We start from the raw sequence: 72,089 nt of genomic DNA, 5'->3' as shown, positions 1-72,089 counted from the left end.
GTGTACGACACGACAGATTGTTTTCAACCGTGACCTCTATCCAGGTGCAACTGGGTTAAAGGCTTCTTGTGCTTCCTATTGATTGAGCGTTCCATTAAAGATAAGCGGCTTGTGTGTAGCTCACTGTTAAAAATTAATGAAAAATTGCTGGGTAGGCCGCCGTCCAAGGAAGGCTGGACTGCACGGAGATTAAGCCCGGACTTTCCGATGGTGTCTGAGCTAATTGTATCAGCTGCTCTTATCTTGGATTCATTACAGACGGACTTGAACCAAGAGTAAATTAAGAAGATGGTGAGATGGAGGAAAATGTAGCCGGAATTGAAAGCCATGTACAGGAAAAGTCACTGTATATGAAGTCTAAGAGAGGATTTCAAAATGAGGAAGGAAAAAAATTAAAAAAATCAGGCGTCAGCCTAGAATTTTCATTTGCTCGTACATAGTCAGTTTTTTTTCTGTTGTAATTGTAACATATGGATGCGAAACCTGGACGATAAAGAAACAAGACAGAAGAAGAATCAACACCTTCAAAATGTGGTGCTGGAGAAGGATGATATCAATACCATGGATGGCAAGAAGAAGAAACAAATCAATTTTTCAACAAATCAAGCCAGACACAAAACAAGGATCACCAAGCTACAACTTGCCTACTTTGGACACATTATATGAAGAGAGCAATCACTGGAGAAGGACATCATGGTCGGAAGATAGAAGGAACAAGTCAAAGAACCGCAACCCGATGACTTGATACTATCAAGATAACAGCGGAGAAGACCTTGGTGGACCTATCTAGACTGTAGCATCGGCGTCTCTGCCCCCTGCCAAGCAGAGACGCTGTCCCTCTCACCGCCGCGTTCCCTGCCCTGCGTCCTCCAGCGCTCCTCTTCCTGCTTCTGCTGCCGGCGCGCGCAGCTTCCTCGGCACTGTGCTTAGGGCGCGCGTGCTCCCTCCCTCATAAAGGGGCCCCGCACGCGCCCTCCCATATATAAGGCACCTCCTCCAAAATGGAGGTGCCCGAGCAATAGTTGATGCACAGTGTTCTAACCTCTGCTTCAGCCCTCAGGTCCCGCTGCTAGCCTGACTACTAGTCCTGCCCGTCAGCCTGACTATCAGTCCAGTCCGCCAGCCTGACTACTCTCCAGCCCGACAGTCTGTCTTCCATTCAGTCCGCCAGTCTGTCTATGGGCTTCACCCGCCTGCTTACCTGGAAGCACCTGCCTGTTACCTGTCAGCCTACCTATAGGCTCCTGCCCGTCACTTGCCGTGACCACCTGTCTGCCTACCTGGAGGCTCCTGCCCGTCACTTGCCGTGACCACCTGACAGCCTACCTAGAGGCTCCCGCCTACCACTTGCCGTGACCACCTGTCAGCCTACCTGGAGGCTCCTTCCCGTCACCTACTGTGACCACCTGACAGCCTACCTAGAGGCTCCCGCCTGCCGCCTGCTGTCTCTGCCAGTTCATCTACCCGGACCTCTCGTCAGCCTGCCTGCTGTGCCCATCTGCAGTATCGGTCAGTCTCAGCCATCTGACCCGTGGGAGTCACCTGCTCCTTTACAAGGTCGTCCCCAGAGTAGCACCTGGTCCTTCTACTCGGTCCCTCCCTGGTCACGGAGTCGTTAGCCGCCGTATGACCTGGGTCGGTCCGAGTTGATACTTAGTTACGCCCCTCTGGGTCCCTCCTTGCACCGCAGCACAGAGGTTCCACCACCCGGATCCGTAACATAGACTTCCACAAGATGGATCTTCCTACAGGTCGTTCATCCATCAAGTCACCATGGCTCGAGATCGAGTTGAAGGCCGTTAATAATAATAATAATAAATTAATTTCATGTTATGCAAATTATTATTATCTGACTTAGAAAACCCACATTAGTATAGTCCCCATTAGAGAATTCTAAGATAAAAGGATATTCTCACCTAAGATATTTAGGACATATCCACCGGATAATCCATCAATGTCTGATAAATGCCCACCTCTCCATTTATTCTCCATGTGGATGGAGTAACCTCCATTCTAGAGTTTGATGCAGGTCCTCAGAGGTGGGATCTGAATCCTTTATGTATCTTTTTGCCATAACCTCTCGATATGTCATAAATGTCTGAAATAGGAATACCCCTTTAATAAAAATAGGTCCTTCATTTGGGACCTTCACTGATTAAGCGGGAAGAGGAAGGTTACAAAGAGTATTTATATCTCTGGAGGACCCAATCTGTTCCTTCATTACACTGGCCTCCCATGGACACCATGCAATGCTTAAATTACCCTGTGGTGGCGCTGCAGGTGAATTGTTCACTTGCTTCCAGGTTACCCAAATGATTACAGCTGATTGCTGGGGATTCTAGCAGCAGGACGCTAAACTTAATGTCATGAGACCCTTCTAATAAGGAGGGATTTGTTCAGTGTAGACAACACCTTTGCATTTTTGTTCCATAAAGGTGATCCTATAGTGTGCATATACAGTATGTGTATGTATATATACTGTATATATATTTATTCATTTTATAATTATTTATTTTCCTTTTTTTTTTTTTGTCCAATTAACTTGTTAATAAAGTTCAGTTATCATCCCGGTATACATCAGAGTCCGGTTTGGGAAAAATTATCACCTTAATGGGTTAACCCTCCCTTTAGACCCTGATTTGTTGGCTGTTTGCCTGTTAATGTTTCCAGCAGTCACACCCCAGAGAAAATGGCATTAAACATCAAATAGTAGCTGTCAGCATTTCCTGCATTCGGCTCTACTACCCACATTTGCAGCTGAATTCTTTCTTTGTTCGAAGCTACAAAGTGTGACCTAAACTTTGCGAGTTTACTTTAGATTTCTATAAAGAGGCATCTCCAATATAAGCCAGAAATCCAAAATAATACGATGTACGTGGACTTATTGTCAGAGCTGTAGTCCTGAAATGGCATTGAATAATTCACATCTGACAATTCTTATCAAAATGTTCAATACACTTGCAGTGCCTATAGGTTTTTTTTGTGATTCATCCTATAAGAAATTGTCTACTGTTGAACTATAGGAAAGCTATAGGGGAAGGGCTCATGCACACGTCATTAATTTTCTCATACGTGAAAATCGGTCCGAGTTCATCACTGTTTATTATCAAAGTTTCATCAGTTTTTATCTGATGAGAAAAGAAAATGTTTCTCCAGCTTCTCCAGTATATTAGTCCGGGAAAACCGTACACAACTCGGATGGCATCTAAGTGGTGACCAATTTTTTCATGGACCCATAGACTTTCATAGAGTTAGATTCGGATCAACATCGGACATGTTTCCCTAATTTTGCACGGCGGCAAAAAAATCACGGACATATGAGCAGCCCCATAGACTTTCATGCACTGCCCGTGCTGGCAAGCTGAAGTTAGCTGTCGACTCCTGCGCCAGCTAGAGAAGAGGACTCCGCATGGCGTGGGAGCGGAGGAAGGTGAGTAGAATCGTTTGTTTCATTTTAAAATGTGCTGGAGAAGAGTAAAAGGGCCCTGGATGGGGACATTATACCAGGATGGGGAACATAAAACCAGGATGGGGACAATTTTACTACGATGTTGGTCAAGATACCAGGATGGGGACATTATACCAGAATGGGGGACATTATAACCGGATGGGGACTTTATACCAGAATGGGGACATTATACCAGGATGGGGGGCATTATACCAGGAAGGGGCCAGGATGGGGACATTATTACTGGAAGAGGCCAGGATGAGGACATTATTACAAGTAGGAGCCAGGACGGGGGATACTATTAAACGGGAGGCACACACATATATCTTTAGAGGATCTAGAACGCTACAAGGGCCCATACATCTGACCAAATGCAGGTGGGAGCCCAGATCCAAATTTTGCACCGGAGCCCATTAGACTCTAGTTACGCCACTTGTAGTTAGACTTTCCTTTACCTGAGTCAAATATTCAGTTCCTTAGCTCGGTACCTAAATATCATGCGAAAGCAAAATAGATTGTTGGCCCCGGGCCTGGAAATCGCTGTTAGTCAATTGGGTCATTACTTTCTAACTCCAAATATGTACTTGACCAACTCTGGAAAAAGTTTGGGACTAATTTCTTGGACAGAAAACTGTAAGGGTATCTGTTGGTGGCTGCAGGTAAAAACAGTACCTTTGAGGGCACCTCTACAAATGAATTATATCCTCGGTAGTATTTTGTCCCTGGACTGGTACCCAAGCACTGCTAAAAGGATCTAGTTGAGAGTGATAGAAGGTTTCAGGGGAACAGCATTTTCCAACCAATTTTTGCAATAGTCCATCCTGGCGAATGCACCATTTTGGAGACCCTTTTAGAACCGAGATGGTTACCCAATACGATTACTAAGGGACAATACCCAGCAGCAGAATGTACGTGTGAACCATTACATACGCAAGAAGGTCAAAAGGAGCTTTCGCACGATTAGGAAACGACACTTAGCGTCTGTTAAGGCTCCATTTTCCATGAACATACAGACTGGATGAGGAACACTGTGTGCCGGAGACTTGTCTAGCAGCCAGTGGACGGATTTGTTACTTAGCTATAATTTCAGAAGAATTACACTTTTAGCTATTTTTGGTCGTGGGACAAGAATATCGTGAATAATTTAGAAGGTTCGAAGTGACTTTCAGAGACTGCAGTTTTGTAATCATATCTGTGTTTGTCACAAACTGTAATGGAAGGCATTAGGGACAAGACACAACAATAGGTAATGAAATTATCCGAAAAGTAGCTCTCATTATTTTCAACTACCAGTAATGGGTGAATGTGTTTTATTCATTATAGACTCTCAATCAGATTTATATTTTTGAATATAGACAGGTTTGTATCTCCAGGGGGCACTACTATCACTATGTGTGTAAGTACAGATTAAACTTTACGAATAAGTAGCAAAAGGGTATTATTTATTATTATTATTATTATTTAACTTTGGCTTGATCTTGATGGATCAACGATCTGGAGGAAGATCGATGCTGTGCAAGCCTATGTAGATGGGTCCTCCAGGGTCTTCTCCGTTATCTTGATAATATCAAGCCATCGGGTTGCTCGTTTTCCTCTTCACCTTGTTCTTTCTCTTCTTCCCACTATGATGTCCTTCTCCAGTGATTGCTCTCTTCGTATGAGATGTCCAAAGTAGACAAGTCGTAGCTTGGTAATCTTTGCTTCGAGTGACATATCTGTCTTGATTTGTCCCAAAATCAAAAGTAGAATAAAGTGATCATTTAATTTTCCTTTTTGACCCAGAGGTCATACCCTAAAGGCCCTCATACACATTAGGCTAATTTCTGCTGAAGCTGCCAATGTCAATATGTTTGGCCAATACTCTAATGTGTATGGGGGTGCTAGCTGACTGATCATCAGGGAAGATGTTGATTGGGCATGTCCAATTTCGTACTGCCGATCGATTTGTTCTCCCGGAGATAAGTCATCACTCACAAGACGGCGGATTTCTCAAAGAGAAAACAGGAATGCTCGGCCAAATGATTGGCTGAAGGTTGGCCGAGATGGCGGTCGGCTGAACGATCGGCTAAAGCTTTTTTCGCCAATGTACATGGTTGCCTTTAGCTAAGGCCACCTGACTAATCTACATTAATTGAAAGTGGCAAAGCGGTAGAAAATGCAGAAATCATGGACAAATCAAGTCCCTGAAGTCCAAACGGACCAAAAAGCTTCTTATGCTGAATATAAGGAGCCCCTGACCCTAAGTGGTACATGGTTGGTAGGGGACCTATTACACATTTTGATTTTTTGGCTAGAGATTTCAAGTTATTCCTTCAATTACTATTATAAGGCAAAAAAGATAGCTGGATTTTATTTATTCTGTCTCCTAATAAGCCAGTATTCTCTGCATTTCTGATACCTGAAAAAATTACATTGCCACCTAGAACCGGACCCGTGGCCTCCAGCCATAGTCAACCGGTTCTAAAGTTGATCTGATCACTAGCACTTTTTCTCAAATGTGGGGTTGTCTTACTAATAACCTATTAGGCCCAATGACCGTATTTCCTGCTTTACACTTTACGACAGTCCACCTATATTTTTTTTTTCTGCCGGCCAACAAAGCAGTAACAATAAACCAATGGATCTCAACTTAAGACTTAAGATCGTGCTCTTCTATAACAACAAATCCATCATCAAATGAGGATGGGACATGAAAAATTTTTGATATTTTTCTCATTTATTTCCATGGTGTCATTTATTTTTTTTCCTAATTTTCCATTGATCTATTCAATGCCGTAACTAGAACCTTGTGGGCCCCAATGCAAAAATCTCCAACAAGGCTCCCAACCATTACAGGTGTTTTAACAGTATTGATCTTCTCATATGAGCCAAAGGGACTTTTTGGACCCAAGTGCCACTGTATCCTCTCCACCCAGTATGGTTACGCCCCTAGTTTTACTTTCAATTGCCTACAGCCCCATCTAAAGAGATCACTGTTACACTTCTGAGTGGAAATCCACTTAGCTGCCCTGGTAGTTAAGACATTGGTTATCAGGTCTGTCACTAGTTAAGCCTTGGTTATGAGCAGGGATGAGCGGACATGTGGAAGTTCGGGTTCGTCGGGTTCGGGTTAGTCCAAAGTTCAGAAGTTCGGTTCGGGTACCAGAACTGTGCCTAAACTTGAGCCTTAACCCGAACCCCAAAGAAATCAATGGTGACCGAAACTCTGGAGCTGGAAAATCTCTCTCTCTCTCCGGACTCCCGAACTGTAAAACGGACTTCCAGGAGAAGTCCATGTTCGGAGTTCAGCACCCGGTACGAACCTTGAACTTTATAGTTCGGGTTCGTTCTCCTCTAGGTATGAGCATTTGTCACGGGTGTGTCAGATGTGACAGATTGTCATCCTGCAGTTGGTTGCAGAAGATCTCTTCATTTGGAATTACAGACACGTTCTTAGATCTGTCTCACTCTAGGACCCAGCGGCTACCTTCCTCTTGCTAATTAACACCCTGGCCTGGGTGTATAAATACTTTCACTTTGCAATAGGGAGGTGCTGGTGATATTCAAATGACCCCTTGTGAAGGCTTGGAGCAAGTGAAGTTCTTATTTCCTCTGGTGCTAACAGGACATGTGTGCCATCTCTCTGAAGTGAACTCAAGCTAAGCTACTTTCTCCGTGTCTTTCTCCCCTTGCTGTCTTTAGTTTTCAGTGGGGATCGACTAGCGCTCATCCCCCCCTTCCCTATCTAGGGCCAAGCGCTAAGGAAATACAGGGATATGTTCCTGTGCGGCGATTGATGAGGAAACAATATAGGGATGGTAGGGATAAACAGGGTGATTGCAGATTAGCCTAGGAGGTCTCCACTTTCCCGTTTCCCTAGTGTCTGGGCTCCCTTCCCCTCTTCCCTTCATGTCGTAATTTGTCTTTCCTACACTGTGCGGGACAGCATTAGCCTGAGGCTAGGCGGCACCTTTGGCCATTACATAGGTTGAGCGGCCAAATATCGCTATGTGCCACTTCTACGTGTTATGCAGCTAAATAAGGTCACAAAGGATAGGGTAACTGAGACAAGAAAGTTGCAAAAAGTCATCCTAGTTGGATGCTTTGCGATGCTCCTGGTGGGTCTTAATGTAAAACCATTTACCTGTATTATGCTGTGATGTACCACGGGCACATCGATATCTTTGGTCACATGATCAACAGCCAACGTCGCCTTCTAGCCTTATTGGAAAAATAAATACAAAAATCCCTAAAAAAGTAATTTTCAAAATATATGTTGAGAACCCAATGTAAATTATCTCACCTCCCGAAGGACAGAGGTGGATTCTCTAGTGCTACCTACAGGTGGTACAAGAGAGATAGTTTTCATCTTTCTAGAGGAGAGCTAATTTGCATACTTTTCCCAGACAGCATTGCTGGATCTCCCCAAGGAGTACAAGCACCTTCACAGAAAGGCACTCAAAAACTTGAAACTATATAAATCTACCACCCAAAGACTACTACAAGTAAATATGAATGAATCCTGAGTTGCACCCGGGATGTAATCATGTGATTACCAGTCCAATTTATTACATGTTAGAATGAGATTATCCTGACACGTGAGCTGTGCAGGATACAGGGCTAAGCTGACACAGAAATGACAAATCAGTGAAGTCTGAAAAGCCTAAAAAACCAAATAACAAATACCTCTGAGTCACCGCATGGTCATGGCTCAAAGGCGTTCAGGAAAGAGAAGCTTAGCGATCACATCTGAGGCCTCACGTAAGCCCTCAGACAACAGGTATAAGCTGCGCTGAATAAAGAGAAGTTTTGCAAGACGCTGAAGAAAATGTTGGACAAAAACAAGGAACAAAACTGACAGGACGGGTGACTGGCTGGAATGAATGGCAGTCAATCACCGGAGATACGTCACAGACGCAGAACAACCGAACTGTGACTGTAACACAAATCAGACCGTTTCCATCCTAGAATAATACACCTAAGTTTAGTCCAAATACAGACGGGGAAGGCGAATAACCCAGACTGTCTGCTCGGGGTGAACGCGGCTGACGTAGCCCAGTCCTGGGCCGTTAGCGCTCCCGGAGTCCATTCCACAAGTCCAGTATTGATGCCCTTATCCTCCAATAATATGTCTAGTAGTTTAATAAAATACCGATGTAATTATAGTTTGAGTTTTGGTCTTCTAGATTTTCCTGTTCCTGTTTTTTATTACATTTTTTGTGTATTTTTGTATGCAATTATTTTATTAACCTAACCCCAATCCTAGCCTTCAGAAAACTTGGCACCCAAAGGAACCGCCCCTGTGCCTTCCCCACTGATTCCGTTCATTCTATAATGTGTTCTTATGACTTCCATGATGGTTCCAATGAGAATTTGGGTCATCATGATTCCTGTCCCATATCCAGTGTGGGGATGTAGGAGTAGCAAGGGACAAACCTCACTCTCGTTGCTTCAAAAAAAGTCACTTAAAGAAAATCTGTCAACAGGTCAAAAATTGTTTGTTTCATCCCCACTACTCCCCTGAGTATGCCATTTTGTGTTTTGAAAATCTGCTATATGGTTCCAGAGATATGGGCCGTTTTATTTTGTGCTTCTTTTTTGGTCTTTACCAAGGGGGTGTGGCTCACAAGATAAATATGCTGAGCAGCCTAAAGACACCCCCCCAGAGAATCCCCCTCCCCTTTGGTAAAGACCATAAAAATTAACACTAAATTAAAAAGCCCATATTTCTGTAACCATAGGACGGATTAAAAAAACACCAAAAAAACCAAAACAATTTAAAATACTACCCTTAGTGTTAAGGTTTTTGTTTTTTCAAAAATCCACCATATGGATCCAGAGATATGGTCTTTCTTATTTAATGCTAATTTTTCTGGTCTTTATAGAGGGGCGTGGCTCAAATGGGAACAGTAAAGAGTAGCCTAAAGACACGCCCCAGAGGATCCTATTAACCACACCCCCCTTGTAAAAAAAAACCCATAATAAGTTGTACTCAAATTAAAAGGCCCATATTTCCGGAATCACATGGCAGATTTGGAAAAATGAAAGAGCCAAATACTCAGGAGAACAGTGGGAATAAAATAAGAGCAAAATTGGCCACTTACAACTTGGTGACGGGTCTTTTTTAGGGTATTTTTGAAGAGTCCTCTATTAAATACACAAATAAATTGCTAAAAAAAATCATCCTGGGTCATTTCCACTAATTCGCTGGCGAGTGGACCCGCCCTTATATGTCAGAGGGGACATGAAACCAAAGCTGAATCTCACAAGTGAAGAGTAACAGATTTTTTGTTCCACTTTTAGATTTTACACTCACGGCCTAAATGTTTAATGCGTATTTAATATGGGCCACAGTTGTCCTTTTTGGACAACATATTGGCTGTTACTTTCAATTTTTCCACGACAACCTGGCCCGTCCCGATACACATGAAAATATTTTATGCTGACTGCTCATGAATTACTGTAATACCTTTTTTTTTTCTTTTGTATTTTTGCTAAAAAACATAATAAAATGACTTTTGGGGAAAACTTCACTCAGGAAATGTCTCATAACAACTTATTCGACTTTACTGTTCGGCCAAAATTATACACTGTATGAATGTTCTTTTTTTTTTAAAAGGGAAGTTATCAGACAGTGGAACTTTAAAAAGCCCAAAAATGTTAAAAATGAAAACAAAAAAAAAGGAGATTGTCATTTTAACCCTTTTTGGGGTATATTAAAAGTGACAATTTAAAGTGATAAATTGACTTTTTTTAAGGTATTTGTACAAGAGAGAAGATTTATTTTAAAATTTCCAGTTAAAATATAAATTATAGGCAAATGTTATCATTTTAGACATATTTCAGAAAAATGAAACAGAACAATCTGGATATAATAAAAAATGTCCTGACCCGTAACACAATAAGCAGGTGTGTTTAAGTTCAGTGGGGACCATTGATGAGCTTGTACTTCTAGATAACTGGTGATATTAAAAATTGAAGCTGCAATGTAAAGCATGGGGGATGGAAAAAACACTAATCTGAGAATCTGATGAGAAAAGGAGTGGATTAGACCTAGCTCGGACTAATAGACAGTGCAGGAAAACTATATGGTCTATGTAATAGATTAGCATTGGTGTCAGCAGATAATCATATGAATGTATGATGGAGCACTGATAACTTTGTGTAAGAAAACTTTTTTGGCGGTGGGTCCCAAGAAAAAATTTACATAGTATGGTAAGTCAATGGGTAAAATATGCCCCTGTGTTCTTAAGTATGCGTTAGCCATTGAATCCCCTTTACTTACCATCTCTCAAAGGGTCACCCTATGGGCTCAGTCTGACGGCTGTATAAATCGGACCGAGATTGGACCACAATGCTCAGACTGGCTGGCTACTCTCCCGACCCGAGCATGAGAGCTTCATATATTTCTATGCAGCTGTCACACTTGGGACAGGAGAGAATTGGCCAGTCGGAGCATTGCAGTCTGATCTCTGTCCAATTATATGGCCATCTGACGTCACCCTATATACTGTAGAATGAAGACGCATGCTTGACCACAGTGAGCGCTACCTGAACTTACAAATCCGCCATGTGTGCGCGCACGCACTCCTGCAGGAGCTGAGCGAGTGCAGCAAACATTCCTCTTTTCTGTTTGTTTTAACCGACAGACGCTACGTGTTCCAGATTATTATTATTATTTACTGTTATAGCGCTTTATTCCATGGTTCTTTACATGTGGAAAAAGGGGTATACATACAAAAACAATTACAATAATCTTGAACAAAACGTGATGGCGACTGGTACAGAAGGAGCGAGGACCCTGCCCGCGAAGGCTCACAGTCTACAAGGGATGGGTGAGGATGCAGTAGGTGAGGGTATAGTTGGTCGTGCAGCGGTATGGTGAGGCAAGGTTTACTGCAGGTTGTAGGCTTGTCGGAAGAAGTAGGTCTTCAGGTTCCTTTTGAAGGTTTGCACGATAGGCGAGATTCTGATATGTTGGGGTAGAGAGTTCCAGAGTAGGGGGGAATGCATGGGAGAAATCTTGTGTGCGATTGTGGGAAGAGGAGATAAGAGGGGAGTAGAGAAGGAGATCTTGTGAGGATCGGCGGTTGCGTGCAGGTATGTATTGGGAGACTAGGTCACAGATATATGGAGGAGGTTGTGGATGGCATTGTATGCTGTGGTTAGGGTTTTGAACTGGAGTCTCTGGGTAATGGGAAGCCAGTGAAGAGATTGACAGAGAGGAGAGGCGGGGGAATAGCGGGGGGACAGGGTGGATTAGTCGGGCGGCAGAGTTTAGGATAGATTGGAGGGGTGCAAGAGTGTTGGAAGGGAGGCCACAGAGCAGGAGGTTGCAGTAGTCAAGGCGGGAGATGATGAGGGCGTGCACTAGTGTTTTTGCGGATTCATGGTTGAGGAATGTGCGGATCTGGGAGATATTTTTGAGTTGGAGTCGGCAGGAAGTGGAAAGGGCTTGGATATGTGGTTTGAAGGAGAGATCAGAGTTCAGGGTTACCCCGAGGCAGCGAGCTTGCAGGACTGGGAGAGTGAACAGCCATTGACGTTGATGGATAGGTCAGGTGTGGGGGGTGAATGAGATGGTGGAAAGATGATGAATTCAGTTTTATCCATGTTAAGTTTTAGAAATCTAGCAGAGAAGAAGGATGAAATAGCAGACAGACATTGTGGGATTTTGGTTAGTAGGGAGGAGATATCGGGTCCGGAGAGGTAGATCTGTGTGTCATCAGCATATAGGTGATACTGAAAGCCGTGAGACTCTATGAGCTGTCCCAGGCCAAAGGTGTAGATGGAGAGGAGGAGGGGTCCTAGAATTGAACCTTGGGGGACACCAACAGATAGGGGGCGAGATGAGGAGGTGGTGTTTGAGTGGGAGACACTGAATGTCCTGTCTGTTAGGTATGAAGAGATCCAAGATAGGGCCAAGTCTTTGATGCCGAGAGATAAGAGAGTCTGTAGTAAGAGGGAATGGTCCACTGTGTCGAAGGCAGATGACAGGTCTAGGAGGAGTAGAACAGAGTAGTGTCGCTTGGATTTGGCAGTTAGTAGGTCGTTGGCGACTTTTGTCAGGGTAGTTTCAGTAGAATGGTGCAGGCAGTCAAAGAGAGAGCAGGAGGAGAGGTGGGAGGACAGTTCAAAGTGGACATGTTGTTCCAGTAGTTTTGAGGCATAGGGGAGAAGTGATATGGGGCGGTAGCTTGTCAGAGAGGATGGGTCAAGGAAGGGTTTTTTGAGGATGGTGATCGAGGCATGTTTGAAGTGACGCGCCCCCTGGGCCATATTCTTTAGGGGAATACCCGGAGCCGGATCAGATGGGGGTTGTAGTCTCCGAGTGGCTGTGACCCGGTCCGTGCCCAGGGTGTCAAGCTCAGTTGTATGTGGCAGTCCTACAGATGTTATTAAGTTCTTAATGTCGACTACGCCACCCGTTGTATTGCGGCCACTATGGCCGCCGCTGCAGCAGGGTCCGCTGAGGCTGATGGTGTTGGTGCAGCTTTTGGTGGTATAACCCCCAACGGGTGGGGTATAGCCTCAGGGGGTCAGGTGCAGAGGATGGGGGTTGTGGTGGTGCAGCATAGATGGTAATGAAGACAGAGTCGGGTTGTGCAGTTTAGGGTATTTACTCACTGCTGATGTTCCGGTCACTCCAGCTTCAAGTGACCACCCGAGCCGTGCTGCGTCCACCAGGTCCTGGATCCAGCAAACCCCCAAACAAGTCCGGAGCGTGGCCCTGAGCTCTCCTTCTGTCCTTTCCTCTGGCCGTCCCCACTAGTGATCCACCTAGGTCCAGCTCCCTCGGGCCTTCTGTTGGGAGACCCTTGGCCTTGGGTTCCCTGACCCTCCACGTGGTCTGCCTTCGGGGTGGATGTGGTGGGTGGCCGTGGCAGACGCTGCCCACGGCCTCCGGTCTCTGGCTAGGGTGTGCTTTTGCCCCCACCAGTTTGGGCTCCGGTACCCTATTGCCGACTCTTCACCCGGGGATTGAATTTGGGGTCTCAGAGTCCTTTCTTTTTCCCTCTCTCTGGGTCTTTCTTTCTTCTCCTCTCTCACTCTGGCTCAGGCTTCTCTGCTCTGCTCTTCTGCTCTCCAACAGACTCTTTGCAAAAGGCTGACTCACTCCTCCTCTACAGCAGACTGACCCTGATCTTTGATGGTGCCCACCTTAAATACTCCCTCTATGTGTGAGCTCAGGTGACCAGCACCCAATGAGCTCCTAACTTTACCCAGGCTGCTCCCCCTATCTGCCCCTACACTACTTGGGATGTACCACCCCCCTCCCACTCCAGCCAGGAACAGACTCGGTCGTACCTGCACATTTCTAAGTGGGAGTACCGTTGGTCTGTTCCCCGGAAATGGGATGTGTGTAGTGCATGCAGCCTACCGAGCTCAGTTCCACTCTCCATCCTTATCCGGGAGTGGAATATCACACCTCTGGGTTGAGGTGCAATACCCCTGTAGCAGCCGAATCCTCAGGGTGCTACATTCCCCCCTGGTAAATCACAGCACGTCCTCGGGCTGTAAGATATAAACACCAAAACATACATTTTTTTTTTCATAAACATATAAAACATCATACAAACATTATATATATATATATCAATAAAACTTTTTCATATCAAACATTCTTGTAGACTTTTCCTCGCTTCTGTTCCTCCTCCGGTCACTGTGCAACGCGTGACCGGGTAAAGTGCGACAGTCTTTTCTTGAAAAATGGTTTTCCTATAAAACTGGTAGGGGGCGCTTTAGGACGCGCAACTATATACAAGGGAAGGTGGCCGCTCTCAGTCCTCGGCCAGGTATTTAGGAAAGGGATGACCGCTCTCAGTCCTCGGTCAGTGGGAATGGGGACACACGGGTTAACAGTTTAGTTCTCTGGTCCCAACGGGGACTATATTAGCAGCAACAGTTCACTGTGCCCCGACGGGCAACTATTTACAGTCTCTCTCTACCGTACTTCAACGACGGCGTCCTCCTGCTCTTTCTTTGTGGACAGTTTCAGTTTCAGACCCGTCCGGGCACGTATGCTGGGCGAACAGGTCCTCACCCAGGTGCGGTACTCTTGGTTTTATGGGCGCGGTGGTGGTGGCGCCCGGGTTGCCCAAGCCTTGCGGCCAGGCCTGGGGCACCTGGAAAGTGAAGGGCACCGTAAGGACGGCGGCGCCCTGGGCTACTTGGCCCTGCGACCAGGCCGGGGGCTCCGCGGAGGTAGGGGGCGCTGTTGGTATTGCGGCGCCCGGGGGTACTAGGCCTTGCGACCAGGCTGGTGGTACTTCCTGCTTGGTCACGCTCGGGGTCGAGGCGTGTGACGTCACAGGGGTCGCGGCTCCCGTTTGAGGCCTAGTCTGCGGCGGTGACGTTGCAGCGACGGGCACGGCAGGATAGACTTCGGGCTCTGCGACGGGGAGCTGGGGCAGGTACGCGGTTTCCCGGTTTGGGGTATAGAAGTCCCCTTTACCTTCCTCCACTCGTTCGGCTCCCTTCTCGGCGCCGTCTCCGGCCTTCAGTCCTCCCGCGCCATCCTCAGAGGCGGTCTGTCTCCTCGTCTCGGGTGGCGTGCTCCGCTGACAGGTCTCGGTCTGCTGGGCCATCTCACGGCTCCACTCCGCCAACGTCTCTCGCTGCACCCGGGCCATCCTCCTTGCGAGGCCCTCCAGAGCGGTCTGTGCACACTCCCGGTCTCGGGGGAGCTGTGCTAGGACCTCCACTAGGCCTAGTGGGGTCGTTGCTTCCAGCAGGCTCCTGACCAACGGGTCGGTGCTGCTCTGCTCTCCTTCCACTGTTTCCAGCAGGCTCCTGGCCAGCGGGCCGGTGCTGCTCTGCTCTCCCTCCTTCGTTTCTAGCAGGCTCCTGGCCAACGGGCCGGTGCTGCTCTGCTTTCTCGCCATCTCCGGGTAAGCTCCTCCGATATCCTTCTCCAGGCTTCTTGCCTCCGGGTGCGCTCTCTCTAGACTGCTCCAGGCGGCACCCATCTTCGTTCTCTTCTTTCGTCTCCTCCCCCTTCGAGGGCGGTCCCGGGGCAACTTGGTGATTGTCAGCTCCAGGGGCTGTTCTTTCACGCTGACAGACACCTCTAGCATCACAGTCTCTGTTGGTGGGGGCGGTTTCCACTTTTGGCGCCATTTTCGGTCCTGGCCCACGATGGGAGGTGGCCTTTTGCCACCCTCTGGCACGCCCATAATGGCGTCCGCTCTTCCAAGGCGGGAAACCTTTGGAAATGGCGGGAATCGCTTCCCAGTGGCGGGAAACTCTGCAGATGGCGGGAAAACGCTGTTAATGGCGGACAACCGGCGGGAATCGACTGGTGATGGGGTCCGATGGCGGGGACCCTCCGGAACCGGCGGGAGACTTCTTTTTGAGGTAAACTCGTTCTTTTCTTCAGGCACGCAGTACCCGGGTGTTGCGGGCACGTAATCCTGCCGACTACGCCAAAGTTGACGCGCCCCCTGGGCCATATTCTTTAGGGGAATACCCGGAGCCGGATCAGATGGGGGTTGTAGTCTCCGAGTGGCTGTGACCCGGTCCGTGCCCAGGGTGTCAAACTCAGTTGTATGTGGCAGTCCTACAGATGTTATTAAGTTCTTAATGTCGACTACGCCACCCGTTGTATTGCGGTCACTATGGCCGCCGCTGCAGCAGGGTCCGCTGAGGCCGATGGTGTTGGTGCAGCTTTTGGTGGTATAACCCCCAACGGGTGGGGTATAGCCTCAGGGGGTCAGGTGCAGAGGATGGGGGTTGTGGTGGTGCAGCATAGATGGTAATGAAGACAGAGTCGGGTTGTGCAGTTTAGGGTATTTACTCACTGCTGATGTTCCGGTCACTCCAGCTTCAAGTGACCACCCGAGCCGTGCTGCGTCCACCAGGTCCTGGATCCAGCAAACCCCCAAACAAGTCCGGAGCGTGGCCCTGAGCTCTCCTTCTGTCCTTTCCTCTGGCCGTCCCCACTAGTGATCCACCTAGGTCCAGCTCCCTCGGGCCTTCTGTTGGGAGACCCTTGGCCTTGGGTTCCCTGACCCTCCACGTGGTCTGCCTTCGGGGTGGATGTGGTGGGTGGCCGTGGCAGACGCTGCCCACGGCCTCCGGTCTCTGGCTAGGGTGTGCTTTTGCCCCCACCAGTTTGGGCTCCGGTACCCTATTGCCGACTCTTCACCCGGGGATTGAATTTGGGGTCTCAGAGTCCTTTCTTTTTCCCTCTCTCTGGGTCTTTCTTTCTTCTCCTCTCTCACTCTGGCTCAGGCTTCTCTGCTCTGCTCTTCTGCTCTCCAACAGACTCTTTGCAAAAGGCTGACTCACTCCTCCTCTACAGCAGACTGACCCTGATCTTTGATGGTGCCCACCTTAAATACTCCCTCTATGTGTGAGCTCAGGTGACCAGCACCCAATGAGCTCCTAACTTTACCCAGGCTGCTCCCCCTATCTGCCCCTACACTACTTGGGATGTACCACCCCCCTCCCACTCCAGCCAGGAACAGACTCGGTCGTACCTGCACATTTCTAAGTGGGAGTACCGTTAGTCTGTTCCCCGGAAATGGGATGTGTGTAGTGCATGCAGCCTACCGAGCTCAGTTCCACTCTCCATCCTTATCCGGGAGTGGAATATCACACCTCTGGGTTGAGGTGCAATACCCCTGTAGCAGCCGAATCCTCAGGGTGCTACAGAAGCATGAGGGGAAGACACCAGTTGTTAGTGACAGGTTGAAAAGGTGGGTTAGGTTTGGGATGAAGATAGTGGTAAGGTTGGGGATGAGGTGGGACGGAATTGGGTCAAGTTCACAGGTGGTGATGTGTGATTTGGAGAGTAGAGGTGAGAGGATCCAGGAATGTCAATATCTGAGCGCACACACATCCAAATTTTCAGTTCACGCAGCATCACCCTATGAACAATGACAGCACTTGCTTACCCAGAGCGAGCGTAGCCTGAATTGACAACTGTGGTGCGCTCAGACATTGACATTCCCAGAGCCGTGCACGCAATGTCAATTTAGGGAACGAGTGCGCACACCAAACACGAGAGAGAAATGTCTGCTGCCCTCACTAGGCTCCTGCAACATCAGCGTATATTCCCCCACATAAGGTGAGTGTCACGGTTTCATCAGTCACTGTGGCCCAGGGACGCTGTGAGTGACAGCTAAGCCACCCTATAGGATCTGGAGTGTGCTGGACTGTCAGTATTGTGAGTGACAGCCCAGTCTTCCAATCTGATGCTGGGATGTGCTGGGCTGTCAGCATTTTGATTGACAGCCCTGCTGCTCAATCTGGCCTAGCCTGCAGGCATTCTTTTAGGTGTCTCCCTTCCTTGATTATTTGCTAGCTATTTAGCTGGCTAGTTATGGCGAGACCATTGTCAGCTGTAGCTTTGCTCTGTATTTGATTTCCTGATCTTGTTGCCGGGCCTAGGATTTGTTGTGACTATTTGTGTGCTATCCCTTTTGCTCTTGACACTCTCTGACCTCAGGTACCTGACCCCGGACTTGGCCTCTGACTATCCATTTGTCTTATCCCCTTATCTTGATGAACCTTCCGGTCATTTGGACCCCAAACTGTTACTTGACCATGCTTTTATATTGCCCCTCTGTACTATGAGCCCTCTGGGTATCTGACCTCGGACCTCCTGACTATCCCGTCTCACGGCTTGTCCATGAGTAGTGTCTCAGCAATACAGTGAGGCTGTGAGGCCTGGTAACTGAGGAGTGCAACAGTGCACTGGGATTCTTGGCCACTCCAAAGGTGCACCGAGCAACATCATTTGAAAATTTTCTGCACTAGACAGTCAGGTTTGATTTTATAAGATTGTGAGACCTCGCGGGCAGGGTCCTCGCTCCTCCTGTACCAGTCGCCAACTTGTATTGTTCAAAATTTATTGTAATTGTTTGTGCTATGTATACCCCTTTCACATGTAAAGTGCCATGGAATAAATGGCGCTATAATAATAAATAATAATAAGGGCTAAGTCCCCTATCTGATTAGTTTAAATTGAGCTTTTAGGGTGACCGACTCCCTATATTCCCAACTTTGAAAGTTGTCACGTATCCACAGGATCTGACCACTGGGACCCTCAGCTATCCCGAGAGCCGGGCTCTAAAATGTCTCCTTCAGAATTTGCATTATCGTTCCTTTACTTTTCATGGGAAAGCCAAAGATGCCAAATACATAGACAATAGCATGACCAACGCTCCATTCCGAGAGGTCAATTCAGAGCCCCGTTCTTGGGATTGGTTAGGAGTCAGACCCCAACTGATCAGAAGGTTATCACTAGGGATGAGCAGACCTGTGGAAGTTCGTTTACTGGTACCCAACCTTTAGTCCAAAGTTCGGTTGGGGTACCCCAACCCCAACTTGAACCAGAACCCAAACCCCTTTGATGGAGAACTCTAGAGCTGAAAAAAATCTCTCTCTCTGTCTGCAACGGACTTACCCCGGAACTCCAAACATTCCGGGGAAAGTCCATGTTCAGTGTTTAGAACCGGACACTAACTGTCCAGTACGAACCCCAAACTTGTATGTTTGGGTTCGCTCATCTCTAGTTATCACCTATCAACTTTCAAAGTTGGAAATAACCTTGGACAAATTAGGAATGGAGGATACCAAAACAATACGCTAAGAGGACAGCACCAAAGGAATCCCACAGTTCTCATCACCTGCCTTCCCATATAATACAGACCTTCATCCCAGAGGTAGAATTTGCCACAACTAATTATCATGTTAGTGATCATTTAATATTTACTATCTGCCAGCCTGGTTAAACAAGCCGTCTTGCGATTTATTTTTCCTCAAGTCTGTAATGCCTGCTAATGACACTTGGAAAATATATGTTGTGGTTTTAGCAAATATTTGTTAGGATCTTTTCTTAAATGGAGTGAAATACTGAAGCAACGGCAGTATTCTCGACTTAATGATGTATGTGAAAATTTGGGCACATTTCCCCTTCTCTGTCCAATGAAATGTGTTACAAGCTGCGACCATTCCAACAAAAATAAATAAAAGCTCTGTGTTAAGTATTCTGAAGCAGATTTCCTGGCACTGGACCGTACCTGGCCAATTGAAATATATCAAGGCACAAAGTAATGATGTGTGCCACTTTATCAAAAGGAAAATGCACTATCTACGGTTCCTGCCGTTTGCTTTTCTATCGAGGTTTAACGAAAAAGTCATGTTATACGCAGAATTGTAAGAGCTCGTGCACATGGCCATATTTTCAGTCCAAGTGTGAACTGACAAAACATCAGATCGCACTTTGACCAATGTTATTCTATGGGGTCATGCACATATCCGATTTTTTTCTTGGACAGAGCTGGTTTGATGAAAAAATTGCAGCATGCCTGAGTTTCATGCGATTTGCATCGTACTCGGCCATGGAAGTGTAACGGGTGTGTCAGGTGTGACAGACAGTCGCTCTGGATCCGGCTGTAGAAGGTCACTGCACTTGGCATTGCAGACGCCTTCTTGATCCTCTCATCTCTGTAGTATAGTTATATCCTTCTCCCTTTAGGACCAAGCAGCAACCTCCACCTTCTGCTCCTGATTGACAAACCCTTGCTTGGTAGTTAAAAACTCTCAGTTTCTCCAGAGAGTCGCCGGTGATAGGTCTATGTTGTACACTTATTCCTTTCCTCATCATGACAGAAAGTCAATGAGTGCATGGGAAACATCAGATTGCACTCAGATGACATCTGAGTGCAGCCTGATTTCTACGGACTGACAGAAGGATAAGATGAAAAAAATTCTTCTCCATCTTTTCCTCGTCCGTGAGAATCAGATCACACTGTGCTCAAACTCTGACCAGAGTTCGATCAGAGTGTGATTTGCATAATTCGGCCCTATTCTCTCAGATAAGAGAATACACAGTCATGTGACCCTAGCCTAAGTCCACGTTCACACGTTCAGTATTTGGTCAGTATTTTACATCAGTAATATTTGTAAGCAAAAACCAGGAGTGGGTAAAAAATGCAGAATTGATGCAGATATTTCTATTATACTTTTCCTCTCCTGATTTTTGGCTTACAAATACTGATGTAAAATACTGACCAAATACTGAACGTGTGAACGTGGCCTAACAGTAAACTCAAGTAGCTATACTGTGAAATCTTGTCACCCAATGGACAAATCATTGTAAAAAATAAAAGCTTGATTCCTTTTAGGCACTATAGGCATCTTATTATGCTAGCAAAACCTTGCTGTTCACTGATGAGGGTCATCTAACCCGAAACAGCTGTCTGTAGGTGGGTGTTTGTCTTGACAAGTATCACTGGTCATGTTGCAAGAAATGGTCAGACATTGACTTATAGGGTACTTCTACTCCATACTCAGCTAGTCTCCTTACCCCCAAAGCTTCATTAAGTATGTATTATTCAGCCACTACTGTACACTGATGAAGGGTACATACCCTGAAACAGCTGTCTGTTGGAGGGCATTTGTCTTGGAAAGTATCACTGGTCATGCTGCAAGAAACGATCAGACATTGACACTACTTCTACTCCATACTCAGCTAGTCTCCTTACCCCCAAAGCTGCATGTGTGAATTATTCAGCCACTACTATACACTGATGAAGGGGACATACCCAAAAACAGCTGTCTGTAGGTGGGCAGTTGTCTTGGCTAGTATCACTGGTCATGTTGCAAGAAAGGGTCAGACATTGACACTACTTCTACTCCATACTCAGCTAACCTCCTTACCCCTACAGCTGCATGTGTGTATTATTCAGTCACTAACCTCTACTGTACACCGATGAAGGGGACATACCACGAAACAGATGTCTGTAGGTGGACATTTGTCCTGGCTAGTATCACTGGTCATGTTGCAAGAAACTTCTACTACGTACTCAGCTAGTATCCTTACCCCCAAAGCTGTATCAAGTGTGTATTATTCAGCCACTACTGTGCACTGATGAAGGGGACATACCCCGAAACAGCTGTCTGTAAAGAGTTGCCTGGCTTGGCCAATATCTTTAGTTATGTTGCAAGGATCATTTTCTACTCAACAGCCTCATATTTGCCTTTTCGGACATTGTGCGCCCTTCTATAAATTTCAAACGTGAGAAATCAGCTCTCACAATTTCTTCCTATTGGTCTCTGTGCAGCATTAGGTATGTAGAAACACACTAGAAGACTATGCCTATATCATAGATCACGTTTGGCTAAACCCAGTATGCATGTGTATTGGAAGGGGGGTCAGGAGAGGTTTGTGGCCATTCTAATTCTGCATTCACATGTGCCAGCCTTGGTGTGTTTTTTTTCTTTTTGCAGTAAAAGTCCAACGATTGTGCTGCGATTTTTGGAAATTACAGCAATAACGTTGCAGTTGCGTCAAGAAATGCGCCATGGGCGCAACAAGGCTGCAAGGCTGATGCTTGGCTTAAGAAACTAGAACTTTTGCGTTTAACTAACCATATGGCGGTGGTATTATTGCACTACATGGCATTATTTATTATATATAGTATATCTCTCAAGCTTAATATATATATGGTATCACTCAGTGTCAAAATATTATGATCCACTATGCAAAATGATGCCAATCTAATAGGGCTCTGTTTCCACTTGGCGTCACGGCTGAGGTTTTACTGGACCCATAATGTTTTTTTTAAAGATTTTTATTTTAAAAAAAATAGTATTTTTGTTTGTTTCTTTATTCTAGTTTTTCTTTTTTATTTTCATGAGCCCTAAAATATACAGTACGTACTAGTGTGTATAGATGGGAATGGGTTAAGAAAGCCGCCTTGCAGCTACTTTAGAAATTCTACCCTCGATGTCATGTGTTTTTCACATCAAATATGCACTTCACCATGTGTAAATTTCATTAATAGATGACACCAACCTCTTGGGAAGCTGCGGGCTTACACTGCTCATGGTGTTGGACTGGACGCCCGTTAATGTGTTGTACCCTCCAGCTCTTTAACGAGCCCTTCTTCTACATAAGTTTGTTATTTATATACTTTTTATTATACTTTACGTGCACTTAAATATGCAAGCTCTTCACCATTTACATATAAACTAACCAGGCCCCCCTCCAAAAAAAAAAAAAGACAAATATATCGAGTGTCGCTTAACCGTTTAATTTGGCAACATAAAGCGGTATAAATATTTAATGTGACTGTCACCGGCTTCTTCCCCTCTTCACACTAATCCGCATCTTCATATCAGCACAGATTGACCTTGAGAAATTGAAAGACGAATGAATAATTTACAAGGACCCGTAGTTTGTCAATTTGTCCCAGATTGGTGGCCCAGTTTTTATTTCGTAGCATTAATTATCAAAAATTTGCCGAGCCGCTGTATGTAAAGCACATCTGTTCTCCAATCTCAAAAATAGGTTGTGCCATGACCTCTTCTTCTATTTCTCTGTGCTATAGTCTTATGTCAGCCACCTTTTCCTCCTCTTTTAGTCCAGAAAGTTACAGTAGCCATTTTTAGTATTTGTGGGGCTAGAATTTTGTCACACAGTCACCCAGGCTGCCTAGAAAAGCATAGCCCCTTTCCTTTTACCTCTTTCTTTCTTTTTATTTTACCTCTCTCCCTCTCCCCTTTTTACAATTCCTTGATCAACAAAGGAGAAATATCTACTCATGATATTTTTAATTGATATCCTCCTTACAGAGGACTTTTCACTGGATTTTTTTAACCTATACAGAGAACCTCTTCATATTGCCGCTGTTCCACTGATTCGGGAACAGTTTTCCTTTTTCTTCTGTGATCCTCCATTCCAAAGTTATACCCCTTGGGAATAATGATTTACATTTTTTTCTTCAACTTCTCTGTGGGTGTGGCCATGTTTTGATTGGCCAGCATCAGAGGGAAAAAAAAAAGTAAACGCCCCCAGTTAGTTTAAAGAAAAATTTGCACTATTATTACCAAGGGGGATAACTTTGGAACGGAGGGGCGCAAAAGGAAAATAAAAACTGTTCTAGAATCAGTGGAACAGTTGGAATTGCAAGAGGAATGTAGTTTAAATGAAAAAAAAATCCAATAAAAAGTCATTTTATTCTCTGAAATTTAGCTGATTTTAATTTTTGTGCTTGTTTTTTTTCTCTTCTTCCAAGGGACAAACTTTTTTTTCATTCTTCTACCATTATATCCGGCAGGAGTTGTAGTGTTAAAGGGGTTGTCCACTACTCAGACTACCCCTGCTCAATCAGCGTGTTTGCCCCTAGTAAAATAATAACACCTATTCTCACCTCCGCTGCCGATGCCGTTCCAGAAAGATTACGTCACATTATTATGTCACGCAAAACCTATGCCCATTCAGTGCTGGCAACATGACTATCCAGGTCATTACAATGATAGTGATGCCAAACTTGTAATTTTTTATTATTATTATTATTATTATTATTATTATTGTCGCGGCTTTGATCGTTTCTATTATATTCCACAATACTTCAGTAAGGAGCTCGCTGCATACGTCCACCCCTGTCCCATGATGGATATGTACATCAAGGAGCAGGAAGGGGTTAAAAAGATTAGCCAGAATTAGGAAAACATGACCATTTTCTTACAAAAACAGCTCCACACCTGTCCTTGGTTTGTGTCTGGTATTGCAGCTGAACTCCATTGAAACTAATATAAGGGAGCTGCAATTCAACGCACAACCTGTATTCAGGGGAGGCGCTGTTTTTAGAGGAGGGAAGGCAAAGTTTTCCAAATCATGGACAACACCTTTAAGATTGAATTTTTTTGATCATACCTCTAAGTAGGCTTCACAAGAACATTTATTATTCTGATTGAAATTTTTTTTCTAAAGTATTCTAGTTAAACAGAAATACTCCCTGTTCACGGGTACTGTAAAATGGGATAGACACTCTTTTGCCCCATCCTGGTGTTTCTGGTCTCTTGTTTGGGGCCGGACTTAGATAACCAAGCACCACCCCTTTAGCCATTGTATTGTTTCTGATAAGCAGGGGGCGGGCCATGACACAAACCCCTCCCCCGACTCCACCTGCTACAACTGTGCAGAATATTAGCGCACTTCTACTTTAACTGCATTGTAAAATGTCAAGTATCAAATCCAGTTTTACTCGAAAACCTTAATTTTTTTTTTTTTTTGCTTTTAGGATAATATATTCATAAGGGCTCCCATCTGTTTTCCAGCTGCTTCTGGAATAGTTTATTAAATATTTTAGGGAGCTGACTGTTCTTGAACTAAGGGCGGCCTATCTACTCTTACTAATGTCTTCAGGCAGTCGCTAAAAAAAACCAAAAACCCAGGAGACGCCTTAAGAAGAAGAAAAACATTCTCAAAATTCCCTTCATTTTTTTAAAAGGGAAATTGACTATGTGACTTGTTTCCTGGATTGAGAAGTCAGATTATGGTGCATTGCGCTGGAGACAATCAGCGATGGACTAGACAGCTTAGAGTTAATGTGCTCCATAGTACAATAAACCATAGTAGTTGTCACGCCCCCGCACGTGGCGCACGTGGATCGTGGACCCACTGTGCTACGAGCCAGGCGTACCTAGAAGGGGCCTGGCTAATCGACTACCTTGTCTTCACTGGATCTCCTGATGGTGGAGTCAGACTTGAGCTGCAGGTAGCCGCCAGGTACCACTCCTAGGCAGTCCCCGATGCTGCAGTTGTTGACCTCAGGGATCAGGATAGCAGACTGGGCTCGGAGCAACTGGCAGGACAGGATTCGGACTCTGTTCAGACAACACAGGTTCTGGGTCATCGAGCAGAACGGATAATGACACAGAGCCACAGGCAGGGCTAGATTTGGATACTGGAACAGGCCCTGACAGTACGGAATCTAGAACACTAAAAAAGACAGACACTGGTGCAGGTTCAAGTACCGCCGGAATGGTTTCAGGGTTCAGGTACCGCCGCTGCGGCTTCAGGTTTCAGGTACTGCCGGTGCCGCTTCAGGGTTCAGGTACCGCCGATGCAGCTTCCGGGTTCAGGTACCGTGGGTGCAGCGTCATGCTTCAGGTACTGCGGATGTGGTTTCAGGCACAGGTACCGCAGGGAGTGGTAACAGGGTTCATGTACTGCAGGTGCAGCTTCAGGCACCGGGACCAGCAGGTGTGGTTTCAGGTTCAGGGACCGCCAGTTGCGATTACAGGTTCAGACCCTGGCCCCACAAGGACCAGGGGCTTCAGGTTCAGGCCCTGGCCACACAAGGACCAGGGAATTTAGGTTCTAACAGGATAACTACATGGTCAAGGGACCTGACAACTATCTGACAAGGGCTACTCAACTAACACTAAGGAGAACATTGTACAGGCACCTCCCTACATGGGAGTGTGCCTTAAATACTAGATACCTCCCAGCTATCGGCTGGGGGCATAGTCAGGGTGCGTGTGCTGCCCCTTTAAGAGACGGGGAGCATGCTCGCACACTAGACGTGCCGCTGGCAGACCCGTGCACAGTGCGCAGAACCTGGGAGCCGGGAACCACAGAAGGACAGGGAGATGCCACCAAGCAACTGTGGCAGTGAGTATGTCGGTGTCCCTGCCAGGAGGAGGAAGGGGGAACATGCAAGGATGCCAGCATTAGTGTTACAGTAGTAATAATACACTATAATACATAATAACAATTTTAATTGCATCATAATTGTCATGGCGCACACAGGACATGATTAATAGGATCTGATAGATTATTTGTGAGTCATCCCATAGTGACAAGTGATTGGCTCCAAAGTCATCACCAAATCAGGTTTCCTTCTGCTGCCCCTTTAAGGCTTATTAATGTATCGGAGCCTACGCCCATCAGTGGTTCCTCTGCTACTCTGTTGGGCAAGTTTAGGCCCATGTCTATTGATTTGTGTCTATTAAACTGAAAAATGCTCATGAATACTACAGTAGTCTATAAAGATGAGCGAATCAAATTCGTGTTTTGGGGAAATTTGCTGGACCCATTGAAAACAAATTGGCAGCTTGCTTTGTACGAATCACCCAAAATGCCCACTGCCATTTTAAACAGTGCTGAACATTGGGCTTACATGACCTCGGGAGCTGCCAATCAAGAGGGACTATCATAGCCTGTATAAAAGCCAAGGCAGGGAATACAGCAGCCACCGTGTGGTGAATCTGGATAGTGAGAGGACGTCACAGCTTAGCCATAGAGATAGGAGGAAAAAAAATCTATAAAATACTAAATAAATGGTAAAGATAGTGTGTGACAGCACAGCAGTGAAGAACAGCTACCATCATTTACCCATATATGTTGAGGTCACTTAGGCTGTGTTTGCATTAAATATCTTGAAAGGAGTTGGATACAGTCCTGGGAAACTTCAGAGTGTTACACACATATTTTCAGGGCAACTAAAAGCTTTGCAGTACTTGTGATTTGCAGCAAATCAATTGCTAAAAATATATTTTTTTCACCTAATGAGCCCTTGACAGCACCCACTAGCTCAGAGACAACTAGAAATAGAGCCTGCGGTGAAGAAAACTGGTGAAAAATTCAGGATGCAAGTCATATAATGGTCAAAGATAGTATTTTTCTAAAAAGTCACTTTAATCTAGAGCTACGAATTATCCTATAAACCTCAAGTAGTCAAACTGATTAACTCATACCCAGCTACGAGTCAATACTGTGGTTGTCATTTGTGAAACTGTAAGATTCTAATATTTTTTAGGGGTTATGCCAATTTCACACATCGGACTTTGATAGTTCGTATACGTACCGCAATGTGTCATGAGTGAAATTCACCATTTTCACGTATAGCTATGAAGCTGTTGAGTTCTGATCAGTAGACATCGCACTCCGAGTGTGGAAGTCGGATGCGTGAAACCGGTTTCGGTCTTTTTCAATTTTCATCACCTTTACGGATATTTTTCTACTTTTTCTTTTCTACGCACCTCGGAAAAAAAACCCCGCAGTTTAAGCCTACTAAGAATGCCTAATATGTGAGAAATGTACAGATCTCACCTTTGTCAGACGCAGGTGTTATAACTGAAATCTACACGTTACGCCAGGTGAGATCCTACGGGGTGAAATGTCAGTTTGTACTGTTGTAACAGCGAAAAGAATAAAAGCCCTATGTCAAAGGTCGCGGCTTTGACGGGGGTAAGAATGCCGTGGCTTCCATCCATAGTCAAGAAATGAGCGCAAAGGATTCCAAGGACCAAGTGCAAATATTCAATCAATACATTAGTCTCTTCGTGGAGTCCAACACCAATACCCGGATATTTTTTTTTTTCTGCACCTCTGCTATAACAAAGCGTCACCTCAAACAAAAGCCGATGAAAGCAGAACATAAACAGAGCTGTTTTCTATAGCTTCATTCGGAAAGTCAACAAATGATCACACCTGCATGTGGGCTCCGACCCGAGGATCTGCCGCCAAGTTTAAAATCACATTCATTTCTTTCCAAGCCCCCCGAGGCCTCTCTTGTCGAAAAAAAAAAAGAAATGAAAATACCCAAAGCCAAGACATGTAGAACACAAAGAACTAAAAAATAGTCATCGAGGGCAGGAATAAAGAATCGTTGACTTTATCTCAAATCGGAACTTTCCCCTCACTTTTATGAAAGAGTCCCTTTAATTCCCAAGGCTGAGCTCATTCGTCAAAGATCGAGCCAAATCTGAAGCAATTAGTCCAGATCAGCGCGTTCCTTCTCTAGATCTGCCGCTTAATAGTTTTACGATCGCCTCTATTTTTATTGGGCACTCTCGAAAAGTTTAATTTGATTTTGGGGCCAAAGTTTGTCAGAAATTTCCTTCTGTAGCCCGGAGCCCTTCTTTTTCATTTCTCAGGGGCAAAGACAAAAAAAAAAAAGTGCTGATTTTCACATTAATGTTTTAAGAGGACTTTTCACTAATGGTTATTCCGAGCGTACAGGAGGGAAAAAAATCATTGTAAAATATTAGTATAGAGTTATAGTATGTTGACAGTGGATTAAACAAATTGGGCAATTTAAAAGAGCTAAATCCTCAGTTTATGATTAAGGCTGTGTGCCCACGTAGCGTTTTTCAAGCGGTTTTGATGCGGAATTTCCGCAGCGGAAACGCTTGTAAAACGCTTGGTAACCCGCACCCCATGGTCCCCAATGGGATTCCGCAAGTTCTATGCACATGCTGCGGATTTTTCCACAGCGTTTATGCTGCGCTCAAAAATCCGCAGCATGTCAATTAATTTTGCGTTTCCGCAAGCAGAATTGCCTTTGTCCAATGCATAAAAAACGCAAGGCAATTCCGCATGTGGAAAACGCGCAATAAACGCGTGCGGAATTCCGCATGCGTTTTTCCAGGAGAGGACTTGCAGAAATGAAGCAGAAATTTTCTGCTTCATTTATGCAACGTGGGCACATAGCCTTAGGCTATGTCCACACACGGAGTTTTGGCCGCGTTTTTTTTCTGCAGCCAAAACCTGCTCTATTGGTAGTAAAATATTGCGTTTGAAACGCACTTTTTGCTGTATTTTCACTGTTTTTTGCGGCACTTTTGCTGCTTTTTTTGCAGCGCTTTTTGGGCTTTGTCTACAGTACATGTTCAATAAAGTTAGTTTTATTCACTAAACATAAAACTCTGCAAAAATGCTGAAAGAAGCGTTTGCATGAGATTTCTGCAATCTCATTGCTTTTGCTGATACTGCGAAAAGGAGATTTTAATATGCAGAAAAAAAAACTTAGCAAAAACGCTGCTTGTAAACATAGCCTTAAGTTGTTTTCCTTCTTCTTCTTGATATGCTGACATGCGTACCAACTCATCAAAACAATCCACTTTGCAATATACTGTTATCTCCGCTTCTCCTCTGAGCACATCTCGCTGACTCCAGGCTGCCATTGCAACCCATCGGCACCCTGCAATACCGTTGCAGGGGATTGATGGGCATGTGAAACAGCACACCCCTGTGTAACGCTGTAAATGTCTCTGTCACAAATTGCTCTACTCCATCCTCGGCTTTTAGATGCAGACTATGATTGTATGTCACAGCCATTATCTGGCAGGCATGGGGCAGGCTCACATACACCCACTCCCGATTTGCGCCTTACATGTACGGTGAATATCAGGAAGAGGATTAAAGGGCAGCTCTTCTTATAAACAACCTTGGACAGATAGGAGGACTGTTCAGGCAATTGGGAGGCAGTCACTTCCCCCCCCAAATCTACATTGCAAAAAAATAAAGTTGACAAGCACCTCCAATGTTTGCATGAATGAAAATGTCTGTCTTCTAGATGTTTTCAACTAAACTTGGATCTTACCTGTCCTTTGTACCCTTGCACCTTGGAGAGGTACATCTGATAGTATAGGTTCCCATCTAAAAAGGTTGACTTGTCGCTGGCAGATTGGCTCACACAATTTGATCAAAATATGCACGAAGAGCCTCAACTTTCTAAGTATAGTCCATATAGCGAGGGGTACATCTGATAGTATAGGTTCCCATCTGAAGAAGTTGACTTGTGCTGGCAGATGGGTTCACACAATTTGATCAAAATGTGCATGAAGAAACTCCACTTTATTAGTATAGTCTATATAGCGAGGGGTTCGTCTGATAGTATAGGTTCATATCTGAAAAGGTTGACTTTTCGCTGACAGATGGGCTCACACAATTTGATCAAAATGTGCATGAAGAACCTCAACTTTATAAGTATAGTCTATTAGAGAGGGGTACGTCTGATAGTATAGCTTCCCATCTGAAAAGTTTGATTCGTTGCTAGCAGATGGGCTCACATAATTTGATCAAAATGTGCATGAAGAACTTTATAAGTATAGTCTATATAGCGAGGGGTACATCTGATAGTATAGGTTCCCATCTGAAGAAGTTGACCTGTCACTGGCAGATAGGCTCACACAATTTGTTCAAAGTGTGCGTGAAGAATCTTAACTTTATAAGTATAGTCTATATAGCGAGGGGTACGTCTGATAATATAGCGTCCCATCTGAAAAGTTTGACTTGTCACTGGCAGATGGGCTCACACAATGTGATCAAAATGTGCATGAAGAACCTTAACTTTATAAGCATAGTCTATATAGCGAGGGGTACATCTGATAGTATAGGTTCCCATCTGAAGAAATTGACTTGTCACTGGCAGATAAGTTCACACAATTTGATCAAAGTGTGCGTGAAGAACCTTAACTTTATAAGCATAGTCTATATAGCGAGGGGTACATCTCATAGTATAGGTTCCCATCTGAAAAGGTTGACTTGTCGCTGGCAGATGGACTCGCACAATTTGATCAGAATGTGCTTGAAGAGCCTCAATTTTAATAGTATAGTCTATATAGCGAGGGGTACGTCTGATAGTATAGGTTCGCATCTGAAGAAGTTCACTTGTTGCTGGCAGATGGGATCACAGAATTTGATCAAAATGTGTGTGAAGAACCTCAACTTTATTAGTAAAGTCTATATAGCGAGGGGTACGTCTGATAGTATAGGTTTCCATCTGAAAAGGTTGACTTGTAGCTGACAGATGAGCTCACACAGTTTTATCAACATTTTGATGAAGAACCCTTACTTTATATGTATAGTATATATACAGTTATATGAAAAAGTTTGGGCACCCCTATTAATCTTAAGCTTAATGTTTTATAAAAAATGGTGTTTTTGCAACAGCTATTTCAGTTTGATCTATGTAATAACTGTTGGACACAGTAATGTTTCTGCCTTGAAATGAGGTTTATTGTACTAACAGAAAATGTGCAATCTGCATTTAAACAACATTTGACAGGTGCATAAGTATGGGCACCTCACCAGAAAAGTGACATTAATATTTAGTAGATCCTCCTTTTGCAAAAATAACAGCCTCTAGTCGCTTCCTGTAGCTTTTAATGAGTTCCTGGATCCTGGATGAAGGTATTTTTGACCATTCCTCTTTACAAAACAATTCCAGTTCAGTTAAGTTTGATGGTCGCCGAGCATGGACAGCCCTCTTCAAATGATCCCACAGATGTTCAATGATATTCAGGTCTGGGGACTGGGATGGCCATTCCAGAACATTGTAATTGTTCCTCTGCATGAATGCCTGAGTAGATTTGGAGCGGTGTTTTGGATCATTGTCTTGCTGAAAGATCCATCCCCTGCGTAACTTCAACTTTATCACTTGTTCTTGAACATTATTGTCAAAAATCTGCTGACACTGAGTGGAATCCATGCGTCCCTCAACTTTAACAAGATTCCCGGTGCCGGCATTGGCCACACAGCCCCAAAGCATGATGGAACCTCCACCAAATTTTACTGTGGGTAGCAAGTGTTTTTCTTGGAATACTGTGTTTTTTTGACGCCATGCATAACGCCTTTTTGTATAACCAAACAACTCAATCTTGGTTTCATCAGTCCACCGGACCTTCTTCCAAAAAGAAATTGGCTTCTCCAAATGTGCTTTTGCATACCTCAGCCGACTCTGTTTGTGGCGTGCTTGCAGAAACGGCTTCTTTCGCATCACTCTCCCATACAGCTTCTCCTTGTGCAAAGTGCGTTGTATAGTTGACCGATGCACAGTGACACCATCTGCAGCAAGTTGATGCTGCAGCTCTCTGGAGGTGGTCTGAGGATTGTCCTTGACTGATCTCACCATTCTTCTTCTCTGCTTTGCTGATGTTTTTCTTGGCCTGCCACTTCTGGCCTTAACAAGAACTGTCCCTGTGTTCTTCCATTTTCTTACTATGTTCCTCACAGTGGAAACTGACAGGTTAAATCTCTGAGACAGCTTTTTGTATCCTTCCCCTGAACAACTATGTTGAATAATCTTTGTTTTCAGATCATTTGACAGTTGTTTTGAGGAGCCCATGATGCCACTCTTCAGAGGAGATTCAAACAGGAGAACAACTTGCAAGTGGCCACTTTAAGTAGCTTTTTTCATGATTGCATACATCTGGCTATGAAGTTCAAAGCTCAATGAGGTTACAAAACCAAAAAAAGTTCTTTAGTAAGTCAGTAAAAAGTAGGTAGGAGTATTTAAAACAAGAAAATGATAAGGGTGCCCATACTTATGCACCTGTCAAATTTTGTTTGAATGCAGATTGCACATTTTCTGTTAATACAATAAACCACATTTCAAGGCAGAAACATTACTGTGTCCAACAGTTATTACATATATCAAACTGAAATAGCTGGTGCAAAAACGCCAATTTTTATAAAACTTTAAGCTTAAGATTAATAGGGGTGCCCAAACTTTTTCATATAACTGTAGCGAGGGGTACGTCTGATAGTATAGGTTCCCATGTGAAGAAGGTTCCCATCCCATCTTCACTTGTCACTGGCAGATAGGCTCACACAATTTAATCAAAATGTATATAAAGAATCTCAATGTTATAAGTATAGTCTACATAGCAGTAATGCAGCTCAGCATTCAGATATTTAGTTAACATTCACCTTAGCACACTTGTATGGCAATGTTGTGATGTCACTTTTTCCTAATTTTCCCAAAGAGCCCAATATGGCTGCCACTGTTGGCTTTGGTATATGCAAACACCAGTTTTTTTCATGTGGGTATATTCTTTTGCATTGTGTTTTAGTGATCACACAGGAGCTGATGGCAGTGCATACCCTGCATTCACTATAATCTATCGGAGCTACGAGCTAGACATTTCTAAGGTAACGAGACTTGTGTAACGAGCGGTAAACCAGTGACAGCAGCGGATCCGCTTGCCTGACTTTAAACAAAAGTCTGGCTTTGATAATTTGTATAAGAAATTGTTTGAGAAGGGGTTATGCAATGCTGAGCACATAGTCCTTCGAGGGTATAGCCAAGGTCACTCAGACCTGAATAGGCAAACTATTATATAGAATCACAAAGTATGCCACAGCGCAGCTGAGAAAACAACGTCTTGTAGAACTTGATTAAGACTCCCTGACATCTCGTACTATGATATAAAGGGTGGAAAATAATTTTACAGTAGCTAAAGAGGCATGGGATGACAAATGCTGTGCCGGGTGCACAGGCCCATGTGATTTCTATGGAGTAAAACTTTAGTAGTTGTAGTACAACTTTTTGTGATTAATGTGATATATATGCTTAAGGGGGTCGTCCGGTGAAAATCGGATGCAGCCAGACTGCTGGAATCAGCACCGATCACTTAAAAAGAGCCCCGTCTGATATAAAAATTCCCCGTTCTACCGATCGGTTCGGGTCGAGGTGAAATGTGTATCTGGCATATTCTAAGTCTTTTATTGACCATCTGATGGTTTCCATAAATACACATTCTCTCTTTCCAGGTTGGCTGTTACAATAAGAATTATTGTGTTTGCGCCCTGAGCCAATCAGATGTCTCCCGTGCTGTCCTTTTCTCCTCACACTGTTTTGAGAATCTGCACCTGCATCCCCCTCCTCTCCCCAGCTCTCTGCTCTCTTCTATCCTCCCACTCGCTGCATAATGATAAAATCTTTTTGGTGGCCTAGTGAGTATCTGAACGTTTAATTGCTGGCAGACAAACAATGAAGATATGAAAAATGCCACCTTCTCCTATAAATATAAATTATATATATATTTGAAGTCATTTTAGCAAAAGAAAAAATAAACATTGGAGGAAATCTGCTAATGTAAATGCACCAGAATTCTGTCTCCTGTGCTAGATTTTTAATGTATTTTGGACATCATTTATGTCTCCTTTGACAGTGTCAACAAAATATGTGACAAAAAAAAAAGCAAAAAGGAGGCATGTCTTTACAAAAACAGACACAGCTTAAAATTTTAGCTCAAAATATTGGCATAAAATGAGCCAAACAAAAGGCAGCATGAGGAAGATAAATGTATCTAACATGTCTAGCAAAATGTATGAAACATTACACAGTGTGCACCACATTTATGAATTTGACTTCTGCTTGCTTGGTCTAGATTTAAAGATGACCTGTCACTTGCCTTTAAAATATGCTGACCTGTTTGTGCCGCTGAAGTCATTTCCTTTGAAGTTGCTGTACCTTTTTCAGTGGAGGGAGATGAGGAGGATTAGCTCAGGGCTTGTGGAGGAGTTAGGGCTTAGGGTGAAGACCTGAACCTTTTCACCATCAGAGATACCTTCGGGGTCAGAGTTATTCATGGTTCCCAGTCTAGGGACAGACTAGTTTTCCCTGCTCACCCTGCCCGTACTTGGCATTTCCTCACCAGCATTCCCACTACACCGTGACATCCAGTGATGTTTTAAATTTGTTCTTGTGCCTCTCTATTCCTGAGATATGGCCTCCTCCTCTTCTTCTTCCCTCTCTTCTTCATCATATTCTTCTTCTTCTTCTTCTTCTTCTTTTTCCTCTTCTTCTTTTTCCTCTTCTTCTCCTTTCTCTTCTTCTTTTTCCTCTTCTTCTTCTTCCTCCTCCTCCTCTTTTTCTTATCCTTCTTCTTCCTCCTCTTCTTCTTCCTGCTAGTCTTCAGCTTCTTTCTCCTCCTTTTTTTCCTCCTCCTCTTCTTCCTCATCCCCTCTTCTTCTTTCTGCTACTCTTCATCTTCTCCCTCCTTCATCTCTTCTTACTCTTCTTCTTCTTCCTCCTCCTCCTTTTGTTCCTGCTACTCTTCATCTTCCTCACACTCCTCTTCTTATTCCTCCTCCTCTTCTTCCTCCCCCTACTCTTCTTCCTCCTCCTCTTTTTCTTAATCCTTCTTATTCCTCCTTTTCTTCTTCCTATTAGTCTTCAGCTTCTTTCTCCTCCTTTTTTCCTCCTCCTCTTCTTCCTCCTCCCCCTCGTCTTCTGCCTGCTACTCTTCATTTTCTTTTTCCTCCTCTTTTCTTCTTCTTTCTTTTCTTCCTCCTCCTCTTCTTCCTGCTACTTTTCATCTTCTCCCTCCTCTTCTTACTCCTTCTCTTCTTCTCCTTCCTCCTCCTCTTCTTTCTGCTACTTTTCATCTTCCTCACCCTCCTCTTCTTCTTCCTCCTCCTCCTCTGCTGCTACTTTTTATCTTCTTCCTCCTCTTCCTTTTTTTCCTCCCCCTCATCTTCCTCTTCCTCCTCCTCTTCTTCTTATTCCTCCTCCTCTTTTCTTCTTCCTCCTCCTCTTCTTCCTTCGGCGTGGCTATGGATTTACAAAATTTGTCAGTACTTTGCCCGAATGGGCTCTAGAATTGGTAGAATTTGGCAAAACGTGGTCAACATTAACCCTCAAGCACCAGAATACAAATACTCAGTTGTATAAAACGGCTACAAAACAGTAAAAAGCAATATATAGAATATAACGCAATGTTTCTTTCCGTCATTGGAAACTTGTGACATTGATACATCTGTCTGACCGAGTTTGGAGCGAAAGGGATTTCGAGCAGTAAAACTAAAAGAGTCAAAAAAGTAACGTAATAATACAGTAATACCAATCTGAGCGATACCCACGTCACATCCATCCAGGGTGCACATATTTTCAGACACGTTTATGGTGCCACACTATTACATAGAATAACATGGCCATGTGTAATCTGGCACAGTGTCAACAAGTCAGTATCAGGTTACGCCTCGAAAAGTCCGAAAACACTATGAAAATAATCTCTCTCGTCTAGATATCAAAACAGATTAGGAGTCCGGCCGGGTAGATTATTTCTTTATAAGTGAATATGAAGTGATCCAGAGCCTGTCACCGGCCGCAGGAAACCCAAAGATTACTTTCTAAAGTCTTTACTCTTTTACTCCACCTCCCCTCCCCCCACCCTGGTGGCATTTAGTGCCGGCGTGTGGAATGTGGCAGCCAGAATTGTGCATTTCAGTGTTACCGAATATAAACAGCACAAAAAACAGACACTTCTGTGTAACTGAATTCTGCTGTAAAACCTGACGCCTGGTGCGTCTCCAAAATATAGACTTATAGCAAGGAGACAGGAAGAGGAGGGACGTCTACATTAAGGAGGAAGGCATCATTATACACCTCAGCTGCTGCAGAACCTCATAATACACCTCAACTGCAGCAGAACCTCATAATACACCTCAGCTGCTGCAGAACCTCATAATTCCCCTCAGCTGCTGCAGAACCTCATAATACACCTCAGCTGCTGCAGAACCTCATAATACCCCGCAGCTGCTGCAGAACATCATAATACCCCTCAGCTGCTGCAGAACATCATAATACACCTCAGTTGCTGCAGAACCTCATAATACACCTCAACTGCAGCAGAACCTCATAATACACCTCAGCTGCTGCAGAACCTCATAATACACCTCAGCTGCTGCAGAACCTCATAAAACACACCTCATAGCAGTAACTACAGCTTTGTAATATGAAAGGGTTAAACGATGTAGAATGAAGTCCTCTCCCTTTACTACATGACGTCTATTGAAGCCGCACGGAAACAATTATCGGAAACACCGAACAGACGCAAAACAGGTTGTAAAAATGCCAAGAAATATTGTCGGTGCCGCCTGCGCCTGTTCAGGCCGCAATATCACATTCAGACAGCGAGAGCTGCAATTCCGATACCGCTGCAGGCAGTTAAGGTTTTATAGGACGCTCTGTAACAGGAAAAAAAAAAGCGGTTCTGCCATTTCACTATTCTGTCTACATTTCAGCCTTTAGAGTATGGGATAAAAATGATGATACTTTATTAGTTCAGAGATTACGCACCCGGCCACACCAAATATGTAAAAAAACATATATATATATTATTTTATTTACATTTCGGGATATAAACTTTTACATATATATTTTTTTCAATTTTTATTTTTTCACATTTTTTTATTAGCTCACATAAGGGACTTAAAGGGAAGGTGCCGCGATTTTTCGGTGACAGTTTTCTTGTCAGTATCCCTGGCAGTCACCAAAAAAATGGCTCCGTACTGTGATCCTAAACTTCATCCTTTCTTATCTTTTTACAAACACCCAGAAGGGGAGGAGAGGAGTGATGTCACACACATGTGAACAGACCCCGCCCACTTTTACTGCAGTCGTAATGTGAGCTGGTAGAGCTGGGATTTCATGGCAAATTTCAGCAGCTGCTCCCCCTAGTGTTTAAAAGTGGAAATACCAAACCTTTTAAAATATTTTTTTTCAGATTTTACTTCATTAAAAGAAAATGATAATATTTAAAAAAAACTTAAAACAATATTTTACATTTTTTTCAATTGTTGAAAAACATTTTTTTTGGATGGCACCTTCCCTTTAAATCTGTGATTACTTGTATAATACAGCACAATGCTTTATAAAATTGCTGATCTCCTATGAAGGTCAGCCACAGACTGGGCATCCTAGGTGAACCAACATGGCAGACACATGGGCCTTCAGACAATGCCAACGGCACCCTGAAATCATATTGTGGGGGCTGAGGAAGATGATGGGAATTGAAGGAGACACTTTCCCCTAATTCCAATCTCTTAAAGAGTACATTTTTTAATTTATACTGAGTAGTACTTCCTCCAGTTGCCGCTGCTCGACTGATTCTGGAACAGTTTTTATTTTTTTTCTCTGCCCATCCATTCCAAAGTTATTCCATTCGATAGAATTAGTGCAAATTTTCCCTTCAACCAACTGGGCGTGTACCACATAACTTTTCTGTGGGCGTGGCTGTATTTTGATTGGCCAGCATCAAAGGAAAAAAGCAAACGTCCCCAGAGGAGTTCTGTGAAATACGCCCAGTTGGATGAAGGAAAAATTTGCACTGTTCATAATTTTGGAACGGAGAGGCACAAAAGAAAAACTGTTCCAGAATCAGTGGAACGGCGGAAATAAGAGGAGATACTCAGTATAAATAAAATAAAAGCAGTGAAAGGCCCTCTTTAAATGCCGCTGTCATAATTGGTAGTGTCATCCAAGGGGTTAAACTGCTGCGATCTGAGCTAGGTGCAATTAGACTCTGGTGCTGACTGTATAAAACAGCTGGCACCCACACTGTATGGAGCAGGCTCAGCTCCTGAGCCTGCGCCATACATGCAGTGCACACACCTGTCCTACATGTACTGCGGATGTCGCCATATGAAACCTAGATAGAATATGCACCATGAGCCCCAGACTTTGCCGAGTGCCGATGCCAAATCTGCTCATGCCTATAGATACTTGCCAACTTTCATGGATGCACATCCAGGAGGTGATTGAAGCCCACATACCCAGGCCCCTTTTTCAGGTCAAACTATTTCCATCATGTGAGGGGTTGAGTGGTGTGTACAGAATGTGTCCTATGTAGGAGAGGCACATTTGCGGCAAGAACCTACATGACTGCAGGATCCGAGTAAGCAGTTCATTCATAATCTATGTGTCAAGCATCTGAGTTCAAACCCTTGAGCCTGTGCTTTGTGGTCGGCTTCTCTGTCCGCCGAGCCACAGCAGATACACATTTTCTCCTGGTGTTTAGTGTCTGTTATCCTTCAGTCTTTTTAGGGTAACAGGTGTTTTCATTTACTCATTTGTCTGCCCTATCACCTTTTGGGTGTAGCTTTATATAACTTTCCCCCTGCTGGTATTTCCTGCTGGTGATATTCTCATTTGGATGTCCAGCCATTCTGCTGTAGTTTAAGCCAGTCAGTGAAAGACCAGCTAGGGTTTGTCTCTCTGCTATTTATGTTCTTTACCCAGCACCTATCTTCTGTTTCTATTCAGCAAGTAGGCTGCAAACTCTCTAGCAGTACTGACTTAATCTTTTATTTTGTATTTCTTAGTTTCTTTTACTCACTCGGGCATCACTTTCTATTTCAGCACACTTTTCTTTCTGTAAGTAATTCACACTCTGCTCTGCCCTCCAGTTCTTTAGGAGGAAAGTGTAGCGCTCGACGGCCTTTCAGGGCCATTGTCTAGTCTGTGGTTAGGGCTATCTCAGCTCACACAGGAACCACTAGGGACTATAGGGTCATAATCTGTCACGGGTGTGTCAGAGGTGACAGACAGTTGCCCTGCAATTGGTTGCAGGAGATCTCTACGTTTGGCATTACAGACATCTTCTTAGAGGCTGGCTGTCTCTAGGACCCAGCGGCTACCTCCCTCTGGCTAATTAGCTCCCTGGCCTGGGTGTATAAATACCTGGTGTGTCTGAGGGGGAGCTGCCGGCAATATTCATTACTAGTTGTGAGGCTTAGCAAGAGCAGTACTTTGTCCTCTCTGAAGCTTGAGGCCGTGTGCGCATTTGTTTGGAGTCGTCTAAAGCTAAGCAATCCCCCCTGTTTGTCTACCCTTGTTGTCTATAGAGTTTAGTGGAGATCTACTCGTGCTCATCTTCTTCCTTCCCTAGCCATACGCCAGGGAAAGTCAGGGCGAGGCACGCATGCGGCGATTGGTGAAGAGCCAATATAGGGATGGTAGTTGAGAAAGGGTGACACTAGACCAGACTAGGAGGTCTCCACTTCCCTTTTCCCTAGAGTCTGGGCTCCCTTTCCCTCTTCCCTCTGTGTTGCACTAAGTCTTTCCCACACCTTGTGTGACAGAATCTCTGGCATGTACAGGAACCTCAGTTGCCTGTAAGGTGTGCAACGTTCAGTTGCAGTTTTTAGTGTGTTACCTATTTCACCGAGTAAGCTGCTACACAATCATAACACTATGACTCTTAAGACATATTATTCTGCATTGGAGCAGCATACACAAAACCGTATGAGACTTTTATTCAAGAAGATGCTTTGTTAATAATAATAATCTTTTTATTTATATAGCACCAACATATTCTTCAGTTCTTTACAATTCAGACAATTTACAGACATTATGGGCACTGTCCCCATTGGGGCTCACAATATACATTCCCTATCAGTATGTCTTTGGAGTGTGGGAGGAAACCGGGGAACCCGGAGGAAACCCACGCAAACATGGGGAGAACATACAAACTCCTTGCAGATTTTGTCATTGGTGGGATTTGTACCAAGGACCCCAGCGCTGCAAGGCTGCAGTGCTAACCACTGAGCCATCGTGCTGCCCTAATTTATTGTATTTTAGCTGCATTCAGTATACATTCATAAATTGGAGATTATTTTAGCAGTATGGCCGCAGTAAGTGTACTCGACATTCAATATAATGTCAAGAGCGACACATAAAGCAGTCTGTAAACCATATTCCTATCTGCCTGACAGCTGTTCCGACGACCTTCACTTTACTGGAAACCAGCAAAAGGTCAAAAATGTTTCTTTTACGTCACTCCACTGCCACTGGCATTTGTAAAAAGTCACTTACTAAACTGCTTGTAGGCACTAACTTGAGGCAGTAAATGCATAATAGGACAAATAAAACTCAATAATATGTGCTAACAAGTAGGATCAGTGATATCGGGTCTAATGAGAGCGTGGCCTCTATTCATTCACATCCCAGAAGGGGATAGAAAGTAAATATCAAAATGGGTTCTTCATGTTATAGTTCTTGTTAACACTGTGGACTCTAAATATGGACCCAATAAACCATAAATTATCCATAGTCTAATATATATAATCGTCTTATCCCGTCTGTCTGTCTGTCCAGGAAATCCCGCGTCGCTGATTGGTCCGGCCGCGGCCAATCAGCGATGCGGGTTTTCAGAAAAAGATGGCGGCCGTTAGCGGCTCATCTGCCGCACGGAGGTAAGCGGCGATGCAGCCGGAAGATGCCGGTCATCTCCCGGCTGCTTGCAGCAGAAGCATCCCGACCGGCGGCGCCGCTGACCTCCATGCTGCTACCGTCGGGAGATCAGCGGCCCACTGATCTCCCGACAGCAAGTCTGAAGGGAGGACCGGGGAGCGGCGCCGCCGGTCGGGATACTTCTGCTGCGAGCAGACGGTCATCTCCCAGCTGCTCGCAGCGGAAGTACCCGCACAGGCAGTGCCGCTCCCCGGTCCTCACTAATACGATTCGCTGATTGGTCGAGGCCGGCGGCTGCGACCAGTCAGCGATCTTGGCGCCAAATTTAAACACGACTTTGCTGATTGGTCGCGGTCGCCGTCCGCGACCAATCAGCATTATTGGCGCCAAATTTAAACTCCACTCTGCACAGAGGTCAGCGGTGATGAAGCTGGCAGATGACCGGCTGCTCGCAGCAGAAGTACCCCGACCGGCGGAGCCGCTGACCTCCATGCGGCTACCGTCAGGAGATCAGCGGCTAGGGCCGCTGATCTCCCGACGGCAAGTGTGAAGGGAGGACCAGGGAGCGGCGCCGCCGGTCAGGATACTTCTTCTGCGAGCAGCCGGTCATCTCCCGCAGCGCCGCTCCCCAGTCCTCACTAATACGATTCGCCGATTTGGTCGCGGCCGCCGGCTGCGACCAATCAGCGATAGTGCTGCCTAATTTAAACACCACTTGGCTGATTGGTCGCGGTCGCCAATCAGCGATTTTGACGCCAAATTTAAACACTGTTCTGCTGATTGGTCGCGACCGCCGGCCACGACCAATCAGCGATATTTAAACACGCTCTCCGGTCTTCACTAACACAGTTCGCTGATTGGTCGCGGTCGCCGGCCGCGACCAATCAGCGATTTTGGCGCCAAATTTAAACACCGCTTTGCTGATTGGTCGCGACCAATCAGCAATTTTGGCGCCAAATTTAAACAACGCTCTGCTGATTGCGCCCGGTCGGCCGCATACATATTCTAGAATACCCGATACGTTAGAATCGGGCCACCATCTAGTAGAACATAAATTCTTATTTACTCTCATACATGTAACAATCATTGGATCTAGTCTAGGTGTCTTCCTATTTACTGTAGATGGTGAATGACTATTCTTAACTAGTCTTCTCTGCTCCTCCCTGCAGTAGGTTGAAGGTTGCGCACGTCTTGTATCTCCTGTATCTGACTATGCCTTGGTTCTGTATCTGTAAGATTATTTTCAATTAGTGATCTCTGCTCCTCCATGCAGTGGGCTGAAGTTTACATACTGCCTGTGACACGCACGCTGCTGCACACGGCATAGTCTGTAGAATCTCCTGTGCCAATGTCACACACAGTGTGGGAAAGACTAAGTGCAACATGAAGGGATGAGGGGAAGGAAGCCCAGACACTAGGGAAAGGGGGAGTGGAGACCCCTAGGCAGATCTAATGACACCCTGCCTACCCTACCATCCCTATATTGGTTTCACACCAATCGCCGAGCAGGAAACCTAAGCCCTGTATATCCCTAGAGCTTGGCCCTAGATAGGGAGGGGAGGTGAGCACTGGTCAGTCCCCACTAAAAGCTAGAGACAACAAGGGAGACAAACAAAGGGGGAAAACTTAACTTGAGCAGACACCAGAGAGATAACACCAAACGTCCTCCAAGGGCACCAGAGAGGAAGCTAGCTGACTGCTGTAGCTCCAAGCCTTCACAAGGGAAAATGAGAATATCACCGGCGACTCCCTTTAGCAGGCTGAAAGTTTATAAACACCCAGACCAGGGTGTGTCAATCAGAGCAGAAGGGAGGTTGCCGCTGGGTCAAAAAGTAAGAAACATTAAGAAGATGTCTGCAATGTCAAACACAGTGACCTTCTGTAGACTGATGCAGAGCAACTGTCTGTTGCATCTGATACACCCGTAACAGCCAGCCTATGCCTTGGTTCTGTATCTGTAAGATTATTCTCAACCAGTCACCTCTGCTCCTCTCTGCAGAAGGTTGAAGGTTGCTTAGTGCTTGTGACACGCATGCTGCTGCACAGGACACAGTCTGTAGATCCTCCTGTGCCAGCATATGCCATAGGCTTGCCATACACATGAGACAGCTGTCAGCCAAAGCATGTTTGGCAGCCAGTTATCGCTCCCGAAGTCTTCATAAGCATGAGCTCTCGGTTGATCTCATTTGGTTTCAATAGGGAAAGAGGAGAAAGCTGCTGCCAGATGCCTGTGGCAGCAGCTTATCTCTCCTGAAAACAAATTATCAGACCTTGAAATTCTAACTGCCCAAGTCTTCTCTCCCCCAACATCATCTATCGAGGAAGAGTCAGGAGAACCCCCTTCTCATGAAATGGTTGGCCTGTCCAGCTGAAATCGGCAAGTTGGACCAACTTTTATCTATGTATGGGTGTCTTTAGATCTGTATCTGTAAGATTATTCTTTACCTTTTACCCATCATCTCTGCTCCTCCTTGCAGTAGGTTAGAATTTGCCCACTGCCTGTGACATGCAAGCTGCTGCACATGGCACAGTCTATAGCCTCTCCTGGGCATGCCTTAGTTCTGTATCTGTACCTTTATCCCACTGCTTATAATTTTTAGTTTTGCAAACTTTAGATTCTCATAGTCTGGCCAAACTTCCCTATATGATTCCAGGGCATTATAGTACATATACATTAGTTATTAAAGCTGATGCCAGCAGAGAGTGATTTCTGTAATCAAGATGGCAAATAAGAACTGGACTTTTCTAAGAAAGAAAAAAAGAACATGGAAGAGGAGGCAAAAGGAAAACGTAAAATTTCATGCATCAGATAGATTTTCTTTGAACTAGTATTTTTGATGGCCATTTTTATTGGATTTTATGCTGCATGGATGTCTTGATTTTATTCTCAATGGCTATTATGGAATGTAGAAGCTTTTATTTTGTGTAAAGAACTTGCATTCAGATGGTTTTATTAATAGTTATTTAGATTGTAAATCTCAATAGTTGCACCTTTCAGTGGAATCTAATCCCTTACTGCTCGAAAACTTAAGTCTTAAAAATGATGGAAAAGTTGAGCATGGAATATCTTGAAATGTACCTCTAGGAAAATGACTAGTGGTTCCAACAACACCTGCTTAATAAACAAGGGGTGTTAGTGGAGTGCAGGTCGTTTAGACACAGGTCTCTCTTCAGAACGTGCTGGACTTTTAGAGCGGACTGAAGGTTATGCCAAAAGACGTGATCAATTTGCTCCTGTTTTGAAGAATTTCCATCTCACAATAAGAACCCAGTCTTGATATAAGAAAAATACTGATGTATTAGTCTGTGTGCCCACGATGTGTTTTTTAAGCGTTTCGCAGCGGCAAAAACGCTGCAGAAACGCTTAAAAAACGCATGGTAGAAGGCCTGCCATGTCCCCCAATGATAATCCGCATGTGCTGTGCACATGCTGCGGAAATTTCGGCTGCGGATTATCATTGCGGAAAAAAACGAAGCATTACCAATTATTTTGCGGAAGTGCTGCTTTTTCGCCGCCATTGACTTGCATTACAACGCGCCAATTCCGCAAGACTGCATCTGTACTTGCGTAATTGGCGCGTTCTAATGTGCGGATGGTACCAGGGTGTAGAGGAGGGGAGAGTCTCATCCACACCCAGGTACCATTAAAAAAGCTGTAAAAAAAGAATAAAATAAAAAATAAATGTATACTTACCTTCTAGCGGCCCGCGCTGTGCTCCTCCTTGCTTCCCGGCACTTCGCGATGGAATGAAGGACCTGCGCTGACGTCAGAGTCATGTGACGGGTCACGCGACGCTGACGTCGGCAGATCCTTCAGTGTACCGCTGCTGGCAGCCGGGATGGAGGAAATCAAGACACCGGGGGCCATCGGAGGGTAAGTATATATTTATTTTTTTATTTTTTGACATTCTCTCGGTCACACTATATAAATCCATGCTGTTTGCATGGATTTATATAGTGTGACCAAGTTGACAAGCACTTTCCAAGTGATGCTAAAATCGTTTGGAAAGCGCTTGTCAACCCGCATGCGGAAATGCAAGTGAAGAACGCTTCACATCCGCATGTCCCTGGCAGGAAAACGCATGCACAATCCGCATGTACAATCCGCATGCGTTTTTTTCTGCCAGGGAGATGCAGAAACGCTCAGGAAAAAATCCGGAGCATTTCTGCATCGTGGGCACATAGCCTTACTCCTGTTTGTTATGTGCATCAAAGAAGATCCATAGATACAAATAAGTGCCCGTCACTTCATTGGTTTGTCCAGAAAATCAGCAGAGATTGTGGACAACATAGTGTCACACAAGGTGTGGGAAAGACTAAGTGCAACACGAAGCGCTGAGGGAAGTGAGCCCAGCCACTAGGGAAAGGGGGAGTGGATACCTCCTAGGCTGATCTGATATCACACTATCTCCCCTACTGTCCCTTTATTGGCTCCTCACCAATCACCACACAGGAACCTAAAACCCTGTATTTCCCTAGAGCCAGGGCTAGGGAAGGTGGGGTGTGAGCACTAGTCAGTACCCACTAACAACTAAAGGCAACAAGGTAAACAGATAAGGGGGAAAGTAACTTATCTTCAGCCGATTTCAGAGAGAAAGCACACACGTCCCCTTAGCACCAGAGAGGAAGTAAGAACGGCACGAGCTCCAAGCTGTCACAAGGAAACATGTGAATATCACCGGAACCTTCCTGCTGCAAAGTGAAACTATTTAAACACCCAGGCCAGGGTGTCAATTAGAGCAGGAAAGAGGTAGCCGCTGGGTCCTAGAGTGAAACAGCTAAGAAGGTGTCTGTAATGCCAAACGAAGAGATCTTCTGCAACCAACTGCAGGACGACTGTCTGTCACATCTGACACACACCCGTGACACATACTCAATAGTGAATGTGACTTCTTGGTGGGTCATCTTAGAACACAAAGCATCTAAGGTTTGGCCAGTATTTGGCGTAACACATATGTTTCTGGTCTAACTTTTACTAAAAAAAAATTGTAGTAATTTTTTTTCCATCTTGCAATTTTTACACTGGCCACCGGGACTATTCTTAACTCATACTTCCTGTTCTTTCAAGAAAATTACATGTACATTAGCAGCAACAAAATTTTGCTTCTTTTGAAGCATCTAATGAACAAGTGAGATATAGAGCTATGACATCGCCTTTTACAAATGGTGGATCCTATCTTATCAATTGTGTATGTTATCTGTAATTGTACTATTGCCTGTGATGATAATGAGACTGCTGAAAATTCATCTCTTCAGAACAGCAAGTATGAGTCTAAAAAAGCCCCAGTGGGCAGTGCAAAAATTACAAGAGTTTTAATTATTATTTTTTTATTCCAGGTTGTGATCTGGGAAAAAAAAAACATTGACAACATTTTATTTAAAAAAAAATAATTTTTTTAAAAATACATTTAACACAACAACCTGATTTTTTTTTAACGGCCTTCGGCAGGATTTCGGGGCCATGGCGACTGGATGGATGAAAATTCTTTCTAATGTCTCGTTTAAATCCACAGACTCCAGAACGTAGCCCCCTTCATTATGATAGAAAATGGCCATCGGCTCAAGAAGAGGAACTGTAGGTACATTTTTTTAATTTATTTCTATTTTGTGATCTTGTAAAAAACGAATTAGGAGGGCAAACAATGTTTACCCGGCGGAGGTTCTCTTTAATTGTAGAAGGAACCCTTTAAGGAAACGCACCTCTCCTACATTGCTCGGTGCCAAATATTTGACAATTCTATTGAAAATTTGAAGAAAGGTTTGTCAAAACCAGGTGTTTGAACACAGCCAAGTGCCAAAATAATTCCGCCCTTTGTAACTGTATAAACATCTTGTTGAAATTAGTTCCACGAAGCTGGAGCACATCTGGCCTGTTTCATGTCCAAGGCACTATCTGTACCGTGCACAAAGGCAGATTTGGAACTGTTCTTCTCACAGTTGATTTGCTGTACAGGATAAGAACCTGATTAAAGCTGTTTGGTTTATAACCGAAGGACGTCTCTTTTCACTTTCTTTTGACTTTGAAGACCAAACTTATCCCATTGATGTGTATTTTTCCTTTATTATTTCTCCTTATCAGGCTAAAAAAATATTGGCTTCCATTCATTCATAAATCTACGTACATGTCCTGTATATATTCGTTTTCTATGTCTAATGTCTCTGGCTCTGGAGGACCCAGCATGTCTGTACATTACATAAACAGCTCATTGATTTCAGTTGGGGCTGTGTAATGCTTCATTTCCCCTGTGGGGGAGCTGTAGGGACATTAGATCTTGTGCTGATAGATTACCTTACAGTAGATCACTGGGGATCAAAGCAGTGCGATACTTTCGGATTATATTATCATGAAGCACCTTACTAACAAAAATGTTGGTTTAAAGCGCTCTTGACCTTTCACACAAAACTTTGTCATTTTCATGATCTCGTTTTCCTCAGCTACCACAACAAGTTAAAATAGCTTTTGGTGCACAAAGTAGTTTAATATGTCCAGAAGCTGTCCGATTCTCGTCTTCTGTAACTTGGCATCCACTCTTTGTTATGGTTACACTTCCTCAGCATTCTACCAGCGCTATAGGTGCTGGAGCTTGAATTCCTTCACTGGCCAGCATGCATTTGTCGTGCCGTTCTTCAATAACTTGCCTGGCTTCAACTAAAAACCTGGCTCTTTGTTATGCCTGCATGCAGTTTTGTAAAAAAAGGAACTCAGTAACTGGAACAAAGACCCAATTCCACTTCTTGTTGGGAGTCAAAGACCCAATGCGTTTTCCTCTAGTGGGCCAAAACCCCACCCCTGTAAAAAAAAAAAACACCCACTTCCTGTAGAGAGACAAAGACCCACCCTCACTTTCTGAAGAGAGATAACGACCCACTTTCACCTCCTGTATAAAGGCAAATACCTGCCCCACTTCCTGTAGATATAGACCCACTCCACAACCTTTAGAGAGACAAAGACCCGTCACCACTTCCTGTAGAGAGACAAAGACCTGCCCCACTTCCTTTAGATATAGACCGACTCCACTTCCTGTAGAGAGACAAAGATCTGCCCCACTTTTTGTAGATATAGACCCACCCCACTTCCTGTAGAGAGACAAAGACACGCCACCACTTCCTGAAGAGAGATAACGACCCACCTTCACTTCCTGTAGAAAGACAATTATCTCCCCCACTTCCTGTAGAGAGACAAAGACCAGTCACCACTTCCTGTAGAGAGGCAAAGACAGGCACCATTTCCTGTTGAGAGATAACAGCCTGCCTCAACTTCCTGCAAAAATTTAAATACCTTCCCCTTCTACCTGTAGATAAAGATCTGTCCCCTACTTCCTGTTGAAAAACAAATACCTGCCCCCACCTTTCCGTAAATAAAGACCCTCCACCACTTCCAGTAGAGAGACAAATATTCGCCCCCATTTCCTGTAAAGGACAAAGACCCGACCCCACTTCCTGTAGAGAGATAAATACCGGCCCCTCACTTCCTGTAATCTGTCTCAGTGCCTCTGCACTTAGAGAAGTATTACCATTTAAGGCACTTAAAGGGTCATTTTAAGGAAGTATGGAATTGGTGAAAATTAATTTTTCTGTACCTTATCCTGCTAACATCATGGCTGATATATACCGATCTGTTTATAGCAAACTACTCAAGGGAGGATAACAGCAATACCAGAATCTTAGTATGGGGTCAATAAATTGGCCCATTGCTGAGTGTGCCGACTGGATTGCATATTGGACTCAACAATTTCTATTCTGTAATAGATGATTCTTTAAAGAAGCACTCCTCCTCCTCCCATCAAAGTTTTTATCCTCTTAATATATTGCATCATATTATACAGCACTGTGTACTTACAATTGCTCATTTTGCCTTTCTACCTAGCTAATTCATCTCTTTTCCATTGGGTCTATGAGATCACGTGATTAAAAGACTAGCTGAATCCTTCTAAGCTCTATGTAGAAACAGGAGGTCAATTTTCCCTGTATGAGTCATTACTGCAAAAGTCCCTGGCAGGGGGAGGAGGGAGCAGCTGATTTAGTAGTTGAAGAGGGGAGGGGTGACTCATGCAGGGACAAGAGACTTCCTGTTTCTACATAGAGCAGAGAAAAAAGAATAATTAACTGGGTAGAAAGAGAAAATGAGCAATTGTAAGTACACAATGTTATATAATATGATGACTGCACTATATTAAGAGGATAAAAACTTTGATGGGAGGAGGAGGAGGAGGGCTACTTTAAAAATCCCAGGTTCCTGCTACAAAGCAGTTTAGTGAGGTGCAAGCTCTTATGAAATATATAATAAATTGAGTGCAAGACATCTAGCACGGTATAAGTATAGTGTAGCATTAACAGCAGAAGTGAAAGGTTATAAGATTTGATTCTACAAAAGTAATTTTAAAAGAAGTTATCAGTTTAAATAAAAACCAAAACATCTAATATTAACGGTGTGACATTATGAAAATTGGAGTTGTCTTTGAGTTTCTTTGTTCATCTTGGTTTCTTAATCTATTGTGGACGATTATAGATGAGCGTTTCCATTATGGGGGGAAGGATCTCTAGATGAAAGAGAAATTCGTCCCTCTGGGGGGAAATTATCAAGAGGGGAATTTTTTAAAGTCGTTTTTGCTTGAGGCTGTGTTTCTTTTAGTTACGCCAGGTTTATCAGGATGTGTATGATGTTTAATAAATGTATTGCCTTTTTACATGTAACACTTCTCTTTTGAGCTATTTTTTCACTTTTTTGCACCACCCCCCAACTAGACTGAAATTTGCACAATTCATCAATTGGGTTTATTCCCTTTTTGCCTTGCTAGCGACACCCATCTTTTCAAAAGTGGTAAGAGCATTGCAAAAAAGAAAAAAGTCGCACATCTTTGCAACAAAATTTGCAATTTTGTGAAGCCATTAATTGGGTAGTCAAGGCATGGGTTTCAAGACTGCAGTCTATGTGACTACAGACTTGTGGATCCTGATAGCGTGCATGGTACACACTGTCATGTTTCTCCGGTGCCAGCACTGGGAGTAGGCTGAAGCATGACCTCAAGTATGCTATTTGCATACATGCGGTCATGTGCCTACTAGACGTGCGCAGCCTCACTTAATACAACATTATTTAAAGAGACTGGATACAGTCTAGTCGAAATGTGCCAAATTGCATACTTGCAGTCACATGACCGCCTACTTGCGGCGCTGGCACCGCAGAATCCTGACAGCATGCCGTACCCGCAATGTGAGGATTCACCAGTCTGCAGTCACATAGAGTGACTGCAGACTTGTAGCCCAAGCCTGGACAACCGTATTAAACTGGTTCCAAAACCTTGATATATTTCCCCCCATATATCTATTCATACTATATATCTACATCATACGAAGAGAGCAATAACTGGAGAAGGACACCATGGTCAGAAGAGTAGAAGGAACAAGGCAAAGAGGAAGGCCAGCACCCCGATGGCTTGATACTATCAAGATAACGGTGGAGAAGACCCTGGTGGACCTATCTAGTCTTACACAAGATCGATCTTCCTACATATTGTTCATCCATCAAATCGCCATGGCTTTAGATTGTGCTGAAGTTGAGCTCAGTTCACTACCATAGTCGTTTATATAAATATCTCGGCCACGGAAAGGTGGCTTGTCAGCCAACACCCAGGGGGCACATGTCTCACCGTACTTTCCCTAGCTATAACTCTTCTATACAGAAGTGGTATCCAACTTGTAGGTCGCCAGTTGTTGCAAGCTTCAATCTTTCACTACAGGTTGAAGACTACATCTGTAAAGCACAATGTAGATATATTCAGGGCAATTTGAAATTTGCGCCCCAAAAAGTGGTGGGTCGAGGTGTAACTTTGCCACTTGGGTCCACAAAACTTCGAGCTAGAAATGTAACCCAACTACAAAACATGCATGAACAACATGACAGCGGCACTCATAGTTGATTTTGCTGTCCCACTCTGCTTTCAATATCATGGAAAGCCCCATAAAAAAAAAATGGAAAATGTAATTTTTCCCAGAATGTCTCCCACATATTACAAGGTGTTAATACAATTCAGATCACCGAGGCATGCCACTTTATTGTTTTGATCAGTCCATAAGGTTTCGCATCGAGAATAAAAGTAAAAAAAAGGAAATATGGTGGATTTTCTTTCTCTTTCAAGACTGCGAAAGAACAGTTCATCCTTAGAAAAATATTAGAACTGGCAAGCGGCCAAGAGAGGGAGATTTAAGACTTTATGCCATGCTTCTCTAAAGCACCTTTAGAAGGTTTGGAATGATTCTGGTTGGTTGCTTCTAAACTTGCTTCTTTTCACTAAAACCCGGTGTTATTATTTCTCCGTGTCAGTTCACGCCAGTTGTGTATGTTACCATTGTGAGGAGATCCATTCAGGACTTTCTTATATACAGTGCTGCATTATGACAGTAAAACAAGCTCTTGCGGCGGCATACATCTTTTAGAAGATACCGGGTCTCATTTATCAAAAATTCATCCAGCAAAAAAAAGGTTTTAGTTGTCCAAAGCAACTAATTATATTTTATTTTTCTATTGCATCTTATGACCTAGAATGCCATTTTTTGAGAAATACTAATTTTAAATGGTCCCCGCACTTTCGGACAACATAACCTCATTTGATAAATTACACGATAAATAGAAAATCTGCAAATTACTTTAACAATTATGTTGTCATACCCCCCTAAAAACACTGTTCCTTTTTTCTAACATTCTGTCTTTTGGTAAGTTTAATCCATCTCTAGGGGCAGAGCTACTGAGTCCGATTACAGGAAGCTAGGGTGGGTCTTTATCTTCAGGAAGTGAGGGCGGGTCTTTATCTTTCTACAGGAAGTGGGGTCTGGTCTTTATTTTTCTACAGGAAATGAGGGCAGGTCTTTATTTATCTTCAGGAAGTGGTGGAGGGTCTTTATTTCTCTACAGGAAGTGGTGGAGGGTCTTTATTTCTCTACAGGAAATGAGGGCGGGTGTAAGTAATTGTATTTGTCTCACTACAAGAAGTGGGGGTGGATCTTTATCTTTTCAAAGGAAGTGGAGGCAGGTCTTTCTTTTTAAAGGAAGTGGGAGGTGGTCTTTATTTCTCTACAGGAAGTGAGGGTGGGTCTGTATCTCTCTAAAGCAAGTGGGTGGGTCTTTATCTCTTTACAAGAAGTGGGGGTGGGTCTTTATCTCTCTACAGGAAGTGAGGGTCGGTCCTTCTCTTTTTACAGGAAGTGGGGGTGTGGCGCCCCTGAGGGTTCGACCGCCACAGGGATGCAGCACTTTTCCTCCTCTGAGGTAAGAACAATGTGATGGTCAGGACTCCACCTCCACATCCAACACCACATTTCTCCACCAGAGGGGGCTAGAATGCACTAAGTGCTGCCCTCCTGGTTACAGGGAGACTGGGGAACCATTTAGTGGGCGAGGGTGGAGGAATCACATTTTAGTGACACTTTAAATTTCATATTTAATAAAAAGCCATTTTTGGTTGCGGGTCTTTGAACTGTGAATTACTGTGATCTCCCACCCTGAACGTGGATCCTGTGTGGACCTGCAGCGGATGGAGACACAGCCCTCGTACCTTGGCCTTGGGTCGAGGGGCAGGTTGTAGACAATGAATGTCTCAACCCGGTCAAGGACCACAACCAAGAAGGCCCAGAGCTTAGGAGTGTAGCTCCACCGCAAATGGATCCCAGGGAGGATGCAGACGGAGCGGTATACGCCACCTGTCCTCGCTATGCTGATCTATTCAGAGGGATTCCGGCTGCAAGAGGGCTACTCCATGTCCTGGTCGGGGAAGCCCGGTAGGCCCTGAGGATCCCACCGGGTATCAGAAGGAGCGGAGCTGCCACCCGTGCCCTTTTTCTGAGAAGAGTTCAAAGGGAGACCCGGCCTATTTACACACACAGACTGGAAAGCACTCGGTCTGTAGTTTAGGAACACTCTGGTGCAGGGTCATGATTGAACACTGGACTTACTCGGAGGTTGTCGGACCCCCTTCGTCTCTGGTGGCCACAGAACTCCGCGAGGAGCAGGGAGTTGCCTTCCTTCTGCCATCTCTTGTGTGAGTAAAGCCTTGGAAGTTCACCCCTATGGCCTCCGGACTTTTTATTCTGTGCTAATCCGCACTACGCAGACTTTCTAGACTACTACCCCTGTCATCCTGTCCCTCTGCCCTGAGGCCTTGCTCCGCCTGTGGGGAGTAGTAACAATGCCGGCTGCCCTAACACCGGGCCTCAGCGGACTGCAGCAGCGCTGGTGGCCTTCACCAGGTGCCACAGGTGGCGTAGTCGAAATCAGACACTCAACCCGGATAAGCCCGTACCATCCTTCTTTTAATGTGACGGCCCTGGGCACGGAGCGGGTCAGGGGCACGGCTGCACCCCATCTCTCCATCACAGGACCCGACTCCGAGTCCCCCATCTCCCAGGGTAAAGAAAAGGGCTTTCGATTAGAGGCGTCACAGGGGCGGGTCTTTATCTCTCTACATGAAGTGGAGGCAGGTCTTTCGTTTTAAAGGAAGTGGGAGCGGGTCTTTATTTCTCTACAGGAAGTGAGGGTGGGTCTGTATCTCTCTGCTTGTTAGTTATGAGTGCAGCAAGGTCATGGTTTTATATAGGTTTTTTGTGAAAGGAGAGGCACGCTTTAAAATCTGCTCAGGCGACTTGCAGTACCAATTGTCACCAGCATGGCAGGAACAATTAATTTTCATAGAAACCAATGCAACCGCCATAAAGTAGGGGCTCTATATTCCCCATGGCTACCTTAAGATCCCCTATACTAAAACAAGTTAGCAAATGAACCATAGTCTGTCCTATGCTATTCCTAAATTATATGGTAATAGACCATTTTTCAGTGCAATTTTGGGAGGGTTTCTCAAACCATGATTAGGGTGTCCTTGGTGCACCCTTGATGTGGCCTAATTGCTCAGTGCACCACAGCTTTAACTTGACTGGAGTGATCGCTGTCTGCAGAGAAAGCTCAGACCAGCACTGTCAATCAACCAAATGGGGGCCGGCGTATGCAAAAACGGTGGGAGGATTATTGCACTGAGCTGTTTAGCCACCCCAAGGATGCACCGAACACCCTAATTAGCATATTTAATCAATCTAAGCTCAAGAACTACCTCTTTCCTCCACTTTTCAAGAAGTTGGCAGAGCAGTCCGGGTTTGGCGTAAAATGACAACATTTTGCAACATTTTAATCAGTGATATCCTGAATTCTGACGAAAACTGATTGATGAATTGACCCTGTATCTCTACATAAAACTAACTTCTGTAACAAGAGGTCAGATTGGTTGTTTTCAAAAACAGCGCCACAGTTGTCTACAGTTTGATTATAGAATCGCAACTTATCCCCATTCACTTCAATGAAGCTACGTTGCAATACCATGCACAACTCTAGGTGACTCGATCGATCCACGGAGGATTGAGTTTAAGTCGACTTTCCAGAAATTTTCAGTTTCACGCAAATTCAAACATTTTGAGATTTGATTTGTGGTTTGCAAAAAAAACTTGCCCGCAACCATATCCCATACTGCTGAAGCATTAGAGCAGGGGTCTCAAACACGAGGCCCGCGGGCCGCATGCGGCTCCTCCGGCTGCTTCTTGCCGCCCGCAAGCATGGACCCCGTAACGATCGCGGCTCTCTCCAGCAGCCGCGGACATCAGCGCTGTAATGCAGTGTATTGCCGCGCAGAGACCGGCTCTCTGCACAACAATACCAGTGTCAGCCGCCGGCCTATCAGAGGCCAGCAGCTGACATCTGCGTCCCAGCGCAGCGGTGTATGACGTCACTGCCATGCGCAGATGTCAGCTGCTGGCCTCTAATAGGCCGGCGGCTGACACTGGTATTGCTGTGCAGAGAGCCGGTCTCTGCGCGGCAATACACTGCATTACAGCGCTGATGTCCGCGGCTGCTGGAGAGAGCCGCGATCGTTACGGGACCTGTGCCTGCGGGCCACAGGTGCAGAAAGGACTCCGAGGAAACGGAGGACAGGTGAGAATCTTTTTTTTTTCTCTGTCATGTGAAATACAGCACAGGGAACCTGTGCTCAGTATGGGTGTGGGGGGGCACTGCACGCAGTATGGGGGACAGGGACCCTGAGCGCTGTATGGGTGGACGGGGACCCTGAGCGCTGTATGGGGGGATGGGGACCCTGAGCGCTCTATGGGGGGACGGGGACCCTGAGCGCAGTATGGCGGGACGGGGACCATGTGCGCAGTATGGGGGGACTGGGACCCTGTACGCAGTATGGGGGGGGACCTGGATGGGGGACATGTCTGCAACATGGGGGCCTGGATGGGGGACATGTCTGCAAGATAAGGACCAGGATGAGGGACCATGTCTGCAATATGGGGGACCATGTCTGCAATATGGGGGACCATGTCTGCAATATGGGGGACCTGGATGGGAGACCATGTCTGCAATATGGGGGACCATGTCTGCAATATGGGGGGACCTGGATGGGGGACCATGTCTGCAATATGGGGGACCTGGATGGGAGACCATGTCTGCAATATGGGGGACCTGGATGGGAGACCATGTCTGCAATATGGGGGACCAGGATGGGAGACCATGTCTGCAATATGGGGGACCTGGATGGGAGACCATGTCTGCAATATGGGGGACCATGTCTGCAATATGGGGGACCTGGATGGGAGACCATGTCTGCAATATGGGGGACCTGGATGGGAGACCATGTCTGCAATATGGGGGACCTGGAGGAGAGACCATGTCTGCAATATGGGAGACCTGGAGGGGAGACCATGTCTGCAATATGGGGGACCTGAAGGGGAGACCATGTCTGCAATATGGGGGACGTGGAGAGGAGACCATGTCTGCAATATGGGGGACCTGGATGGAAGACCATGTCTGCAATATGAGGGACCTGGAGGGGAGACCATGTCTGCAATATGGGGGACCTGGAGGGGAGACCATGTCTGCAATATGGGGGACCTGGATGGGAGACCATGTCTGCAATATGGGGGACCTGGATGGGAGACCATGTCTGCAATATGGGGGACCTGGAGGAGAGACCATGTCTGAAATATGGGGGACCTGGAGGGGAGACCATGTCTGCAATATGGGTGACCTGGATGGGAGACTATGACTGCAATATGGGGCACCTGGATGGGAGACCATGTCTGCAATATGGGCGACCTGGATGGAAGACCATGTCTGCAATATGAGGGACCTGGAGGGGAGACCATGTCTGCAATATGGAGGACCTGGAGGGGAGACCATGTCTGCAATATGGGGGACCTGGAGGGGAGACCATGTCTGCAATATGGGGGACCTGGATGGGAGACCATGTCTGCAATTTGGGGGACCTGGAGGGGAGACCATGTCTGCAATATGGGGGACCTGGAGGGGAGACCATGTCTGCAATATGGGCGACCTGGATGGGAGACCATGTCTGCAATATGGGGGACCTGGATGGGAGACCATGTCTGCAATATGGGGGACCATGTCTGCAATATGGGGGACCTGGATGGGAGACCATGTCTGCAATATGGGGGACCTGGATGGGAGACCATGTCTGCAATATGGGGGACCTGGAGGAGAGACCATGTCTGCAATATGGGGGACCTGGAGGGGAGACCATGTCTGCAATATGGGGGACCTGAAGGGGAGACCATGTCTGCAATATGGGGGACGTGGAGAGGAGACCATGTCTGCAATATGGGGGACCTGGATGGAAGACCATGTCTGCAATATGAGGGACCTGGAGGGGAGACCATGTCTGCAATATGGGGGACCTGGAGGGGAGACCATGTCTGTAATATGGGGGAATTGGATGGGAGACCATGTCTGCAATATGGGGGACCTGGATGGGAGACCATGTCTGCAATATGGGTGACCTGGATGGGAGACTATGACTGCAATATGGGGCACCTGGATGGGAGACCATGTCTGCAATATGGGCGACCTGGATGGAAGACCATGTCTGCAATATGAGGGACCTGGAGGGGAGACCATGTCTGCAATATGGGGGACCTGGAGGGGAGACCATGTCTGCAATATGGGGGACCTGGAGGGGAGACCATGTCTGCAATATGGGGGACCTGGATGGGAGACCATGTCTGCAATTTGGGGGACCTGGAGGGGAGACCATGTCTGCAATATGGGGGACCTGGAGGGGAGACCATGTCTGCAATATGGGCGACCTGGATGGGAGACCATGTCTGCAATATGGGGGACCTGGATGGGAGACCATGTCTGCAATATGGGGGACCTGGATGGGAGACCATGTCTGCAATATGGGGGACCTGGATGGGAGACCATGTCTGAAATATGGGGGACCTGGAGGAGGAGACCATGTCTGCAATAGGGGGAACCTGGAGGGGAGACCATGTCTGCAATATGGGGGGCCTGGATGCAGGGGCGGACTGGCCCACCGGAGGATCTGGAAATCCCCCGGTGGGCCCCGGATCCCATTGACCACGTCCCCAAGCCCCACCCCCTGCCCCCCCTGGGCCCTGTACAGAGAACAGAGGGCCCCCCCGGTTCGCTAATCATATCGGCAGCACTGCCGATATGATTAGTGATGGGCCCTCTGCAGAGCGATCTCCCTGCTCTGCCTGCTGCCGCAGTGCCCCTCTGCCTCCTCTGCGCAGCTCGACACTGCCGGTGCGTGCACAGGAAGTCAGTCTCAGGGCGATGACGTCATCGCCCTGGGACTGCTTCCTGTGCGCGCTGTGGAGGACGGACCCAGCGTCGCCCCAGGCAGCAGCAGCAGAATCCATGGGCACCTGTCAAGTATGTATTATTGGAGGTAGCAGAATCCATGGGCTCCTGACAGGTATATATTATTGGGGGCAGCAGAATGTATGGGCTCCTGTCAGGTATATATTATTGGAGGCAGGAGAATCTATGGGCTCCTGTCAGATATATATTATTGGAGGAAGCAGAATCTATGGGCTCCTGTCAGGTATATATTATTGGAGGCAGCAGAATGTATGTGCTCCTGTCAGGTATATATTGTTGGAGGCAGCAGAATGTATGGGCTCCTATCAGGTATATATTATTGGAGGCAGCAAAATGTATGGGCTCCTATCAGGTATATATTATTGGAGGAAGCAGAATCTATGGGCTCCTGTCAGGTATATATTGTTGGAGGCAGCAGAATGTATGGGCTCCTGTCAGGTATATATTATTGGAGGCAGGAGAATGTATGGGCTCCTGTCAGGTATATATTATTGGAGGCAGGAGAATGTATGGGCTCCTATCAGGTATATATTATTGGAGGAAGCAGAATCTATGGGCTCCTGTCAGGTATATATTGTTGGAGGCAGCAGAATGTATGGGCTCCTGTCAGGTATATATTATTGGAGGCAGGAGAATGTATGGGCTCCTGTCAGGTATATATTATTGGGGGCAGGAGAATGTATGGGCTCCTATCAGGTATATATTATTGGAGGTAGGAGAATCTATGGGCTCCTGTCAGGTATATATTATTGGAGGCAGCAGAATGTATGGGCTCCTGTCAGGTATATATTATTGGAGGCAGCAGAATGTATGGGCTCCTGTCAGGTATATATTATTGGAGGTAGGAGAATCTATGGGCTCCTGACAGGTATATATTATTGGAGGCAGCAGAATGTATGGGCGCTTGTCAGGTATATATTATTGGAGGCAGGAGAATGTATGGGCTCCTGTCAGGTATATATTATTGGAGGCAGGAAAATGTATGGGCTCCTGTCAGGTATATATTATTGGAGGCAGCAGAATCCATGGGCTCCTGTCAGGTATATATTATTGGAGCCAGCAGAATCTATGGGCTCCTGTCAGGTACATATTATTGGAGGCAGGAGAATCTATGGGCTCCTACCAGGTATATATTATTGGAGGCAGCAGAATCCATGGGCTCCTGTCAGGTATATATTATTGGAGCCAGCAGAATCTATGGGCTCCTGTCAGGTATATATTATTGGAGGCAGGAAAATGTATGGGCTCCTGTCAGGTATATATTATTGGAGGCAGGAGAATCTATGGGCTCCTGTCAGGTATATATTATTGGAGGCAGGAGAATCTATGGGCTCCTGTCAGGTATATATTATTGGAGGCAGGAGAATCTATGGGCTCCTGTCAGGTATATATTATTGGAGGCAATTAGAATAATTCCTAGAGTACACATGTAATGTATGTCCATAAATTTAATACTTCATATTACAGCTGCAAAGTGCATTGTATGACATACATATGTGTCGGACTATAGAATGACCATTCGGACAATTAATTATAACCCCAAACACAACAAACCGAACATCCAGGTCATAATAGAAAATTAATTAAAAATAAATAATTAAGCCGAACATTATGTCAGACTAAAACACCTTTATTACAAAATTGGGTTCTTGGTAGCACTAGAGGAAAAAAGTGCATACACGGATTTATACAGATCATATATTATCTTAGTAGAAAATAGAGGCATAGAGATATCAAACATAATTATGTCATGGTACACTGATGCCACATAGAGAGTATGGGATATATTGTATTGCATCCGCTCTTTTACATATGGAAGCGGGAATAAAGTGGCCCTATCAAACTTGTATATTATGCACAGTGAATAGCCAAAGGGCACAACGCACACAGTACCAGAAATGGACTTAGAAAACTATTCAAATGGACAATTCATAGGCACAACCTTAAAACTTCCCATCTAACATTGGCATCAGCCATGTAGGGGTCGGCGTGCGGTACACGGAGTGACTGATCACCAGGTATTAATACATGTCTATCTGATATAGAATACATGGCTGATGCCAATGTTAGATGGGAAGTTTTAAGGTTGTGCCTATGAATTGTCCATTTGAATAGTTTTCTAAGTCCATTTCTGGTACTGTGTGCGTTGTGCCCTTTGGCTATTCACTGTGCATAATATACAAGTTTGATAGGGCCACTTTATTCCCGCTTCCATATGTAAAAGAGCGGATGCAATACAATATATCCCATACTCTCTATGTGGCATCAGTGTACCATGACATAATTATGTTTGATATCTCTATGCCTCTATTTTCTACTAAGATAATATATGATCTGTATAAATCCGTGTATGCACTTTTTTCCTCTAGTGCTACCAAGAACCCAATTTTGTAATAAAGGTGTTTTAGTCTGACATAATGTTCGGCTTAATTATTTATTTATTTTTAATTTTCTATTATGACCTGGATGTTCGGTTTGTTGTGTTTGGGGTTATAATTATTGGAGGCAGCAGAATGTATGAGCTCCTGTCAGGTATATATTATTGGAGGCAGCAGAATGTATGGGCTCCTGTCAGGTATATATTATTGGAGGCAGCAGAATGTATGAGCTCCTGTCGGGTATATATTATTGGAGGCAGGAGAATGTATGGGCTCCTGTCAGGTATATATTGTTGGAGGCAGCAGAATGTATGGGCTCCTGTCAGGTATATATTATTGGAGGCAGGAGAATGTATGGGTCCTGTCAGGTATATATTGTTGGAGGCAGCAGAATGTATGGGCTCCTGTCAGGTTTATATTATTGGAGGCAGCAGAATCCATGGGCTCCTGTCAGGTATATATTATTGGAGGCAGGAGAATGTATGGGCTCCTGTCAGGTATATATTATTGGAGGCAGCAGAATGTATGGACTCCTGTCAGGTATATATTATTGGAGGCAGCAGAATCTATGGGCTCCTGTCAGGTATATATTATTGGAGGCAGCAGAATGTATGGGCTCCTGTCAGGTTTATATTATTGGAGGCAGCAGAATCCATGGGCTCCTGTCAGGTATATATTATTGGAGGCAGCAGAATGTATGGGCTCCTGTCAGGTATATATTATTGGAGGCAGCAGAATCTATGGGTCCTGTCAGGTATATATTATTGGAGGCAGGAGAATCTATGGGCTCCTGTCAGGTATATAGTATTGGAGGCAGGAGAATGTATGGGCTCCTGTCAGGTATATATTATTGGAGGCAGGAGAATGTATGGGCTCCTGTCAGGTATATATTATTGGAGGCAGCAGAATCTATGGGTCCTGTCGGGTATATATTATTGGAGGCAGCAGAATCTATGGGTCCTGTCAGGTATATATTATTGGAGGCAGCAGAATGTATGGGCTCTTGTCAGGTATATATTATTGGAGGCAGGAGAATGTATGGGCTTCTGTCAGGTATATATTATTGGAGCCAGCAGAATGTATGGGCTCCTGTCAGGTATATAGTATTGGAGGCAGGAGAATGTATGGGCTCCTGTCAGGTATATATTATTGGAGGCTGCAGAATCTATGGACTCCTGTGAGGTATATATTATCGGAGGCAGGAGAATCTATGGGCTCCTGTCAGGTATATATTATTGGAGGCAGCAGAATCTATGGGTCCTGTCAGGTATATATTATTGGAGGCAGGAGAATCTATGGGCTCATGTCAGGTATATAGTATTGGAGGCAGGAGAATGTATGGGCTCCTGTCAGGTCTATATTATTGGAGGCAGGAGAATGTATGGGCTTCTGTCAGGTATATATTATTGGAGGCAGCAGAATCCATGGGCTCTTGTCAGGTATATATTATTGGAGGCAGGAGAATGTATGGGCTTCTGTCAGGTATATATTATTGGAGCCAGCAGAATGTATGGGCTCCTGTCAGGTATATAGTATTGGAGGCAGGAGAATGTATGGGCTCCTGTCAGGTATATATTATTGGAGGCTGCAGAATCTATGGACTCCTGTGAGGTATATATTATTGGAGGCAGGAGAATGTATGGGCTCCTGTCAGGTATATATTATTGGAGGCAGGAGAATCTATGGGCTCCTGTCAGGTATATATTATTGGAGGCAGCAGAATCTATGGGTCCTGTCAGGTATATATTATTGGAGGCAGGAGAATCTATGGGCTCATGTCAGGTATATAGTATTGGAGGCAGGAGAATGTATGGGCTCCTGTCAGGTCTATATTATTGGAGGCAGGAGAATGTATGGGCTTCTGTCAGGTATATATTATTGGAGGCAGCAGAATCCATGGGCTCCTGTCAGGTATATATTATTGGAGCCAGCAGAATCTATGGGCTCCTGTCAGGTATATAGTATTGGAGCCAGCAGAATGTATGGGCTCCTGTCAGGTATATATTATTGGAGGCAGCAGAATCTATGGGCTCCTGTCAGGTATATATTATTGGAGGCAGCAGAATGTATGGGCTCCTGTCAGGCATATATTATTGGAGGCAGGAGAATCTATGAGCTCCTGTCAGGTATATATTGTTGGAGGCAGCAGAATCCATGGGCTCCTGTCAGGTATATATTATTGGAGGCAGCAGAATGTATGGGCTCCTATCAGGTATATATTATTGGAGGCAGCAGAATGTATGGGCTCCTTTCAGGTATATATTATTGGAGGCAGCAGAATGTATAGGCCCATGTCAGGTATATATTATTGGAGGCAGCAGAATCTATGGGCTCCTGTCAGGTATATATTATTGGAGCCAGCAGAATCTATGGGCTCCTGTCAGGTATATATTATTGGAGGCAGGAGAATGTATGGGCTCCTGTCAGGTATATATTATTGGAGGTAGGAGAATCTATGGGCTCCTGTCAGGTATATATTATTGGAGGCAGGAGAATGTATGGGCTCCTGTCAGGTATATATTATTGGAGGCAGCAGAATCCATGGGCTCCTGTCAGGTATATATTATTGGAGCCAGCAGAATCTATGGGCTCCTGTCAGGTATATAGTATTGGAGGCAGGAGAATGTTTGGGCTCCTGTCAGGTATATATTATTGGAGGCAGCAGAATCTATGGGCTCCTGTCAGGTATATATTATTGGAGGCAGCAGAATCTATGGGCTCCTGTCAGGTATATATTATTAGAGGCAGGAGAATGTATGGGCTCCTGTCAGGTATATATTATTGGAGGCAGCAGAATCTATGGGCTCCTGTCAGGTATATATTATTGGAGGCAGCACAATCTATGGGCTCCTGTCAGGTATATATTATTAGAGGCAGGAGAATGTATGGGCTCCTGTCAGGTATATATTATTGGAGGCAGGAGAATCTATGGGCTCCTGTCAGGTATATATTATTGGAGGCAGGAGAATCTATGGGCTCCTGTCAGGTATATATTATTGGAGGCAGCAGAATCTATGGGGTCCTGTAAGGTATATATTATTGGAGGTAGGAGAATCTATGGGCTCCTGTCAGGTATATATTATTGGAGGCAGCAGAATGTATGGGTCCTGTCAGGTATATATTATTGGAGGCAGGAGAATGTATGAGCTCCTGTCAGGTATATATTATTGGAGGCAGCAGAATGTATGGGCTCCTGTCAGGTATATATTATTGGAGGTAGGAGAATGTATGGGCTCCTGTCAGGTATATATTATTGGAGGCAGCAGAATCTATGGGTCCTGTCGGGTATATATTATTGGAGGCAGCAGAATCTATGGGCTCCTGTCAGGTATATATTATTGGAGGCAGCAGAATCTATGGGTCCTGTCGGGTATATATTTTTGGAGGTAGGAGAATGTATGGGCTCCTGTCTGGTATATATTATTGGAGGCAGCAGAATCTATGGGTCCTGTCGGGTATATATTATTGGAGGCAGCAGAATCTATGGGCTCCTGTCAGGTATATATTATTTGATAATCATGCCCATTGCCCAGCTCCCGCCATATGTTGATCACCAGCCAGATAAAACAAGGCAGCTGGGGGCTGGGATTCCCAGCATGGTAAGGCCCAAGCGTTCTTTGCCCCCCACACTGAAAATCGCAGCCCGCAGCCACCCCTGAAAATGGTGCATTTGTAGCGCCCCGAGGGTTCGGAGGCTACAGGGGTATTGCACCTCTGCCAGAGGTGTGGTATTCCACTCCCAGGTAAGGATGGAGTATGGACCAGGGCTCAGGTAGCTGCATACAGCACACACACCCCATTTCCGAGGGACAGCTGAACGGTGCTCCCATTAGACAGTAATGCAGGCACGACAGACCATGTCCCTGGCTGGAGTGGGGAGGGGGGAGGAATACCCAGTGATGTAGGAGCAGATAGGGGTTGGTTTCTGAGCGTAGATAGGAGCTCATTGGTTGCTGGTCACCTGAGCTCACACACTAGGGAAGGGTATATAAGGTGGGCACCATCTTAGTTCAGGAGGAGAAGAAGTTCAGTTCAGTGAGTGAGAGAAGACAGGGAGCTGTGGCTCCCTCTCGGCCCAGCTCCATGAGGCAGGCCTAGAGAAAAGGCCAGGAACAGAAAGGAACAAGAACAGAAAGGAACAGAAGCAGCAAGGAACAGAGACAGAAAGAGAAGTATCCAAAGTGTGGAAAGGCTCAGAAACAAGAAGGTGGAAGGGACCCTAAGAACCCATGAGAATACAGGGTCAAGGGTCAGGCAGATTAAGGGTACCGGATCCCAAGTTGGTGGAGGAGAAACTACCCTCAGCCAAAGACCGGAGGTCGTGATCATTTATTGGTGCGACACCTCATTAAACCTGTTAGGAAGGCACCATATAGAACAGCGGGGAACGGGATCCACATTTACCCGCACAAGTTCGCGGCAGCTGGACAAAAGTGGGTCACTGGTGAGGCAGGCCAGAGAAAGGATAGAAGGGGGTCCTGGGCCATGCTCCTGAACTGCCTGGGGGTTGACCGAGCCCCTCACCTGGTGGACACCGCACGGCTTGGGTGGTCACTACCTGTACAGAAGTGACCCGGAGCATCCGAACTGTGAGTAAAAAGCATTGGACTGCAGTATGTTGTCTGTGTACTTTCTCGCTCCTCCAGCACTACCGGTACTGGGACTCCCTGCACCATCACCCCCACCATCAACTGCACTGCCCTGGGGTTACACTCTTCCCGTGGGGAGTTATCCAATCTCAGCTGCACACACCATCAGCCTCAGGGGATTACCTTGCAGCGGCGGTTCATAATAGCCGCAATCCACAGGTGGCGTAGTCGGACATTATCAACAGCACATAGCAGACTACCATTGGTCTGACCACCCTGAGCCACGGAACCGGGTTGCCACTACTACCCCCAACGTCTCCCTATTGCCCGGATCCGAGTGCCCCACGGCCCAGGGGGTGAGTCACATTCATCATAGCACCATTTCTAGGTGCTTTACCCGACTCTTCCAGCGGCTCTGGTGGTGAGTGGCACCCTGGGTAATAATAGGGTTAGTACCAGGCCAGCTTTGTATTATCAGCTGGTACTAAGCCCGAAATTCATGGTTTCACGCCAAATTAGACATAGCCACCATCAATTTCTAGTAAATAGAAGAAAAAAAGACAGAATTTTTTTTTCTTTATTAAAAATAAAACACATTTAGGGACTCCATGTTTAATAAAGAAAAATCCTCACTCCAATGTAATCCATAGGTCTTCTGTCTTCAGCTCTGCTACATCTTTGCCATCTGATAAATATGTCTGCTGACAGATGAGCAGGCACAGAATGACACTGGAGCACTGTTACTGTGTAGTGCGGCACTATGTTGCTTTTTTGTCATTTCATGTAGTGTAGAAGTCTTGGGAAAAGTGTGGATTGTGCTCTGGAAGTGATCAGTTATAGCTAACTATGTTATTTTCCGCAGAGATAAGTCCTATATAGAAGGTGTGATATATCGGTCTGCAGATAAAGAACTTCACCTAGAGACATTACTGGTGAGTATGTGTATTACCTATACACACACACACACACACACACACACTATATACAGAGCTCCTGTGTGTAATGTCACTGGTGTTCACTGTATTACCTATACACACACACACTATATACAGAGCTCCTGTGTGTAATGTCACTGGTGATCACTGTATTACCTATACACACACACTGACACTATATACAGAGCTCCTGTGCATAATGTCACTGGTGATCACTGTATTACCTATACACACACACTGACACTATATACAGAGCTCCTGTGTCTAATGTCACTGGTGATCACTGTATTACCTATACGCACACACTGACACTATATACAGAGCTCCTGTGTGTAATGTCACTGGTGATCACTGTATTACCTATACACACACACTGACACTATATACAGAGCTCCTGTGTGTAATGTCACTGGTGATCACTGTATTACCTGTACACTGACACTATATACAGAGCTCCAGTGTGTAATGTCACAGGTGATCACTGTATTACCTCTACACTGACACTATACACAGAGCTCCTGTGCATAATGTCACTGATAATCTCTACATTAATCTCTACACTGACTCTATATACAGAGCTTTTTTACATTTTCATTATCAGTCACTATCTGGTGCCATTATGTGCCAAGGTCATGGCGTGGCGGAATTTGTCCCTTGTATGTGGTATTATTCGGACAGTCACTATGTGGTTGTAATATGTGGTCTTCTCATGGTGTGGCAGTATATATACCTTGTACTTGGTAGTATTTGATCACTATGTGGTGGTATGTGTTCTGGTCATGGTGTGGCGGTATTCATCTCTTCTATATGGTATTATTAGTCTAGGGATGGTTGTCAGTCATTTGTTTTTTTCAGATATTAAGAATGGGAATATTCTTTATTTGCAATGCATATTAAATACTTGGATGTTTAACCTCTCCCTGTGTTGTGACTACTACACAGCAGCAGAGATGCACATCAGCTCAAGACGCAAAAAATAAGCCGTCACACAGCCCCAAATCCAAAAAATGAGAACACTACGGTGCACAGAACATGGCGCGAAAAGTGTGATTTTTTTTTCAAATTTATGAATTTGTTTTCACCACTTAGATACCAGTAAAGGTATACATGTTTGGTATCTACAAACTCGTACTGACCCAAGGCATCACCCTGTCACATCGGTTTTTCCATATAGTGAACATGGTGACTAAAAAACCCAATAAACAAACGTGTAATTGCACTTTTTTTTGCAATTTTACTGCACTTGGAATTTTTGTTGCCATTTCCCTGTACACTATATGGTAAAATAAATGATTGCATCTGAAAGTACAACTCGTCCCGCAAAAAAACTGTCTTTCCTGCTGCTACAGACTTTTATATGACTACAATTTACATTCTGCTGCTTACACAAACATTTTTGCAGTTTACAAGACACTTCTTACACTTGCTTGCACCCAGGTTTCATGTCAAAGAGTGTTCTCAAAGCTGAAAATTGTAAAAAATCGTCTGAGGTCTTCGATTGGACAGGAGCTTTTAGAGTGACTCCTTCTGTTGAACATTGAGTATGACATTTCAAGGAACTTAGACTATGATGACATTATTAATAAGTATGCAATTGACTCGCCCCCTGGGCCGCGTGGGGAACCCGGAACCGGGCCTCTGGTGGGATGCTGGGGGTGGTAGTCTCAGTGTGGCGGCGACCCGGTCCGTGGCTCAGGGTGGTCAAACCAGTGGCAGTCTTAGTGTAATAACAAATGTCCGACTACGCCACCCGTGGATTGCGGTCAGTGGGGACCGCCGCTGCGCTGCAGACCGCTGAGGCTGATGTTGTAAGCGCAGCCAAGTATGGGATAACTCCCCACGGGAGAAGTATTGCCTCAGGGCAGCTAGTGTGGATGATGGGAGTGATGGTGTGAGCGTCCCAGTATTAATGGTGCTGGTGCGGCGATGAAACACAGAGACGTGTGGTGCAGTTCAGGGTCTTTACTGGTGTTATAAAGCAGACCCTCCCGGGAGTACTGGTTAGCAGTAGAGGCCTGGTCAGTCTGTGAGCAAGCAGGATCTCTCCTGGCCAGGCGGAGTTGTAGGCCTCCCCGTCTATCTGCACTCTTTCCTGGCTACCTTGCTGTAAGCGGTTACAAGTAGCCCACGTCGCTGAGTATACCGTGTGGTGCTCACCCGTATGGCTGGTGACTTGGGGCCTTCTGTTAGCCTCCGCTCCTGGATGGCGGCGCTGGTCCCTTTCTTGTGACTGAGCCTCCGGGCTTCTATGGCCAGAAGACCTGGAATCCCCTGCCGGCTGGTTTCTGCTGCTGGGTATATATCAGTCCCCACAGCCTCGGTGTCCGGTTGTAGTGTCCTCAGCCAGGGCGAGCTCTGCTCAGCTCTAGCCCCTGGTCTTCAGCTACTGTTCCTACAGAGCTCCTGCTGTATCTTTCCCTCTCCAAGCTCTAACTCAACTAATCCCGCCCCAGACCCAGTTTATAAGGGCAGATTCCTCCCCTCCCAGGTCTGGGCGGGCAGTGTTGCATGCTTAGGGCTCCTGACCAGAGAAACCTCCCACTTGCTCTCAGACATAATATTTCTATTACTGTGGCAACCAGACCCCTGGGGTGCCACATTCCCCCCTAGTAAATTTTAGTACTCCGGGACTAAACACATTTTTAAAGAAACATAAATACAAGGGTATAAACGATAATACAATAACATATTTACAAGAAGCTTTAGTTCTTTAAAGGTCACGGCGTGTGCGCAACCGGGTGTCCATATCACCCAAGGTGCTTTAAGCGAAGTAGGGGACCTGTCCAAAGCAAACCCCTTGCGTTGGCCTTGGGCGTGGCTGCAAGGCTGAAGCTAGCTACTTTGGGCCGCAAGGAGGCCACGCCAGACAGGTTTTCCCTTCCGCGGCCATCTTCGCAAGAGGCACAATGTGCAACTATCTACAAAACTGTTCCGGTTATCCAGCGTCCATAACCTGTTAGTCCAAAGAACCCTGCAGGGTAACTGAGAAACATAATTAATAACAGGCAACAACAAAAACCGTAAACATCTTCAAGAAACAGGTAAATTTACAGCGCATTACTTTATATTTTCCAGCGAACGGGCATCTGACCTCTAGTGACTCTAGTGGACCTACGGAGCTCACTAACTGGTTCTGCACTACAGGGTGTAGGGCATGTTGCGGGTAGGCTGGGCAGCTGTCTGCGCACTCTTTGGCTCACTAGGGGCACGGCAGGCTCACTACTAGCAGAGGGTTGATTCTCCTGGTCTGCTGGTATGGATTCTTCTGCCTCCTGGGCCGGCTGCTCTTCCAGCTCTACCTGATCTTCTGTAGGCACTTGAGAGGCTGGCTGGAGAAAGGTGAGGACGGGCACCACGATAGCGTTATTTACTTGTGTCCAGGACCGGGGAAAGTCTCCGAGTACAGTGCTGATCATTTCCTCCTTTTCCTCTACGGGTTGAGGGTCTTCCTGATCTTCATCTGTGCTTTGCAACTTCTCGGGGCACTTTTTCAGGTGGTCTCTGGAGACAGTGGCTATGGTCTCTCCTCCATCCTTGCTGATGACGAACACCTTTGGATTATTGTGGCTTGAGGGCAGTACGGTGTACGGGTCCTTTTCCCACTGGTCGTCCAACTTATGGAGCCGCCTTTTTCTTTTCACGACCTGCTCTCCAGGTACCAGGGGAACAGCGGGAGCATGTTGGTTATAAGTCCTCTCCTGCCTTTCTCTTGATTGACAGAGACTTCGCTCGACGCTCTCCTGTACTTTCCGGTACTGCTGCTGCCGATCTGTATCCCAGTCTGCCTCTGGCGAGGTGTCCTCAGGTGTCAGGACTCCCATATCCAGGTCAATAGGCAGCTTACCAGGTCTTGCTCTCATATGGTAAGCCGGGGTACAATTGGTGGAACCTACCAGGATGTGGTTGTACAGGTCCACCAGATCGGGCAGTTTCTCAGGCCACAGGCTGCGTTCTTCCAGGGGCAATGTTTTTAGCAGATCTATCACCACCTGGTTCATCTTTTCGCAGAGTCCGTTGGTCTGTGGGTGATAGGGCGTTGTTCTTATCTTCTTGCAGCCATACAGGTTGCAGAACTCCTGGAAGATCTCTGCTTCGAAGGCTGGTCCTTGGTCTGTCAACACTTGCTCCGGGTACCTGTGTGGACGGCAGAAGTGCTGCTGGAAGGCTCTAGCTGCTGTTTGAGCCGTTAAGTCCTTGACGGGAACCACCACCAGGAACCGGGAGTAGTGATCTACGATTGTGAGGGCGTAGACATACCCAGATCTGCTCGGAGCCAGTTTCACATGGTCCAGGGCTACCAGTTCCAGTGGCTGTCTGGTGATGATGGGCTGCAGGGGAGTCTTCTGGCTGGCACGGTCCTTTCTTCTTAGGTTGCACGGGCCACAGTCTCTGCATGACCTCTCGATGGCTCCTCTCATGCCTACCCAGTAGAACCGTTCACGCAACAAGTACTCCAGCTTCTTCCATCCAAAATGTCCTGCTCCGTTGTGGTATGCCTCCAGAACCATAGCCGCGTCTCGTCTTGGGACCACTACCTGCCAGGTCAACTCATGTGTTCGAGAGTTAACCATTCTCCGGCACAGCTTCTCCCTGTAGAGGAACAGTTTACTTTTCTCCTTCCACAGTTGCTTGGTCTCCTCCGGAGCGTCTGGGTCAAGACGGGCATCGGCCTGTGTCAGCATTTCCTTCACCAGACTGACTGCGGGATCACTGTCTTGCATTTCCGCCCAGCTGTAGTGGGGCAAGGGATTGAACATCACAGAGCGCCTGTCCTTCACACGGTGGGAATACAGGGTAATCCCATGACGGTGGAACGCAGGGAGGTCGACTTCTTCCAGATCTTCTGGATCTTCCCCTACGTCCGGTAAGTTTGGCATTCTAGACAGGGCATCCGCGTTGGCATTTGAGCGTCCCGCCCGGTATTTGATGGTGAATTCATAGTTGGACAGGCGGGCCATCCATCTCTGCTCCAGGGCACCGAGCCTTGCAGTGTCCAGGTGTGTCAACGGGTTGTTATCCGTGTACATGGTGAACTTGGAAGAGGCAAGGTAATGCTTGAAACGTTCGGTCACTGCCCACACCACTGCCAGGAACTCCAGCTTGAATGAGCTATAATTCTCAGGGTTCCTCTCCGTGGGCCGTAGCTTTCGGCTGGCGTAAGCGATTACCCGTTCTTTCCCCTGCTGAATCTGGGACAGTACGGCTCCTAGCCCGATGTTGCTCGCGTCCGTGTGGAGGATAAAGGGCTGGCTGTAATGAGGGTACGCCAGGAATTCATCCACCGTGAGGGCCATCTTCAGCTGGCAGAAGGACTCCTCTTCCAGCTTTTCCCACCTGAAGGGCGGCTTCTGGTTTTTGGCTTTCCGAGATTGACCTATCAGGAGGTCCTGCATAGGGGCTGCCATTTTAGTGAAACCGGAATGAATCTTCGGTAGTAGCCTACCCACCCGAGGAACTGCCGCACTTCCTTTATGCTGGAGGGTCTTGGCCAGTCTTTAATCACGATGATCTTATTGGGGTCGGGAGCCACTCCGTCAGCACTCACCACGTGTCCCAGGTATTGCACCTTTGGTTTCAGGAGGTGACATTTGGAGGGTTTCACCTTTAGGCCGTAGCTTGCCAGGGCGTCAAACACTTCTGCCAAGTGTTTCAGGTGGTCCTCGTAAGTCTTGGAATAAACGATGACATCGTCCAGGTATAACAGGACCATCTCGAAATTCCGGTGTCCCAGACAGCATTCCATCAACCGTTGGAAGGTTCCTGGTGCGTTGCAGAGCCCGAACGGCATACATTTAAATTTGCTGAGACCCATCGGGGTGGTGAATGCGGTCTTCTCCCGGTCCGCCTCTGCTACAGGAACCTGCCAGTACCCGCTAGTGAGGTCCAAAGTAGAGAAGAAGTTAGCAGATTTTAATGCAGCTAAGGACTCTTCTATCCTTGGTAACTGGTACGCATCTTTGTGTGTGATACGGTTGACCTTCCTGTAGTCTACACACATTCTCATGGTGTTGTCTTTCTTTTTCACTAAGACTAGTGGAGCTGCCCAGGGGCTACAGCTGTCCCTAATTACCCCAGCCTCCTTCATGTCCTTTAACATCCCCTTGGCGTGCTGATAGTGTGCAGGGGGTACGGGTCGGTATCTCTCCTTTATGGGAGGATGGTCTCCCGTTGGGATGTGATGGTCTACCCCCTTTACTCGCCCAAAGTCTAGTGGGCGTTTGCTAAACACTCTCTCGTACTCCTGAACCACCCGGTAGACTCCCTGTTTTTGGTGTGAGGGAGTGGAGTCAGTACCCAAATGCAGTTGCTGACACCAGTCCTCCATTGGTTTCTTAGAGCCGTTACCTTCCTCTGGTTGAGATGGAGGCAAGGGTTCCACGGCCTGTACAGAGTTCTGGTTTATGGTGAACAATTTGGCTAGCGTGGCATACCGGGGCAGGTATACTTCTCTCTCCCCGATATTTATGATGCGGACGGGCACCCTCCCATGACATACATCGACCACCCCCCGTGCTGTCAAAATGGTGGGCCTACTGTCTGAGTAGACGGGTTCTACCATTGCTTGGTAGTCTCTACCTCTTAGACCAATAGCTGCCCGGCACCAAATCATCATCTCACTTTTTGGGGGCATGGCAATAGGGAACGGGTCACACGTTCTCACGCTACCTATCTCACCACCAGATAGTTCCACCTGTTGCCGTTTCATCAGTGCCCGGATCTCTTTTTGGAGCACACGCTGCTGGCTGGAACTGGCGTTCTTGGCAACCTGCTGCAAAATAAGAATCACCTC

General features: G+C 45.6%; 1 long non-coding RNA gene across 1 annotated transcript; it reads left to right on the top strand.

Annotated features, from left to right (window-relative positions):
• Positions 1-32,792: 32,792 nt before the first annotated feature.
• LOC141156555 (uncharacterized) lies at positions 32,793-65,296 on the top strand. The gene is made up of 3 exons (XR_012247663.1): positions 32,793-32,888; positions 46,230-46,291; positions 65,227-65,296. It is a non-coding gene; the product is annotated as an uncharacterized lncRNA (long non-coding RNA).
• Positions 65,297-72,089: the final 6,793 nt, after the last annotated feature.

This window comes from Phyllobates terribilis, unplaced genomic scaffold, assembly GCF_046119375.1.
Source record: "Phyllobates terribilis strain yellow unplaced genomic scaffold, ASM4611937v1 Scaffold_8__6_contigs__length_399053987, whole genome shotgun sequence".
In the NCBI taxonomy this organism is placed as follows: Eukaryota; Metazoa; Chordata; class Amphibia; order Anura; family Dendrobatidae; genus Phyllobates; species Phyllobates terribilis.
The sequence above is the reverse complement of the archived record's forward strand: the minus strand, read 5'-3'. Positions and strand labels throughout refer to the sequence as shown.